This window comes from Phoxinus phoxinus (genome assembly GCF_949152265.1).
Source record: "Phoxinus phoxinus genome assembly, chromosome: 1".
NCBI classification, from domain to species: domain Eukaryota; kingdom Metazoa; phylum Chordata; class Actinopteri; order Cypriniformes; family Leuciscidae; genus Phoxinus; species Phoxinus phoxinus.
Window position 1 is genome coordinate 51133705 of NC_136876.1, and position 72089 is coordinate 51205793.

The 72089-nt window shown below is 37.6% G+C and overlaps 2 protein-coding genes across 2 annotated transcripts; both read right to left on the reverse strand.

Moving 5' to 3' along the window:
- Nucleotides 1–11800: 11800 nt before the first annotated feature.
- On the reverse strand, nt 11801–15294 carry LOC307010388 (uncharacterized protein; the record flags this gene model as incomplete). The annotated part of the gene is made up of 3 exons (XM_079635006.1): nt 15197–15294; nt 11964–12166; nt 11801–11869 (listed from the first exon to the last, which is right to left on the reverse strand). The coding sequence occupies exons 1-3, from the start codon at nt 15234–15236 to the stop codon at nt 11801–11803; spliced, it is 312 nt and encodes a 103-aa protein (XP_079491132.1). The 5' UTR covers nt 15237–15294.
- Nucleotides 15295–42184: 26890 nt separating this feature from the next.
- On the reverse strand, nt 42185–50850 carry LOC307010395 (phosphatidylinositol 4,5-bisphosphate 3-kinase catalytic subunit beta isoform-like; the record flags this gene model as incomplete). Its single annotated transcript, XM_079635019.1, has 6 exons — nt 50804–50850; nt 49930–50060; nt 45113–45160; nt 42940–43128; nt 42439–42557; nt 42185–42356 (listed from the first exon to the last, which is right to left on the reverse strand). The coding sequence occupies exons 2-6, from the start codon at nt 50044–50046 to the stop codon at nt 42185–42187; spliced, it is 645 nt and encodes a 214-aa protein (XP_079491145.1). The 5' UTR covers nt 50047–50060; nt 50804–50850.
- Between the last annotated feature and the right edge of the window lie 21239 nt (nt 50851–72089).

Consider the following 72089-nt stretch of genomic DNA (forward strand, 5'->3'; position numbering starts at 1 on the left):
GTTCCAGCCCATTTTTTTCAAAACACTATTTACACAATGTTGAGATTTTTATTCACACATTGACAGACATCAAAAATCAACATATGAATCTCTACAATGGTGATATGCTTCATGGTGCAACGCATTCTGGGTGTATCATTCAAAATTTATCCATGCCTCCCAGAATGCAGTGCACCATGAAGCATGTCACCATTGTAGCGATTCATATGCTGATTCTTGAAGTATGTGTGTGAATAAAAAATCTTAACATTGTGTAATTTGTGTACTGAATTTATTTTGCTGTAGAATCACAGGAAGAAAACAAAATGAATAACATATCACCTGTATAATCATCACACACAATTTTAATGAGTTAAGCCTCCACATGATGATTATATTTTTATCATCAATCAGTTTATAGTATCTGATTGCATTTTCTTTTGTCGTTCTCAACATAACAATCAGATACAATTGAGCAGAGATGAACTTATGTAAAAAAGTCAAGAGTACAACTAAAGCAAACGCTGATCACCATAATGGTGACACCAAACCAAACTATTATTTTAAATAAATCATCAACATCTTAACCTGTTAGCCTTCAGCGCCACTTTTGAAAAATCCCCAGAAACTGCATACCCAACCTAAAAAAGATTCAATTCATTGACCCTTCGTCCTAAAAGCTCAAGTATGGTCTCATTTGAAAGCTGACACCTGGCACTTTATTGGAAATGTAGAATGAATTATTGTCATAATGAAAAAAAAATTATGAATAGCTTCAAAGTTGTGTAAGTTATTAGAAATTTATTTTTATGAAACATCTTCATGAAAATTAAATTGAAGTTGGCCCGTCAGCACTCTAGAAATGCACTCCAGCTAAAGACACATGTCTGACCATGTTATATTTAAAATTTGAAGGTGATAAGTCTAAAACTCTGTATTTTGTTAAATGTTTTTCAAGATCATCTCAAATGACTTTATTTTGAATTGACTCTAAAATGCAAACTTGTGTTTATTGTCATCTATTAGCATCTATTCAGTCTATTGTCTCTATTGTTTTGTGGTGCAAACGAGCCCCATTCAGTGTCACTCTCTCCTGCACACATTTACACCTTTCCAGCCGGCTTATGGCCATAAATATTATTTTCCTTTGTCTCCATTATAATCGCTAACGACTGGCTAATCACGGTGTTTCACCCCCTAATTTCTTTCATAATCTTCACTTCACATTTGAAACTGTATCAAATGCCTTTCTCAAATAAAGAAATATTTCAGTAAGCATTCCGATTTAGAAAAAAAATCATAAAAAATAACAGCTAGATGGCAGGTGCAACTAGAGAGCTAGCTAGCATGTTAGCTTAGCACACCATCAATACACGACAATTTATGAGATTAAAACCCTGTTTTATGCTCCAAACTTACTTTATAGCGCAAGTCGAGTGTTTTAAATAATCTTCTATGAGCTTATTTGGCTTCAGAAAAGAAAATCAGACAGAAAATAAATGAGTTTATGGTATTCTGCATGTTTGTAAAGTCTATATCGATTAGCATTGCATTATACATATAATCTATTATTATAAAAATACCTGACATGGCTCGAAGAACACAGGTAAATCAAATATCATTGCAATCATGTTTATTGTCTTCAAAACATCTTTATCTGCATGTTATAGCGATCTCTGAAAGCTAACGTTAGCTGTGTTTATGTCAGTGACGTCCTGGAAGGTCACAGGTTATTGTTCTTCTTCGTGAGCTCCCATATGTGGAAAAAACTGTGCATAGAGCGCCCTCATTCTGCTGTATGGATTGAAAACACAGTACATCAGAGTATCCAGCGCTCTTTATGTATACATCGACGCATTTGGATATAAATTCAATAAATATTATTCCTGTCTATAGAAATATGATGTAAACCTATGATAATATATCAATATTTCTCCAAATCTGCACATTTTTGAGCCAAAAGCCCTGAGGAACGTTGTTTTGTCACGCGTTCTCAAGACAACAGCACCGGAGTTTTTTTCTGAATGGAGCAGCTGACGCTCATAATTCATATTAAAGGTATCGACTCATTTTTTCATTACATAAATCCTGACACAAATTAAGACATAACTGTCACTATAAGTTTCTCAGAATACAATAGTGGTCAAATACTGAAACGTGAGACTTATATATTTTTAATGATGTATAGTTTGTCAAGGTAATAACATTAAATCTGATAGTAACTTTGAACTATTTAAAAAAAAAAACGCTTCAGAGCGTCCTCGCTCTGGTGAAGGCTAACAGGTTAAACTCTGTTAATTCTCAATAAGAACTTCTGTAGACGTGTGACAGAAATAAAGTCAGTCTGGTTAGTAATAAGTGAAGCTGGTAATGCTGTTTGTGGAGTTGTTTAATCAGATCCTGAGAGATTTAGTGTGTTTTATCTTCAGTTGATTTCATCTAAGGCTGTGGCTAGAAGTAGTTCTTGTGTTTCTCTTTCCTTCAGTGATTCTGCTTGTAAACAGCAGGTGTTCATCAATAATGCTCAATCATTATTCAATCACTTAATTACCTCATTAACACCAACACTGATCAGTGTTACATTTAACAGCCTGTAGTGTGCACACTGAGCAGTGTTCATTTCATCTGGGCAAACCCATGTGGGGCCACCATGGAAACCGGGTGCAAAACTGTCTGGGTCCCAGTTAGATAGCCCAGGTCAAACCCATGTGGGCCACACATGGCTGTGCTGGCTGGGTAACTATACCACAGAAGTAGAGTCCGAGCCTTGTGCTTTGTTTGCGCCATTTTGAAGACGATTGCTTTACCAACTTAAATGCAATCAAACTTGGATTCGCGAGTCGGCTGATATTGAAGGAAGGTTCAGTTCCAAGTGTATTTGCATCAGCTTCCTCCTCCGTATCACAACCTGTAAGTGTTATTAATAATGGTTGCTTTTATGTTTTATGTAGCATGCTTAATAATTATTTTGTTTGTTGTGTAAGCACCGTTTAGCTTCTAGGTCTTCAATGACAATTGTATTGAGATATGTGAAGTGTTTGTCGTTGTTTTCGGAGTTGTCTTAAAGAATAGAGTAATACCTCGTAGTAATGTAACTGCATTTTATTTGTTATTTATTTTTTGTAAAAACTTTATGTTTATGCATCGGGCTAACGCAAACAAAGACTGAGTGTGCTTTTACAATATGAACTCTGGGCTATGCTCGCTAACATAACATTCAATTATTTATCTTATTTTTAGTTTTTTACTACAAACTACAAAGCAGTGGACTATAATCATTATTATAACACGATTTAATTGTACTCCGTGTTAAACAATAAGTATTATCTGTAAACACTGCTGGGTCATCTGACCAATCAATCGCAGATTAGCGTCGCACAAAGGAGGGGTTTGGAAAAATGAGTCGTTGAACAAATCATTTGGGAGTCGGTGAGCAAATCAGGTAAAATTAAATGCATATTATACGACAACAAAAGTGTTTTTTGTCATTGCATCTTTGCATGCATGTAAAACTGTTGTTGGGGACTCCCAAAACAACATTAGGAACATTTTAAATGTCATAATAGGTGCCCTTTAAATAATTACATAATGAGTGATCATAAATCCATTCTCAAAAACATCCATCTGTTTTTGTTATTGCATTTTCAATATTATAGGCTACTATTTGAGCATAAACATATCTGGTTATAGTAAACATACGTTTGTTATTTTGTCCTCCTTTCTGCAAGCTTACTAGAGCGATAATATCATTAAATGTGAAGGGGGGGCCCTAAACCCCTCCATACCCTGTGCTCTGTACCTGATATACCAGCTGATCGAATTCAAGCCACTTAGTGATGGTAGCTTTAGAGTAATTTATACTGAGGAGCTCCCACTCTCCCTGGGCCTGAAAGAGCTCCTGTGATGACTGGATGATCCAAGTTTTATTAGTTATTGGTTTAATTGTAATCTCCCACTCTGTGGGAACAGACATTAAACTTATATTTCATATTACAGTCAAATAGTTTAGTGTTTGTTTGTCAAAACTGATTTGTGTGTTTCAGACTTACTTGAATATGCTGTAGACTGAAATGTTATATTGCAGCTTTGGGTGTCGAAGGGAAACTTGTAGAGATCCATCTTACAAGCCGTGGTCAGAGCTACAAGGTCAACTGAGACTGAAGTGCCACCATTGAACAACAGAACATTTGAAGAATCCTTTGTTCCAAAGTCTGTCTTGATGCTAAATGGATAAAATATTAACACTGATTAATAAAGACATGATGATTAAAGACAGCAAGTATCCAAATTAAAAAATAACTTGCAGACTACTGAGGATCACCCATGATATAATGTCATTTATTTGAAAAATGGTGACAGCTGCGCTTTCAAGTGTAAGTCATGTTCATTTTAAGCTCTATTTCCTTAGTAGAGTGTAGTAAGCAAATGTTTGTCATTTTAAACGTTAAAAAAACAGGACTGTATAATTGTATTTATCATCATTTGCTATATCCAGCAAAATATCCAGCAACACTGTTTAGAATACATTTGCCCCCCCTCTAAAGAGTGTTAAAGTAACTCTGAATCATTGTTTAAGGCCCCGTTTACAATTTTCCCTTCCCCGAAAAATGGGGAGAGTGGAGATTTTGGAAAACTCCGTTTGCGCGTTTGCATGTAAACTGAGAAAACTGAGTTTTAGGCAGTCGACGTCACAGTATGCGACAGAACTTGCACTGTTACCACTGTTAGTGGTTTTGTAAACATCATGAAACAGACTGTCTCACTGAGGTAATTTAATTGAACAATTATATTTACACATTGATATTTTATACAGCAAAAATCCTGTGTTACTGCAGCATGACATCAAGCAATATTATAACAATAAGTTAGTTGTTAACACATAAATTAACAAATTGTTATAAAGTATTATAACAATAAGACTTTAACAAACATGAGCATGAAAAAGTCAATTTATGATGACACACACAGACATCAACAATCAGCTTATGAATCTCAACAATGGTGACAATCAAAAGTACTTTGCTGCAATGTATGCTGGGTACCAGCATAGTACAAAACTCCCAGCATGCATTGCAACATGAATAAATTATGCAACTGAATTGTCCTATAATTTAGTTTGATTCTAAATTCTAAATTTTTGTTTGCTGTTATTTTTGTTGTGAATTATTAGCTTTTCAGTGATGTTCTGAATTAATCTATTTATCTAAATATTTGTGATTGTCACCATTGTTGAGATTCATACACATTGTTGATATCTGTGTGTGTGTCAATGTAGGACAATTTATTAATTCTTGTTTGTTTAAAGATTTAAAATGATTGTTATATACTGGAGATCAGATTTGAAGTAAGCGAAGGGTATAGTGACATTAATGTAAAATAGTGATAATTTCGTCAGACGAGACGAGACGAAATATGTTCGTCAACGACATTTTTTTCCATGACTAAGACGAGACGATGACGAGACTGCACTACTGTTCAAAAGCGCTGACTAAGACTAAATTAACATGCATTATTGTTGACGAAAAAAGACGAGACGAAAATGTTTTGCATAAAATAAAAACTAAGATAGAATCTCTCTTCATTTTCGTCTACAATCGTCTCTGCTTTTTCATCAGCCGTACGCCTTTAAAATATTCCGAATGAGTTCGCGCTGTTGCTCAAGTAACATTACGAAGCTATGGTGTTTGTTTTGGCACATACATTATGCAGGTTACGTTTGTATTGCTTCCACTAAAGAAAATAATGCGCTCCGTCTCTAGGCCGGTTAGAATCCTGTGTGTGGCAACACACATTTTTCATGGCAACGGTGTGTTATACTTAGAAGCGCATTCTACATTAGAATTCGACCAAGCCATTTAAAAAAAAAAGTTTAAACATACGCACAGATTGTTACATAAAATGGTGTGTGTGCGTAGAAAGAATTAGTCCACACGCCGCTCAAAAAAAAAAAAAAAAAAATCCTGAGCGCAAGTCCTTCGTCTAACGTTAGCACTAGGCAGGCTTTTTGTGTTAAATTATATTTCCTGTCGCTGCGCAGGCTTTTTTATTGTAGGCTACATGACAGACTAATAACCCTTTTCTTTAAAGGCTTAGGTTATGTCCCATTAACCGGACCGTTGCATTACGATTAAAAGCAGTATCAATAAAGTAAAAAATGTGAGGTGCAGTCAAGTTCGAGTGTATGCGATGTTTAAACGAGTGTTCTCACGATACACTTGTTGTGATTCGCGGAGTTTTGACAAGTTTTATAGTGTTGATATTGTTTCTTATTCAAAAGTGGTGACTGAAAAACTATGAAACCTCTTCCCGCGCCTTTGTAACTTCAGTCGGAGTATGTTGGGCCCCAGCTTTTGAATTGTGATGGTTAAAATAAAATACAGAACAGTTTCATCATTTGTAAATGTGTCTCCTAAATCAGAAATTGAAAACCAGACATGTTTAACAGTTGCATTCAACAAAAATCATTCAACAAGTGTATTTTGTTAGGTAATTATGACATTTTACCAATATTTGAGATATGTGAAACACTTTTTTACTGAAATGTTAATCAGAAATAATCTCAGTAATAATATGTTGTTATTAAAAAAAAGAAGACATTTTTTTTTACTAAAACTTGACTAAAATGAAAAGACTTTTAGTCGACTAAAACTTGACTAAGATACCTTAAAGCTACACTGTGTAACTTCTTTAGTTTATTCTTAGCTAAAAACACTTAGTTCTTTCAAAAATATATGTGCTCATTAATGTATATTTACTTCGTTCAAGTAATAAAGTATTCTCGTGAGTGTATAATATGCCATTGAAAATACATACGGGTGGGGGGTTCGAATGCCGGTCGCCATGTTGCCCCTCCATCTTGAAAGTACATTAGCCAAAGAGGGACATACCCGTTAATTCAAGCTTCGCCTTTCGCGTTTTAACACTCGATGGAACGGCACCGTGTTGGCACATGTGAAGAGGGGGATTGCTTGAGACTGCTATATAAAAACCTGAAAGCCTTTTTGAAAGTCTGTTGCTGATGGAGGATCACTCTTATTCTCGAGGATATGTATCAGAGTCGCCAAGGAAGCGAAAAAGAGAATTAAGACGGCAACGCAACAGGCAAATCAACAAGACAAATGAGACGCGAGAAACACACACACACACAATCACAAATTCTCCGCGCACATTCATATGCGACGCGAACACTCACACACACACACAAATTCTCCGCGCACATTCATATGAGACGCGAGCACACACACACACACACACACACACACACACAAATTCTCCGCGCACATATCCATTTGAGACGCGAGCACACACACACACACACAAATTATCCGCGCACATATTCATTTGAGACGCGAGCACACACACATACCTTAAAGATGTGGAAAAGTCGATCAAAAGTGTGGGTACATTTCTCCAGGCTCGATGCCAACAGCGCGCGATGCAGTATTTGCGATAAAATAATTGCTGCAAAGACCGGTACCACGACAAACATGATGAAGACCTTGACAGTGCACGGAGTAAACATAAGAGCAGAAAGTTGCTCCGTCTTCGACTGGTAAATGAAGAGATACCTTGTTGATCACTCTGACAGTGTTTATATTGCAATAAATAATAACCTACTGAATGTACACTGCCATTCAAAAATGTGTTGGTTAGTCAGATTTTTTTTTTTCAGTAAGAATGCATTAAAGTTATCAAAGGTGACATTAAAACGTGTGTAATGTTACAAAATATTTCGTTTGTAAATAAATGCTTTTATTTTTATTTTTTTATTCATCAAAGAATCATGAAAATTTGTATCATAGTTTCCAATAGTTACCTGATAGCTGATGTTAGCAATAAAATGGTAAAAAAAATAACGAAAACATAAAACTATTATTCATTTTACATAGATGTCATAACCTATATGTTAACTGACCAATTAAATTACTGCAAATTATAATAGTTTTCTAAAGTAACCTCATCACTTGAAGGAACACAATGGACGAGGTCGAACTGGAAGCCATGTTAATCTTGGACTACATTGGCCACCGTAGGAGTTAAAACGAAATCGGAATTGAGAGGAACAGAAACTAATATTCACTGGATGGTCATATACCCTTTCACCGCTAGATGGGGGTAAAAATCACACAGTGTAGCTTTAAGTTCTCTTTTGACTAAAACTAGACTAAAATGATGAGACTTTTAGTCGACTAAAACTAGACTAACAAAAAAAGATATGTGAATGACTAAATATGACTAAAACTAACAAGGACATTTGGCACAAGACTAAGACTAAGACTAAATTAAAAATGGGTGACAAAATTAACACTAATGTAAAAACATAATTATCAGATTAAAATACATCAATTGTTCAATCTATTTCATGATGAATTTAAAACCAACAAAAATTATTTAAAGCCACATGTCCTATATAATTAAAGCATTAGACACTTAAAAAGATCAGGAATTCAGGCAATTACATGATGATATCAATGTTGTTGTTGACATTATTATCAACATGAAACAGCCAATATCACCCGATCGTATGGCTTCTTTAACTATAACAGTTATGATTTATAACCACAGTTACAGCAGCCACACTAAATGCTATATAATATACTTAAGGGTCAAGACCACAAATAAAACAAACGCTAACCACCATTATGGTAACTTTAAAATACAAAATAATGATTTCATTAAAACGGAAATTAAATAAAGTAAATCTGGTTAGTTTTAAGTGAAGCTGGTAATAAGTGTACAGCCATGCATTTCACCTTTTGGTTTGGTTTATTCCAACTAAAATTCAACAACTGTCCAATGTTGGAGCTTGACGTCAAACAAACATTGGATTTAGACGTCAACCCAACTTTCATTTTCAACCAAAATCCACCTATATCCTGTGCCTGCTGGGTTATTTCTAAAAAACACTGATCAGGTTTCAAAAACTCTCCAAATTATGAATAACTTTTCCAACGCCTCTGGCTTATGTCTTAATTTGAGTAAATGTGAAATTATGACCCTGAAAGAATCTCATCTCACAGCCACGTGTGGTGTACCAATTAAATCTAGGAGCAAATATCTTGGGACTGCAATTACCAAAGACAAAGAATTAAGTGAAACATTAATTATATCTAACAGAATAGCTGAATGTATTAACTATATCTGGAAGAGAAAAACTCACTACATTCTTAACAAAAATGGTTTATATTCACACAGTTGAAGCTGTAAGGAATGAAACATTATGAACTCAAGTGTCAAAAGCACTTATTCCCTTCAGTGATTCTGTTTATTATCATCAGGTGTTTTCACTATAGTCAGTCATCGCTCAATTAATAACTTATTTATCAAATTAACTTTAACACTGCTTTAGAGTTGCTATTTAGTGCCATCTGTCAGGTTAATGGAAAATGCGTTTGAATAAGAGTCTGTGAATGTGTCTCATTTCTTTTCCATGTATTAAAGTATTTTCAGCTTTAGTATTGTGACCGACAAGAGTTGATCAATATCACTGTCTGAATAAACAGATATAGATTACACAATGATAATTTGAACAATTAGTCCTAGATCTGATTTGGCCTTTGAACCTTTTTTGTCATTTCAGCTTTGTCATACCATTACCTTTTTCTGTCCATCATTTTGTAACCTTTCTCATCACTAAAACGCAAAAACAACCCAAAAAGAGGTTCTGATAAAAGTTTTTTTTTTACCTTTCCACTATACCAATGTCTGGAGTCCAAAACATATTTTTGGGGGCAACAAATGTTGTAATTCCACAAAATGTATTATTATCCCACGTCATATTCCTATTTGGCCAAGTCTAGAAAAGTTATAGTTATAGAGAAGTTCAGAGTGATTATAAGACAGATACTGTATGCTTGAAAATAAAAATAAATAAAAAATCTGACCCAGATAGCAACATTGTTTCGGCCCAGATATCTGGCACTTGTGGAATGGTCCACATGGAATGACGGCACTTGAGTGGACCGCTCCTGTTTGCCAGATCTGGGCCACAAGCAGACCATAGCAATGCCACATGTCAGCCAAGAGCAAAAAAATAAACCAGAACAGGACCTTATCTGAGCCACAAAGTTTGTGTATATTAAATATGGAGTTATTTCAGCATTAATATGCCTGTTAACAAGCAGAATCACTGAAGGAAAGAAGAGAACAGAAAAAGAGACGAGCAGAAACACAAGAACTACAACTGACTTCAGACACAGCCTTAGATGAAATCCACTGAAGAGAAAAGAAGACATTACATCTGTGAAGATCTCAGCAGAGGAGGAATAAACAACTCCACAAACAGCATTACCAGCTTCACTTATTACTAACCAGACTGACTTTATTTCTGTCAGACGTCTACAGAAGTTCTTATTGAGAATTTACATAGGTTTAACTTCATTTGAAGTCACCATAACAGTGATTAGTGTTTCCATTAGTTGGGCTCTTACTCTTCTTACATATTTTGTTGTTTTAGCTGCTGTGCCAGTGTGTTTGTCAAAGCTAAAGTAAAATGAGATCAGGTGATGATAGTTACCTGTTTATGGTTTAATAATAATCATGAAACGGCCTACTTCACTGAAATTTTTGGAATCTAACAATTGTCTTGATTCAGTAATATTTTCACATCTAAACCCTGTGTTACTGCAGCAATATTATAACAATCAGTTTGAAGACTTTCACAAAAAATGAGCATGAAAAAGTCAGTTTATGATGACACACACAGACATCAACAATCAGCATATGAATCTCAACAATGGTGACAATCAAAAGTACCTTGCTGCAATGCATGCTGGGTACCAGCATAGTACAAAACTCCCAGCATGCATTGCAACATTGCTGAATTGTCCTATTATTTTGTTTAATTCTAAATATTTGCTTTTATTTTATTGCAGTTGTTTTTGTTGTGAAGTAGTAGCTTTTCAGTGCTGTTCTGAATTAATCATTTAAATATTTGTGATTGTCACCATTGTTGAGATTCATAAGCTGATTGTTGATATCTGTGTGTGTCAGAATAAGATAATTTTTTGATCTCATGTTTGTTAAAATAATCAAACTGACTGTTATTACATTGCTAGAACTCGTGCTGCAGTAACACAGGGTTTGTGATTTTATCTATGGATCAACACAATTGTTACATTCCAAAGACATCAGAGAAACAGGTTATTTCATGATGATTATAAAACCATCAACAGGTAACCATCATACTTAATCTCGTTTCACTTTAGCTTTCTTAGCTGCTGCAAATGTGTTTGACAAACACAATGCCACAACAGCCAAAATGACAAAAGAGACATTGAGAGTTAAGAGCCCAACTAATGGAAACACTAATCACTGTTATGGTGACTTAAAATGAAACACATCTGAGTTAAACCTCTGTTAATTCTCAATAAGAACTTCTGTAGACATCTGACAGAAATAAAGTCAGTTTGGTTAGTAATAAGTGAAGCTGGTAATGCTGTTTGTGGAGTTGTTTATTCCTCCTCTGCTGAGATCTTCACAGATGTAATGTCTTCTTTTCTCTTCAGTGGATTTCATCTAAGGCTGTGGCTGAAGTCAGTTGTAGTTCTTGTGTTTCTGCTCATTTCTTTTTCTGTTCTCTTCTTTCCTTCAGTGATTCTGCTTGTTAACAGGCTTATTAATGCTGAAATAACTCCATATTTAATATACACAAACTTTGTGGCTCAGATAAGGTCCTGTTCTGGTTTATTTCTTTGCTCTTGGCTGACATGTGGCATTGCTATGGTCTGCATGTGGGCCGGATCTGGGCCGAAACAATGTTGCTATCTGGGGATCGTGTCACAAAATTCAGTAAATTAAGTAAAACTTTGTGAAAGAAGAATTAAATAGTTTTTAAAGCACTTACTGTTAGCACTTTGACCTGTGTCGTGAGACTCTGGGCTTTTTCATCCTGTAGATAAAAATATGTGTTGAGAGATGATATTACAACTGCTTGACATCCCATAATAACTTGAATGATAAGATAAATCATGCTGGACACATACCACCTTTATGATGGAGGTCACATACAGCTCCACAAAAATCTCAGCAGGGGGGAATTTGGAGTTTGAGCCAAAACTGTTGAATATCATGGGCCACATTCTGATATCCTGAGAATCATTATTGCCCAAGCCGAGATGTTCAAAAATATCCTTTCTAGCTTGAGCATATTCACCAGCACTGCAGTTTTTAGCATCAGACACCGGCCCTGTGCATATGAGACATTCGGTAACACAGCAGAATATGTGAAACCCCGGCTAAAGTCGCTGAATGAGTAAAAGAGCGTCAAAGTAGTCATAGCCATAACAAATGACAAAAATAGGTTGTGTGTTTATTGCTGTAAATGAGAGATTATACCGAGGATTTTGAGATGCAGTACTCAAATGTTAATTTATAACATAATTAACACTGAAATTAATGATTTTATTGGCACTATGTTATACTTTTGCGCATAAAAAACCCGGCCGTGGGCTTCATAAACATTGATTTCATTCGTCTGGGTTCATTTCAGCGCAACAACACCTGCTGATTCTTATATCATTCGGTTCAGGAACTTCTTTTCAACCATAAGAAAGAGTAAACAGACCTTAATATCAATCCGCACGAGCGGCAATCACGTCAACTAGGCAAAAAAAAAAAAAAAAAAAAAAAAAACCGACTTAAGCCGGGTTCAGATGTCTGTGGAGATTTTAACACTGGGGATTTTGTTGTGTGCTAGACATTTCAATTTACCACATATACACATATACACGGCAAAATCATTGAATTGTAAATATTTGTATGTATACATTCTTCCGTTGAGAGCTTGAATAATAGACACTCCATACCAGTTGGTGGTGGGGAAAGCGAAAGAAACTATCATTACATATCATTCTCGGGACAGCAGCATGTGTCCAAATTTTAATCTTAACTGTTCTATTTCATCAGAAACGATCCGAAAACAGGGCTTTAAGTGTAAAATACTGAACTTGTCCTTTAAACACAAATTACTACCCTGTTCCTGAAGGCACACCAACACAACACATTTTTTGAACTCTTCATTAGTAGAGACCTAGAAGGCGGTAGACATCGAAAAGTTTGTAGTTTTCTTGGTGTCAAGTCACCTTTATTTATATAGCACTTTTTACAATACGGATTGTATCAAAGCAGCTTCACAGTGATAACATGAAAATAATACAACAAAATTGCATCATCGTCCACCTTAAGGCAGATCTTTAATATTGTTGAATATTAAATCTCCACTACTGTAAAAATGAAAACATAGATTTTACTTATATCTAATTAATAAAAATGAGGCAACAGATTACAAGCAATATTATTAATTAAATTTAACAAATTAGAATTGAGTAATAATTAATCAAATTAATTCCTTTAATGTTAACCATTTAAAATGAGTAAAAATTACAAAATATATGTTATTGCCAACATTGAAGACACCTGATGTTAACAAGCAGAATCACTGAAGGAGAAAACCATAATTAAAGTCACCATTATGGAGATCAGTGTGTGTTTTAGTTGGGCTCTTGACCCTTAAATTATTAACTTTAAGTTGAGTTTGGCTGCTGTACATGAGTTATAACAGCCAGATGAACAAATAGAAACGTTGATCTGATGGTGTTGGTTGTGTTTTATAATTTCACAATCATTTGACTTGAATCACTGATCTTATGTAGAGTCCAATTTTTGAGTTAGATTTATTTTATGAATTCTAGCTGCATAATATTATTAGCCTTTTCAATGAAATCCAAATGATCAAATCAATAATAATAAAAAATATATATGGTTATTTTTTTAGGCGCACACAGACATCAAGATTTAGCGTATGAATCTCAGCAACCTCTGAACATAAACTCATTATTTATTCATGCAGCAGTACATGATGGGAGCCATGAATGAGTTTTGATTGGTGCAACCCAGAATGCACTGCAACATGCTTTATAAATGTCACCATTGTTGAGATGCATAGGCTAATTCCTGGTGTCTGTGTTTTTTTGTACAAGAGAATCTTTTTAGAAATTATTTGGATTACATTGTAAAAGTTAAAAATATTATGGTGTACAACACCAATACTTCTAGTTAATAAAGTTAACTTAACTCATAACTGGACTCCATTTGAGTTCAGTGATTCAGGTCAAATGATGGTGAAATAATGATTATGTTAAAACACAACCAACACCACCAGATCACCGATTGTTCATCTGCTGTTATAACTCACGTACAGCAGCCAAACAAAACTTAAAGTTAATAATTTAAGGGTGAAGAGCCCAACTAAAACACACACTGATCTCCATAATGGTGACTTTAATTATGGTTTTCTCCTTCAGTGATTCTGCTTGTTAACATCAGGTGTCTTCAATGTTGGCAATAACATATATTTTGTAAATTTTACTCATTTTAAATGGTTAACATTTAAGGAATTAATTTGATTAATTATTACTCAATTCTAATTTGTTAAATTTAATTAATAATATTGCTTGTAATCTGTTGCCTCATTTTTATTAATTAAATATAAATAAAATCTATGTTTTATTTTTTACAGTGAGAAGGCAAGGCAACAGCAGTGTGCCTCCAGGAGCAGGGTTGGGAAAAACTGAGATTAACAAGTGTTGTAAAATTTTTGTCATGTATGACGCCTAATGCATAAACAAATGTTAAAGGAGAACTCCGGTCAATTTTAACATTGAGCTTAATTTTTATTAAATTTGGAGTGCTGTCAATACAGAGAACAACGACAAAAATCGGTGTTGCCTACACCGTGTTATCCTCTTTTTAAAAATTGCACCCTATTGACTTGAATGGGGTCTAATTTTAAACCTGCTTTTATTTCTCTTATCATCTTTGATGTGTCATTACAAGTGCCCAGCCATGTGAGTGATTCCTTAAGAGTGAACACGAGTGAATCTGACTGCAGTAGATGTGAAAGATATTAATAAAAATGATGTTATTTCAGCCAGCGCACATACCTGTATTTAGTTCCTGTTTTCGGTCGAAGTCCAAAGTAGTCGATTATCGAGTTCACGCGCATAGGTTTAGTTACTTAGATCACGCGCGTGAACTCGTCAATCGACTAAAAAAAATAGGATAACACGGTGTAGGCAACACCGATTTTTGTCGTTGTTCTCTGTATTGACAGCACTCCAAATTTACAAAAAATTGAGCTCAATGTTAAAATTGACCGGAGTTCTTTTTTTACAAATTGAGCCTTGTAAAGTGCTATCTTTAAACAATATTTACTTACCCAATGAGAACAGAAAACATATTAGCCAGTGTAGGAGCATGTTCAATAGCGGGGAAAAACCGTCTGAGATACTTCTGCTGTAGGATGTAGAAGGTTTTACTCTTGAACATATATCAGTCATTTGGTCATATTTATACACTGAGTGAGCAACACACCAGAGGCGGAGCCTGGATATTTTCATTTTCGGCTTTTGTCTCTCATGTTACAAGACTCCCAGTCAACACTTTGATCTCACGTGATCTCTCCATATGATCACAGTGAGATAAAAGTGTAACCTCACAGCACACTCACTGTTTGCTCAAATTATGGCCACAATGTGATGTCACCCCAGCTAGAAATGTTATTGGACATGGACATGAAAATTAGGTTGACGTCTAAACATTTGTTTGACGTCAGGCTCCAACGTCATTAAACAACTCCACACACAGCATTATCAGCTTCACGTATTACAAACCAGATGTACTTCTGTCGTATGTGTACAAAAGTCCTTATTGAAATTAACAAAGGTTTAGATGTCGATGATTTACTGAAAATAATAGTTCGGTTCTATGTCACCATTATGGTGATTAGTGTTTGCTTTAGTTGTGCAGTTTTACCATCATTTGTCAAGTTGGGATTTTCATCGCTGTTGTAAATGTATGATGTAGAAAGAACAGTAAAAGAAAATGTGGTCAGATGTTGTTAGCAGTTTGATGACGACAGTAATTTAATAATCATGTTGCACTCATGTTTCGATTGCCAGGTGAACTTGTATACATTTTGAAATTCTAAAGTTCTTCAACAAGAAGAGCTGTATAACCTAAAAAAGCCCATTCAATATGTTTATTTATTGATTTACAATCCATTCATTGGTTAATTAAACTTTACACCAAAATTCGTTTCTGGATGAAATAAGGCTGCATTCGTACTGTAGTATCTTTATTATTAATAAGTAGCCAACATCCTGAATCACATTGTCTCTTGCTATTAGAAATATTTACACTTTAGAAATGTCAAAGCTAAATAACCCAACTAAAGCAAACACTGACCCCCACAATGGTGACCAATAACAGTGATTAGTGCTTCTTTTTTAAACTATGATTAAATTATATAAAGAAAGCAATCGAAGAGCACTGCCTTACCAGTCACTCAAGCTGTCAATCACACAGCGCTTATCTGGACACTTGCCAAATTCATTATGAAAAAATGACATTGTTTCACTGCACATCGAAGCTCTTACTGTGTATTCATGTTTGCATAGTTGCAATAATGAGATCTTTATTCACGCGATCAACAGACTGTCATCTGTCACCTGATCACATGTCATCTGCTCAATCAGTGCTCATCACTGCAACCTTTCATGTGATAAAATAGATTGAAATATTATGCTTCTCACAATACGTATCACGACAGCTGTAATAGTTAAAACGTAGTAAAAGAGAGTTCATGTAATACTAGCTATTTCATATGCTAGCATGTCAGCCAATCAGCCAATCCAGCAATATTACACCATCCTCTTAATTTTTTTTAACAAATACTAAATATGCAAAATCGACACACAAACATCAACAATCAGCACATGAATCTCAATATTGGTGACAATCAAAAATATTTATATAAATAGATCAATTCACAACATGAAAAGTTACTAAGTCACAACAAAAACAACCGCAATTAAACAAAATAATAGGACAATTCAGCTGCATTATTTATTTTCTGGTTCAATGCATGCTGTAAGTTTTGTACTATTCTGTTACCCAGCATACCTCTTAATCTGCTCGTTCCCTTTCGAGAACAGTCACTTCGTATTGCTTAGCAAATACTGGTTGCCCTAAAATAATAACGTAATTTTAACTTAAGAAATTCAAGTTAATTTAACTTAAAATGTATTGTAATATCAATTACTTTGCAGTTATTACACATAGTATAGTTTTTCAAATATATATTTTAATATATGAAAAGCAGCAATTCCTTATGTATTATTCAATTTATTGAAATATATTATTTTATATATTTTTCTGTACATTTACACAATATAATATATTTATCATAAATGTATGGAACTATATTTATGTTCTGTAAGGGTTATAAGTCCTTAAAAATAAGTCAACATTGTACAGAGGTCACAAGAACATCGATATCGGACGCTCAAAAAATTACAACATAAAAAGACGTAATAACTTTTAATTTAATACATTTTCAACGTACGACAAATACATTAAAAAGACGTATTTTTTGGACGTACCTTTGCTCAGTGGGTACTGTATACGGATTTTTTGTATGCGCTGTTTTGTACAGTCAAAGGCCCTTGGCATGCACATATAATGCAGCTCAGCAGGTCTGAATTTTTTCTACTGTCTGTCATATCATCCATACTGCAAGGAAATATACAAAAAAACATAATTGAAAACCCAGTTGTACAGGTTTTGCCTCTGTACTTTTGTTCACAGTATCCCAGACCCGGCTAGCAGGGAACGTTCTCAGAACGTTGGCTAACATTCCCTACAAGTTTGGTTAATGTTTTAAAGAAAATATTTGAATGTAATGTTTAAATAATGTTTTAAGGATGTTTTCTCATTTCAAATAATGTTCCTATAAGGCTAAATGTAAACTAAGATATAATGTTTTAACTGTAACATTTTGAGGATGTTTTTGGAAATGTATGATATAAAAGATTATACAATCTTCCGTAATAACAGAGGAGGAACATTATCAAATCAACGTTCGCAAAATGTTTTGAGGATATCATTGAGGCCTGAGATGACGGGATGTATTTTATAAAATGTTCTTGTAACGTGACTTCTTAACAAAGCAAGAACATTTTAAATGTAACATTTTTAGGATGTTTTTAGAGAATGCTATTTTACAGCAAAAACTCCAGTGTTAAATTAACTCTCCTGGGAGTTTATTTGACTCCACATTCAAAGGGCCAAAGTGTTAATGGAATTTAAAGGACAAGTTCTGTATTTTACACTTAAAGCCCTGTTTTCAGATCGTTTCTGATTAAATAGAACGGTTAAGATTAAAATTTGGATACATGCTGCTGGCCCGTGAATTTTCGGGTTTCTTTCACTTTCACGATGACAACGCAGTGCTGAAGTGCCAACTAGCCTCTCTCTATGAAGGATCCCTTTCTCTCTTGCGCGGTCTCTTGCTCTCTCTCCCTCTCTGCCGTGCACAACATGCTACACGGTTTGGAGCACAGTCTCTGTCTCGCGGGCGCGCTCGCTCTAGATTCCGTGAGCCGCTATCAAGATGCGGAAGACTCCCGGAACTTTAAAATACTTCCGCTGACATGCTTAATCTTTGCAGACGCGTGCAAACAGATCAACCGTGAGTGAAACCTGCTTGAGCATGGAGGGGAGGGGTGGGTGACGAGTGATACAGCTCGACCGTGAGTGAAACCCAAGCGCTTGCGCGCGGATGGGAGAATTTAATATATATATATATATATATATATATATATATATATATATATATATATATATATATATATATATATATATATATACACATAGACACATACATATATGTATACACATAACGCTTCAGTTGCAAATGAACTCATGTGGCAAACAAACTTACAAGTGTTTTATTTTCTCTGATTAGTGTTCTGCTACAGACTCTTGGTTCCTTGGACTCTAGGTTGGTGTGAGTTCATGCTTAAATGTATTTTTAGCCTCCTCGTGAAAACATGGTTGGTATGGATCTGACTTGATTCAGACTATTGTATTGTTTTGTAGTTTGACCTGGTGTTTGTGCGGTTATTCAGTGCCGTGGTTACATCCAACTCTTTGTCTTCACAAGCCCTCACCGGCTACGAATTGTGTCTGCGTGTTCCAGCGAAAATGAAAGCTTTAGCATAAAGTTCTGCCGGGAAGACTTAATCGTTACGCCAATTTACCTTTTATCTATCCAATCACATTCCAACACTCGTGGTATAAAAGATCGGTCATTTACTCATGTCTGAGTTCGCAGATGCTGACGCTCCAATTCGCCACCATCCTCCCCTCCACCTCCAAGTCGAATCCTTACCTCCACCTCCAAGTCGAATCCTTACCTCCATCCTCCTCGCCACCACCAGGATGGTCCCTTCCATACCTCGCAGGGGGTCGGCTGCGCCCCTGCCTTGATCTTCAGGCAGGATATGCAGAGTCCGGACCCTCAGATTGCGAGCTACGGACGGGGCCTACGCCAAAGAACTTTATTGCTTGCTGGGTTGTTAATAAATGGATAATTGTCACTGTATTTATTCTCCCGAGTCTTTCTGGTAGAAATGTAAGTTCTCTGCTTTTAATTATGAGCAGCGTTCAGTTTTTTTTCCTTTAGGCACTGGCCGTAATGAACCCTCATTGAAGTGCGCTGAACGAATGTGATCAAAACAAAGCACTCAGCTGAGCCATTCAGATATTCCGAGGTGTAACCCAGCCGAGAGCTATTTTTGATCACTGTGACTGAAGCACGAGAAATTGTCTTTAGATCTTTAGATTTTCTAGTTTTGATCACATTCGTTCAGCGCACTTTATTTGAACTAGCCTAACTTGCTCACTTTTCCGCAAAGTCGACAGAATGGTGCTAAGTTAGAAAATGCAGAGGAACCTATGACTACTACTTTCGGGAAAACAACACAATCATTTGCTAAGTGAAGTTTATACACTTACCCGAATGAAAATGCCTGGAACACACTTTCAATGTTCTTGGGATGTCTGCGAAGTGTATATGTCAGTGCGTCTTATGGCAGATATCCAAGCCATCCATCTCTGCTTGGTTACATCGGACACATGACTCCTTCATTCTGTTTCCAGGCCGGAAAACAATAAAAAGAAAGTTTGCTGTCTATTTTTTTGCCCCGTCGATCGTGTGAACGGACATTAACATCTAACAACACAACATATTCGCTCGTCAAAAAGTGTCCTCACAAAATGGCGATTTCATTCTGAAGAACTTTAATTCTGGCTCCTCAGTGGACGTCTTTTCAACGTCCGACTTTTGTGACAAAGAAGTTGAAAAGACGTCTTTTGGACATCATTTTGCTTAGCGGGAAACATCATACCCACTCGTAAGATTAATACCCAACCACAATTGTCATAAGCCACTGCATTACGAGCTTACCAGAGGCAATCGCCATTGTAGAAACACACAACCGCTGGCGTAACGCCACACTCGAATCGACTACAGGTGGGAAGCGAAAGGGAACCCCATAGTCAACAGGAAGCAGCGCATCCTAACAGGCTGAAAGAGGCTATTTATGGCCGATCGGAAATGACGTGTCCCAACACTTAAAGGGAAATTTACGGCGGGAAACTCTAACTTACTAATTTGTATAAGTGAGCAACATGGAGAGGAGAGCATGCCAAGGTTGAAACAAGGCAACCACAGCACTGGATATCGGACTATTGCCTGTACCTCCCTCGTGCTGTTGTCTTCCTACAGCCCGAGGGAGGCGGTGAGGATTAGGATGGTGTCCTGCCATCAGCCTTCTGGTATGCCTTACCCCCGTATCCTGCTCAAGAGTAGGCTCTGGGGACCGCACTCTGGCCGTCACCTCACCTGTGGTGGGTGCTACACAGCAAAAACTCCGGTGTTCACAGAAAACACTCCAGTGTTAAATGAACACTCCTGGGAGTTTATATGAGTCCACACTCAAGAGTGTAAAGTGTTAAAATATGAGTGTTAAATGAACACTCAAGAGTGTTAAAGTTAATGAGATAATTAAGTTATTAATTGAGTGATGATTGAGCATTAGTGATGAACACCTGATGTTAACAAGCAGAATCACTGAAGGAGAAAATCACAAATTGTAAGCCACCATTATGGAGATCAGTGTTTGCTTTAGTTGGGCTCTTGACCCTTATATTATTTACTTAGATTTCTGTGTGCCTGCTGTTATTAATTTATAACAGACAGATGAACAAAGAAAGAAAGTGATCTGTTGGCTATGTTATGACAATCATAATATGAACTTGATCACTGAACCCTTATTTCTGATTAAAATTTCTGTTGTTTATTACAGCATAACTGTGATTCTACATAAATATCCAGCATTTTTGATAAATAAATATTGAAGAATTTATTTTAAAGTTGTTTTGAAAAAAAAAAATATTCATTTTAGGCACACACAGACATCAAGATTCAGTCTATGCATCTCAACAATGGTGACAAGCAAAATATTCAATTAGGAAAATGAAATTACTATATATAATTTATTAATTCCGCAATGCATGATGGGAGCCATTAATGAGTTGATTGGTGGCAGCCACTGCTACATGCTTTATTCTTGTCACCATGGTTGAGATTCACAGGCTGATTATTGATGTCTGTGTTTCTAAATAAAGTATTTAAAAGTCTCTTGATCACAACAATGTTTATTAAATATTTTGGATTATATTAAAAATACTGAAAATCAGATGCTTTAGTATCAGAGAGCTGCTTTATAAACAAGTGAAACCAAACTATCTAAATAAGTTTTGTTTATTTCAGATCACAATATGATTGTCAAAACATGACCAACACCATCAGATCACATTTTCTCTTTGTTCATCTGACTGTTAATTATTAGAAAACGCAGACAACCAAAATCTAAAGTTAATAATATAAGGGTCAAGAGCCCAACTAAAACACACACTGATCTCCATAATGGTGACTTACAATTTGTAATTTTCTCCTTCAGTGATTCTGCTTGTTAACATCAGGTGTCTTCAATAATGCTCAATCATCACTTAATTAATAACTTAATTATCTCATTAACTTTAACACTCTTGAGTGTTCATTTAACACTCATATTTTAACACTTTACACTCTTGAGTGCGGACTCATATACACTCCCAGGAGTGTTAATTTAACACTGGAGTTTTTGCTGTGTATAACCCCTGCATTTTCTTCCTCTGGGAGATTGTCTGCAACGGTTTGGTCCCCTCTGGAACCTCCTACTGGGACAACTAGTGGCACTGACCTCCGCCCCCCCTGAGGGGCGTCGGGTACCACTACAAACCAATCTCCGATCTCCTCCTCTTCCTCAGCGGGTGCTTTTGGCCCCACCAAGTTACATTTAGGAGTGTCAACCAAAGGACTCTCCCCCACCCAAGGTTTTATTGCAGAGCGATGTACTCATCTCACTTTACCCAGAATGTCCACTGGAGCGATAGAATATACCTGCTCACCCGCTTTCACAATCTGGTACACAGCAAAAACTCCAGTGTTAAATTAACACTCCTGGGAGTGTATATGAGTCCAGACTCAAGAGTGTAAAGTGTTAAAATATGAGTGTTAAATGAACACTCAAGAGTGTTAAAGTTAATGAGATAATTAAGTTAATAATTGAGTGATGATTGAGCATTAGTGATGAACACCTGATGTTAACAAGCATAATCACTGAAGGAGAAAATCACAAATTGTAAGCCACCATTATGGAGATCAGTGTTTGCTTTAGTTGGGCTCTTGACCCTTATATTATTTACTTTAGATTTTGCTTGACCTTGTCCTTCATAGCCATCGGCAATATAACCTGCAGGGTTTCTTCCCCACCTACTCAACTAAGCGGTCCCATTGCGCACAAGCGTAGACTGCCATCCTTCTTCCTCACGAGCACAATGGGTGATGCATAGGGACTACTACTCTCCCTAATTATTTGAGCTTCCAAAAGCTGATTTATATGTGGCTTCACTACCTCATACTCGGACGGAGGTGTCCGCCGATGACGCTGCCTAATGGGAGTAGGGTCTACCAGAGGTATATCGTGAGAAATGAGACCTGTGCACCCAAGGTCTCCCACGTGAGTGGAAAACACGGACTCATAACTCATCAGCAAAGCCCAAACTTTCACTTGATCGGCTATTGGCAGAACAGACAGGTCCAAAGAGTCAATCTGCTCCCACACTGACGTAACTCGCACCACCTGTACACTTGCTGACACTGCCACCGGCTGCACCTCGCTAACCTCGGAGGGCAAGCTTACCACGTCCACGCATCTTAGAGTACCAATAGTAACACGTGGATAAAGGACAATATCAGTTGTACCGACATTTACTACCGTATACAGTTCCCTGAACTAGGAGATGCCAACAAGCCTGCTGAGAGACCTACCTCTGAAGGTTCAAATAAAACTGCCCCTCCAGAATAATGAGTCGAACAGGTTGCAGCTACTAGCTTTAATGTACCCCCGGGGATACGATTCACCTGACAACCCCGCACCCTGACTTGGCCCCTAACCGTTAAGGCTGGCTCAATGCCCACCTGATGACAGTGTTGTAATGCCTGCGTAATAAATGAAGGGGCCTGCGACACAATCGGTAGCTCAAAAAGAGCTGACCCATGTTGGCCAAAGAGCTCCTGGTAGCAGCAGCCCAACACATTCATCCCCAGGACTCCAACAGACGCAATAAAACAGATGGGCAGGGGGAGATTGTAACACCTGGGCCCGAGAAAGGTTTCAGCCAGGAGAATACAGTAATTCAGTATAAGTTCAGTAATAAAAAAGCCCCATACCCTCATCAGGAGGTGAACAGGAGGTTAATAAAGTCATAAGCCTTTTGACTTCCCAGGGACAAATAGCAATTTGGCCTGCCTAGGGGGGGTAGAAGCCAACCCAAACCAGCTAGATCTGGGTTTATCAGCACGGAAAGTTACAGAAACTGGGAAGGAGGAGTAAACTTTATAAAAGCCTATGCCTTTTATGGGTATGATAGGTTCTGTCTTCCGGTCGCTAGGAAGCTGTGGTGGCCTGATCAGACCTCTCTAAGAGAATAAACTTTTTCTCTACAAAACTATTTGCCTCTGAAAGTTTTCTCTACCTGTTGATGCTGTTAATTAATATTGTATTAAGGGAATTGCCATAACAAATGGTGTCAGAAGTGGGATTCCGTGAGGGAAATTATTTTCCTGGTCCTGAGACGTATCTGACGGAGTGAATCGGTCTCATACCTCAACGGTTTGTGAGAGAAGAGCTCAACAGGTTACGAGAGAGAGAGCCAACTCCTGATTTCAGGGCCAGAGAAGAATCCTCACCGGGATCAGAAAGAATCCGTGGCAAATAACAACAGAAAAAGCATCTCCGGCTAAGAAACGGCAAATTGTTTTAATTTTATTTAATTTTATTTATTTTTATTGTTGGGTGTAGAATTGATATAGGCTAACTGTGAGTGAACCATATTGGCTGAGACTGTCTCTTTGGTGCGAGCAGAGTTTTTAAGCGGAAAATTGACATGAGGAAGTCAACACAGCAAAATCCAAGTGTTGGTTAGAAGAGGCTGAAAGACGAGAATGGAAGCAAATATAGAAAGAACTGCATGTAATGTTACGAATGAAGTGAAAGATGTTGTGTGTGTGAAAACAGGTCCACTGGAACAGAATATCATGATTACCCCGAGGCGGGGACTTCAAGTAAGATAAGACTTAATGTGGTAAAAGAATCAAGAAGGGAACAATGAAAAATAGAATGGTTGTCAAGTCAAGTCACCTTTATTTATATAGCGCTTTTTACAATACAGATTGTATCAAAGCAGCTTCACAGTGATAACATGAAAATAATACAAAAAAACAATTTAATCATCGTCCACCTTTAAGGCAGATCTATAATATTGTTGAATATTAAATGTCCCCAACTAAGCAAGCCAGAAGGTAAGGCAACAGCGGCAAGGAACCAAAACTCCATCAGGTGACAGAATGGAGAAAAAAACCTTGGGAGAACCCAGGCTCAGTCGGGGGCCAGTTCTCCTCTGGCCAATGAGTGAACAGTGTATGATTATGATTCAGGAGCATTACAGGTCAGAAGTTCAGGATGAATCAGAGTATTTGTCCAGTTCCGGTTGGTTGAAGTTGGTTGTGTGTGTGTTCGACATGTGTAGAGAATGTGAACAAACTACTCTTCTAACTAAGTGTTGGTTAGAAGAGGCTGAAAGACGAGAACGAAAGCAAATACAGAAAGAACTGGCATGTAATGTTACGAATGAAGTGAAATATGTTGTGTGTGTGAAAACAGGTCCACTGGAACAGAATATCACGATTTCCCCGAGGCGGGGATTTTAAGTAAGATAAGACTTAATGTGGTAAAAGAATCAATAGAAGGGAACAATGAAAAACAGAATGGTTGTGTGTTCGACATGTGTAAAGAATGTGAACAAACTACTCTTAACCAAGTGTTGGTTAGAAGAGGCTGGAAGACGAGAACGAAAGCAAATACAGAAAGAACTGGCATGTAATGAATGAAGTGAAAGATGATGTGTGTGTGAAAACAGTTCCACTGGAACAGAATACTACTAATGAACCGAATGTATATGTTTCTCCACATGTAACCGAGGTTGCAACGGCTCCGCCGCCGGCATATAACAATCACTATCCAGTGGCAGGACTGACGGCCCTTAAGTTGAATCTCGATCTGGACCGCTCTCCACCGCCCCTAAGAACAACACAAGAACTGGAACAGAACAGAGCACACATCGCACAACGAATGGCAGCCCAAGAAGAACAACTCGCAGAAGCAAGAGCACAAATTGCATTAACAGCTCAAAGAGCCGCGCAGGCAGAGACAGATACAAGAGCAGCGCAAGCGGAAGGCGGAAGCTGCAGAGCGAGTGACAGGAAGACTAACCCAGTCAACACGGTGATCTCACAGTGATCTCATCATGTGGTCACAACGTGAGCAATGTGAGTTCACAGTGAGCTAAAAGTGTAACCTCACAGCGCACTCACTGTGTGCTCATGGCCACAATATGAGCTCATCCCAGCTAGAAATGTTATTGTTCTATGAATGTTTTGAGAGCATTATATTATGTTATGGTTTCTGTAACTAATTTTATTTTTGTTACCAGAATGTTCTCCTAAAAAGTAGGATAACAGTCTCTAAAAACATTTTAAAAATGTTTAGTGATTACATTGATAGAACATTATCCCCTAACATTATTATAATTGTAAGCCACCATTATGGAGATCGGTGTTTGCTTTAGTTGGCCTCTTGACCCTTATAATAATAACTTTAGATTTTGTGTGCCTGCTGTTATTATAACAGACAGATGAACAGAGAAAAAAAGTGATCTATTGGTTATGTTATGACAATCATAATTTGAACTTGATCACTGAACCCTTATTTCTGATTTAGTTTTAAGTTGTTCATTACAGCATAACTGTGATTCTACATAAATATCAAGATTTTTTGATAAATAAATACGGAATAATTTATTTTAAAGTTGTTTTGAAAAAAAAAGAACCTTCCTTTTAGGCACACACAGACATGAAGATTCAGTCTATGCATCTCAACAATGGTGATGAGCAAAATATTCAATTAGGAAAAGGAAATTACTTCGACAAATCAGATCATAATTTATTAATTCCGCAATGCATGATGGGAGCCATTAATGAGTTGATTGGTGGCAGCCACTGCAACATGCTTTATTCTTGTCACCATTGTTGAGATTCACAGGCTGGTTATTGATGTCTGTGTTTTTGATCAGAACAATTATAATTGGATTATATAAAAAATACTGAAAATCATATGATTTAGAAACATAGAGCTGCTGTATTAACAAGTTTAACCAAACTATCTAAATATGTTTTGATCATTTCAGATCACAATATGATTATGCCAAAACATAACCGACACCATCAGATCACAATTTGTCTTTGTCCGTCTGACTATTATTAATCAGTAACAGCAGACAAGCAAAATCTAAAGTTAATAATATAAGGGTCAAGAGCCCAACTAAAGCAAACACTGATCTCCATAATGGTGGCTTACAATGTGAGATTTTCTCAAATTTTCTCAAATTTTCTTTTCTTTTTTTTGTAATAAGTGAAGCTAGTAATGCTATTTGTGGAGTTGTTTAATAAAGTTGGATCCTGACATCAGAAAAATGTTTAGACGTCAACCCAATTTTAATTTTTAGCTGGGATGAGCTCATATTGTGACCATAATATGAGCACACAGTGAGTGCACAGTGCGGTTACACTTTTAACTCACTGTGACCTCACATTGTGATCATATGGAGAGATCACTGTGAGATCAAAGTGTTGACTGGGAACAGCACAGCTTCGAGCACAACTACCAACATCTCCAGTACAGCAGGGGGAGGCAGACCTCTCAGCACTGGCCGGAACAAGCGGCGAAGAAGAGGACACAGAGCAGGACGTTTTCGGAGATGGGTCTGAAACAGTTCCAGACACCCCGAATAACGAAAGACCGGGACAAAGCGGGCCAATGCTGACAAGATCACAAGTGAAGCAAGAAAAGGTTTTACAGTGCAAAAAAAACAAGATGCCGAATGTAACGGCTCCAATGGTCGAAGTTGCTGGCTCGGACGGGCCAATGCTGGTTTTCAGAGCCTGGACCATGTCTGATATGAAGGACGTTATGGAGCATTTACCAAAACCCGCAGGACGCTGGCGAAAGATTTGCAAATGAACTATTGTCAATGTGCCGGGAATTCAGACTGAAAATGGGCGCTCCGAACTGGGGCAGGGTGGCCGGTAATCTGGCGAACACAAACCTGAGACGGGTACACATAGACTGGGACCATGTAAGCAACGCACCATATAAGAAAGAAGTAGAACATTTGACCAACACCATCAGTGCAGCTTTTTTCTGCGCGTGTGGACACCGAAAGAATCACGTGCTGCACCCAGGGGAAAGATGAGCTGGTAAGCAACTATTATAAAAGACTTTTTGAAACATTTGCAAAACACAGCGGTTTAACAGAGCCAAAGGACAGGGGAACGAAAGCTAGCACTTGGGAGAGTCACTTGATGGGCTATTTTCTGCAAGGACTGAGACCCGAAGTTAAGCGAGGGACAAAATCAAGTTATGTGGAATGGAAGAACGGACGTTTGGCTCCAGCTCTGCAGCACGCAATACTCGCTGAAGACGAAATTATATTTACTAACACACACACACACATCACCCACACACAAACACATACACTGATTTACTCTCTGCTACTTGCAGTGAAAAATCTGCTTGCAAATCTTTATGTGGGACTGATGAACGTTTGAGCAATGTCATGAGTGATAAGCGTGTAAAATTGCACAAAAGCACAGGGTTTTCTGAAATGCCAATTTATCCGTTATTAGTTGATGGGGTAGCGATCGATTTTCTTGTTGATTCGGGAGCCTGTCATTCCACATTACGACCATGTGATTTACCATTGGTACCAAAAATAACCGGTGAAATGTACAAAAGTACTTCGGCCTCGGGCCATTTGATTTCTGACCGGTTTACGGAACCGTTGAAGTGCGAGACAGAGACGGACGGTTTTTAAACCAGGCGTTCCTTTGGTCGCCGAACTGTCCCGCACCTTTGATGGCTCGTGACTTGATGTGTAAACTAAATTTGACACCACAAATTCCAAAAGAACTGTCTCGGGTGCAATGGACATGAAGAGTATGCACATTTCTACATCTGCGAAAGCCCATGTGAGTGGGCCGACGTACAAGCATACGCTTTTTACTACAGGCAGGAACACGATGAAAGATTTCGGGTGTACGCTGAAGACAGCATGAATAACAACAGATATGGGATGAGAGTGGAATTGAAACATGCAACACGTGCTGACCAAGGCAGGTACTACTGTGCTCTGGACATGACTGGGACTGACTGGTATGAGTCAATAGACATTATGGTAATCAAGGCAGCCGGACCACGAACAGCAACAACAACGACACCCTTCTTGTCACCTGTGTCACCTGAGGTCGAACAGGCTACTGAAGAAGAACTGGCCTGGATGGGGAACGAAGACACAAGCAAAGGTCAGATAAATCCTGAAGTGCAGAAAGCCATGATGAAGTGTCAGGGAAACAAAGCCTGCGTGCTGGCAATGCTGCAGAAAGAGGAACTGGAGATCAAAACGAGCTGCTGGATGTGTCTGCAAATGTCTCATGCCTGGAAAGCTGTACCCCTGATGGCAGCAACAGTCAAAGAAACTAAGTGTCTTATTCCTCAACAAATGGCTGATGTGCTAAAAACTGTTGTGGATCTGGAGGAAGGAAGGACACCGACGAAACAGCCTGCTGACGACTGTGAGCACATACAGCAGTACAACAACACTGAGATAGTAATTCCACCTTTGAGGGTAACGTATGCCCAGGGTGATGTTTGCGTCTGTTTCAACAGACTGAGACTGTTAAAACTCTGACTGCAGAGTCAAAATAAACGTACAGGACAGAGCTACGAACAATTGTACAGCGACCATCAACAACACAGAAATTAATTTCACATGCCCATTCCACAAACCGAACGAAAGTTCACCAGCGGCGGTGTGGGTGTGTGGTGACAGAGCGTATCACCGCTTGCCTAAGAAAGACTGGTCAGGTTGCTGTTCTCCAGCTCTGATGAACGTGGGAACTTATGTGTATTTGCCAAGTAGCATAGGTAAGAGGGAGAGACGAGATGTTAAAATTTTGCCGGGGGCTTTGCCAAGGTATTACGCAGGGTACACACTTACTGATCCATCGACAACACCAGGAGCAAATATAGGTTGGTCAATTTTATTAGGGGTGGGTACAGCTATAACGATTAATAAGATACATACACTTCCCAGTTTCTGTAACTTTCCGTACTGATAAACCCAGATCTAGCTGGTTTGGGTTGGCTTCTACCCCCCCTGGGCAGGCCAAATTGTTCTTTGTCCCTGGGAAGTCAAAAGGCTTCCATTTATGACTTAATTAACCTCCTGTTCACCTCCTGATGAGGGTATGGGGCTTCACTTTATTACTGAACGACCCCTGTATCCCAGCTAACAGACTTTTGTTATAAGAACGTTCTCCAAACATTCAGTGTTGGTTCCGGGAATGTTAAAATGTCCAGTTTTCTTGACGTTAGAGGAACGTGTTTTAAAAGGTACACAGAAAAAACTCTGTGAGTTTGTTTGGTTCAGCCTCAAGAGTGTAAAGTGTTAAAATATGAGTGTTAAATTAACACTCAAGAGTGTAAAAGTTAATGAGATAATTATGTGATTAATTGAGTGATGATTGAGGATTATTAAAGACACCTGATGTTAACAAGCAGAATCACTGAAGGAGAAAATCAATCGAATTGTAAGTCACCATTATGGAGATCAGTGTTTACTTTAGTTGGACAGTTGACCCTTACATGTTAAACTTTAGATTTTGTTATGATGTTGTATCTGAGTTATAACAGACAGATGGACAAAAAAAAGGTGATCAAGTGATGGTGATCGTGTCTTAACATAATAATCATTTGACCTCATTTAGAGCCTAATCTCTGATTTAGATTAATATTATTGATTATAGCATCACAGTGAATCTACATATAAGATCCATTGACGATATACATTTATCCAAAAGATTTGTTATAAAAAATATTCTGATAAATAAATAAAAAATCTTTCTCTTAGGCTCACACAGACATCAATAATCAGTGTATGTATCTCAACAATGGTGACAAAAATAATATTCAATTAGGAAATGGAAATTACTAAGACAATTCAGATCACAATTTATTCATACAGCAATGCATGATGGGAGCCAATGGATGAGTTTTGATTGGTGGTACCCAGAATGCACATGCTTTATTATTGTCACCATTGTTGAGATTCATATGCTGATTATTGATGTCAAGTGTGTTTAAACAAATAAACTGGTTCAAAGTGTGTTTTTTTTTTTATCAGAACAACTATTAGTTAAAATTAATTTTGATTGTACAGACAAGCTGAAAACCATATGCTGTAGAATTAGAGGGCTGTTTTAATCAACAATGTAACTATAGGTTTAGTGACTCAGGTCAAATGATGAACATTTTCCATCCAACATCACCTGATCACATCATCTCTTTGTTTATCCAGCTGTCGTAACTCATGCAGCAGCCAAACAAAATTTCATGTTAGTAGTTTAAGGGTCAAGAGCCCAACTAAAGCAAACACTGATCTCCATTATGGTGACTTAACAATTATATTTTCTCCTTTTGGTGATTCTGCTTGTTAACATCAGGTGTCTTCAATAATTTTCATTCATCACTCAATTAATCACTTGATTATCTCATTAACTTCAATACTCTTCAGTGTTAATTTAACACTCATATTTTAACACTTTACACTCTTGAGGCTGGAGCCAAATAAACTCCAATCCATGGAGTCCAAAGTCCATTTAACACTGGAGTTTTTTCTGTGTACCTTTTAAAACACGTTCCTCTAACGTCAAGAAAACTGGACATTTTCACATTCCCGGAACCAACACTGAACGTTTGGAGAACGTTCTTATAACAAAAGTCTGTTAGCTGGGATTCTCCTGGATGAAACCTTTCTCGGGCCCAGGTGTTACAATCTCCCCCTGCCCATCTGTTTTATTGCGTCTGTTCTTTCCTGTCTTCCGTCAGCTGTTAAGATACTCAGAGAAATACATGATTTGATGAGACCAGCAGTGGTAAAAAAACAAATGAAACAGAAATATTGAATTTTCCCACAACAATTCCCGCTTTTTATCATTCTCTGATAAAGGATTTCTTGAAAATTCACACTTGTTTTTCTAATTCATGCATGATCATACTATTAAAGAACAATTACAAACTATTCAGTTAAACTTGTCAATTCTGTAAATGGCTTCATTTTCAAAATCACAGTCAAGTAATCATTTCAAATGTCAAAAATCAAACAATCAAATCAATGTAAAAATTCGAACAATCATTTCAATGTAAAAATTCAACGGATAAGGAACGTAGGTTTGTATGTAGGTTAACAAGATCATCTAAAACACATAATCAACACGTCATCATCAAACAGCATCAAATTGTAATTCTAAACAGTTGCAACAGTCAGGCTCCCTAGCCACTCAAACTCATTGTAAATACATAGTAGAAACAACACGTCATTCAAAACAATTACACAATCACTATAACATTACATTAATTAATGCTTCATCGTTCATACCCCTAGGTGATAAAGTTTGAAGGGTGTAAATCCAAAACAGTTCACGTCTCTGTAGGATTAATTCAATGTCACCACCTCTAGGTGGCAAAGTCACTTTCTCAATCCCACAAAAGGTAAAGAGGTAACATCATGATTCAAAGTTAAAATATGTGCCGCAACTGGATAATTCATATCTTTTCTTCTGATCGAACTCTTATGTTCACTAATTCTTTGTTTCAATTGACGTGACGTTTTCCTCACATAGCCAATACCACAAGGACAACTTTAAAAATTGATTTTATCATGTAGGACTTAGGTGAATGTGTTGTAATCATAGACTGTAAAAAAATATGGACATAGTGTCCGTGACGTCACCCGTAGGTTTCTGAAGAGCATTTTTGAAGCCTAAAGTGGGCGGAGCCGGCCGTCGCCATCTTGGCCTCGCGTCACCGCTCGTCACTCCCGGATAACAGAATATGGGCAAAGAGGCGGAGCTGAGGAGCCTGGCTATCTGAAACCACGCCCACCTAGCGCGACGTTATGGAGTTAGCTCCATGGTTAGCGCAGGCTTGGGAGCTAATGCTATATGCTACTCACAGTACCAAGTCTGCGACTGCACAGGGGCTCGCGCTAAAGTGACACTGACAGTTGATGATTAAAATCTGAATGGCAATTAAAAGGTCCTGTTTTTGCCCTTCGAAATATTATAATAGTTAAAAGACATAGCTACAAGTGAGACTGTGCATCGTGATTCTGTACAGCTATTCTGCTAGTTGAAAATGTATTATGCAGTAACTTTACAATATTACTCCGTGAGTGTGTGTGACCGTGATTATGTGCATACATGTCAGTCACTCTTTTATTACAGTCTATGGTCCGTCAGCGCGGCATCGCTCGTCAAGTTCGTAGAGAGCTTTATCAGTCCATTTTAAATTCTGATTTTGGCCGCATCTCAATTCTCAAATGGGTCAAAACATAGATATATTACCTATGAAGTTCAAGAAAATGCGCTAGAAATCCGCGCTCATTCAAGGATGTGCATTTATTGCATGGACGGAGAAACACCGACACCTGAAGGATTTCATCTGACGGTACATTAGCATGTTATAATCTGTTCCAGAGCAACGGCACCGCAGAACGAGTGTAGCCTTTATATCTATAGATGTTTTAAATCTGAAAACTCGAAAAAGCAACGAAATTGTCAGACATCCATCAGTGCATGTTCACCGAGGAGAACAACTGGAATACAGCGCTGGTTCTTCTCTCGAACGATACTCGACGACAACGGCGGAATCCAAAGCCGTGGGCGAAGTAATGTGTGTATTAAATTATATTAAATAATCCCGAAAAAAAGCACAAACACAGCAGAGATGGCCAGTTCAGCAGCTGGAATTTGCTGAGGTGAAGTGACGGCTAACCGGCTAGCATTTACATCAGCGGGAATCCACCTGTCACTCAAAAGTGGACACACCCTTAATTTAGCAGAACTTTAAATATTAATCAACTAAACGGGTGAGTTATAAAAAAATTCACCCCCCTCACAGTTGTTATGAAGGCCAAAATTAGCTGTATAGACCACAGCCACAGAGAGAACCAGGCTGTAAACATGTTTTTTTCTGCTGTAAAGTTGGGCATTTTAACATGGGGGAGATACAGATTTGACTCCCTTCTGCAGCCAGCCTCAAGCGGCCAGTCGATGAATTGCCGTTTAATTCACTTCCGTGTTGGTTTCAAGAGAGAGACAGGGAGGTTGCCGCTTGGTTGTAAGCAAAATAATACTTTCTTGATTTTTTTGTCTTCTTTTTGAACAGTTCAGACCGTGTCTTTTTAAAAGCTGTATTAAATGCTTCATCAACCCAATCTAAAGGGTAACCTCTGTTCAAAAATTTATTTTTCATGATTTTAGATTTCTCAATAAAGTCGGAATCAGAATAACAAATCCTCCTCAATCTGTAGAACTGACTCTTAGGCAGTCCTTTTTAAAAAGAAAAAATAGGATGAAAACTGGTAGCGAGTAAAAGTGTGTTACGATCAGTCTCTTTTGTAAACAAAGTTGTACACTGTTAGACCTTACCGGGGTTTTTTTACAGTAAGATACTGGCAACACTGTTGCCAGTAATTTACTGTTAATTGTACAGTTCTTTACTGTAATCTACAGTATTTTACTGTAATAAACAGTTTGTTACTGTAAAATGCACTAAATTAAAACTCGAGTTAAAACTAATTTCACTTGCAGAAACCGACTGCCTTAAATTGTCATTTAAATGTATTAACTAATATGTGTAATGCATTAATAATGTAAGCAAAGAGTATTATGAACTTTCCTTAGAAACCACTAAAAAACTTAGGTACATAAAAAGATTTCCACTGGACCAGCAAATACACAGTCACCGCCTGATAAATAAAGCAACATGCAGCGTATCATCAATGTTTGTAGATCTTCTGCTGGACTGAAGCACAGGCTCTACTCTTCAGCACAACGGTGACCCAAAAAACTAAATTTTACAGTAAACTACTGGCAACAGTGTTGCCAGTATAAACCTGTTTTATAACTTACAGTTTATTACTGTTAAAATACTTTTCGTGGGTGTGTCTTTTTATCTTCCACTGTTAACCCTTTCAACCCCACAGGAAAATCCACACTACAAAGAGTAAAAAAGAGTTGCAGTGAGATAATTAAGTGAATATGTAAGTGATTGTTGAGCATTAGTGATGAACACCTGCTGTTAACAAGCAGAATCACTGAAGGAAAGAGGAACACAAGAACAGAAAATAGAGAAACACAAGAACTACAACTGACTTCCAGCCATTACACATTATTACACGTATTATTAACCAGTATGACTTTATTTCTGTCATACATCTACAGAAGTAGTTATTGAGATGTTTAATTGAAAATGTTTGATTTGAAGTTACCATTATAGAGATCAGTGTCTACTTTAGTTGGGTTGCTGATGCTAAAACATTAATTTTTCTCTTTCTGCTTGAGCTGTGTTTTTGCAAGTCGCACTTGTGCACACACACAGTTTGTGAATGACAGCAATTATATTCACTATCATGGCAAAATCATTGTATAGCCTGTCCATTCACTAAGAAGTTAATTCTCACTCATTCAGAGTTTAATTGTCAATCAAAAGTGTTACCACCAATGTGAAACCACAACAACGACTAATATATATTTCCAACACATGCATAACCAAAAATAACAGAGTTACACTGCAATACAGAAACACAGAGATATCACAAATTAGAACATGCATCTCAACAATGGTGGGAATATTTTTTTTAAATTATTATTCATGCAGCAGAGCATGCTGGGAGTTTTATACTATCCTGGTACCCAGCATGCATTGCAACATGAAACTTTTGATCGTCACCATTGTTGAGATTCATATGATGATTTTAGATGTCTGTCTGTGCCTAAGTCAAGCAGGAGTTAATACAATTTTAATGCACTATATCAGTGGTTCCCAAACTTTTTCCTTGGGGCCCCCCCTATGTACATATTTAACAATCCGTGGACCCCCCCCCCCCCCCCCCCCCCCCATATGTGTGTGTGTATATATATATATATATATATATATATATATATATTAGTGCTGGAAAAAAATTAATCGCATCCAAAATAAAAGTTTGTGTATATATGTGCATAATTATTTTGTATATATAAATACACACATATGCATGTATATATTTAATATTTTTATTTATATATAAATTATTTATATTTATATATAATATAAATTATGTATAAATGTATATACAGTATATACATGCAAAAAAATTTAATTAATACATGCATATGCGTGTATTTATATACAAAATAATTATACACAGTTCACACATATATTATGCAAACTCAAACTTTTATTTTGGATGCAATTAATTTTTTTCCCAGCACTAATCCAAGGTTTATTTTATTTCAGATGATTAACATTTGAGGGCAGCAATTGTATTCATAATGTAAAAATAAAACCGACGTAATTTTACTTGAAGGCATTATAGCCTACAATTCCTGCCAAACTTTCATGGTTGCAGTTAGTGTTACTACAGTAAATCCATGGTGAATGTTGCAGATCTGGACACTGGATAGTTCATTCACGGCACAATGTTTCTTCCTGGTTTCCATGCGCTGTTTGATCCGTTAATAACGGAGAAATGTGAATGTTTCTCTCTAGATCTCGCAGCGATGTTATTACTTCTGTGGCAAATTCAAATGCTTTCTTTACTGGATCTCTTATTAGCGCTGTGTAGTAACAGCGTCGCATGATCACGATCGGCTCGCGCTGCACTGATAAACGGTGATAAACGGTCCGTCAACCACACAATAACGAGCAGTTTCGTTCCGCTTGCATTATGTTTGCCATTTGATGTTGGGCGCTGTTGTGGTCGCGCCGGCGTCTCTTACAATAGGAGCACGCTTGCCACGCGCAACGCGCCTACATTTGAAATAACGAAATTGTAATTGAAATCGGCATTGTTAGCATATGATTTTTTTTAAACTTTGAAAAAATATTTTTATATAAAATTATTAGTAGAACATTTTATGCATCTTTATTCACCTCAAAGCATCCGCTCCCGCGCCCCCCCTGTGAACTCTGGCGCCCCCCTGAGGGGGGCGCGGACCCCAGGTTGGGAACCAATGCACTATATGATAACAATATTCTTCAGTTGACCTGATTACGGAAAGATTGCTTGATTTCATGTTATAGATTTTCAAATATATTGTATTAAACACGTAAATTCATATCTCACATACAAAAAATAGCAAAAACTCACTCATGGATGATTATGATATAATCACAAAACCAAAACCACCTGATCAACTTCCTCTTGACTTTTTCTTGCTGTAACAAATGTGCTTTATAAACTCACTGTTACAACAGCCAGAGAGAGGAATTGAAGAAATTTTTAAGTCAAGGTACAAGAGACCAACTAATGCAAATACTGATCTACATCATGGTGACAAAAAACTTTATTATTAACTAAATCCCTGTTCATTCTCAACAATAACTTTTGTACATGTATGAAATAAATAATGGTAAACTGGTTTCACACTCAGTGTGGCTGGAAGACAGTTGTAGTTCTTGTGTTTCTCTTTTTCCCTGTTCTTGTTTCTCTGTCCTTCAGTGATTCTGCTTATCAGGTGTTCATCAGTGTCTCAATTCACTCACTTCTTTTCATTCAAGTGGACTATATTAGTGAACTAATGTAGGGAATATGGAATGAGGGTATAGGGTGTGATTGGGAAAACAGCCTCTGAGTGTCGACTTTGAGTGCTGTTAATTCACAGTATATTCCTATAGGTATATTCCAGTATATTACTGTTTTAATGGAAAATGGTATGATATTGTAAGAATTTGGGCTTTTTCTACAGTAAGGGCTAACAGTGTAGTTAATCCCCCTCTGCTGAGATCTTGCTGTGGCTGGAAGTCAGTTGTAGTTCTTGAGTTTCTCTTTCCTTCAGTGATTCTGCTTGTTGACAGCAGGTGTTCATCACTAAGGCCATGTCCACACGGACACGGGTATTTTTATAACCGGAGTTTTTCCTCCGAGTTTTTGAAAAAATCTCCGTCTACATGAAAACGCAAAAACACGCTATCAAGCGCCGTCAAGAGCATTCCACACCAGCAGGCGGCGATATAACCCTAACGGTAAAGCCACGTTGGCCAATCAGAAGCCGTCAGCGCCGCACAATCTGATGTCAAACACAGCGGATAACGGCGCACACTTTGACGTCGCAAGGCAAAAACTCCGGTTTTACTGTCTACACGACAACACTGCAACCGGCGTTTCTGAAAATCCTCACCCTGGCAGGGGTTTTCAAAAATGTTCGGTTTCAGTGACCTGATACTGCGTTTCCGTGTGGACGAACGGGCGAACCGCGTAAAAAAAGTCACGGTTATAAAAATACCCGTGTTCGTGTGGACAAGGCCTAATGCTCAATCATCACTTAATTAATGACTTAAGTATCTCATTAACTTTAACTCTGATTCAGAGTTATTTTAACTCTCTGTAGAGAGGGACCAAATGTTCTCTGAGCAGAGTTAATTTAACTCTGGGGATTTTGCTGCGTGGAGTCTCTCCAACGAGCTGATGATCTGATTCAGGTGTGTTAAATAAGGGAGACATACAAAATGTTCAGAGCAGTGGGTCGCGAGGACTGGATTTGAGAACCACTGCGTCAAATAACACACTGTGTAGTTTCACAGGGTAGTTAATGCAAAACTCTGAAATGTATTCATGACATAACATTGATTAGTGACTTTACCTTCACCAAGTCAGCTTTCAACATTTAGATAGTTTATCACAAGACTATCACAGTATGTTTACAACTTGTGATTTTATTGCTTTACAAATATTATATGCATTGTTGCAGAGAAACTGTATCACAGGAAGTGACGGGTCTACAGCAAAACTAAAGCAAACACTGATCTCCATAATGGTGGCATTGTATTTTTACCAATAAAACATCAACATCTAAACCTCTGTTAATTCTCAAATAAGTGAAGCTGGTAATGCTGTTTGTGGAGTTGTTTAATCCTCCTCTGCTGAGATCTTCACAGATTTAATGTCTTATTTTCTCTTCAGTTGATTTCATCTAAGGCTGTGGCTGAAATTACTCCATATTTAATATACACTGATTTTTTGGCTATGATAAGGTCCAGTTCTGGTTTATTTCTTTGCTCTTGGCTGACATGTGGCATTGCTATGCAATAAAGCTATTGAATTTCTGTGTCATAAGTAACGTACACATTTAATACGTAATTATTGAAAACGAATGCTTAACCAGAGGTGCCATGTACTTTACATTAGTCCATAATACTGTGTGCAGTTGTTGAAGAACGTGATTGAACGCCACCGAACAGTGCACTGTTCTCTGTGTTTAAATGAATGCGATTAACGTTAACGTTACCTGATTCTGCCCTAAGTCATATACATGTCATTCATTTGATCAGAGAACGTTGTTGAAACTCAGCAATTGTGTCTTTGATTTTTAGATCATGAAGATGATGGGGTAAACTGTCTCACTGATCACACATCTGAAAGTCTGACTGCATCCTCAGCTGTGAGTCAAGTATCAGTACAATCAGTTATTTGAGGTTCTTAATCTTATGATATTATTTTTTCTGATGAGGTGGAATTTTTAGTCCTAAGAGTTTGTTTGCCATAAAGACAGAGTGATGTAAATCTTGATAAAGCACAGTAAAACTGCACTTCAAATGAAATCTGAAAGATTTCTGTCACCTAATTATATTCACATAAAACTCTGACATTTATAAAGTATATAAATGTAACATGCACAATGGCAATGTATTTCTGTATTTTCATTTACATTTTCCATACTATATACATCTGGAGCAAAAATAATAATAATAATAAATCAATAATATAATAATTTGCATTACTACACTAGCTTTAACATATAATTGAAACATACATCTGAACATTTTTATAAGTTTTTAAAAATTACATTAAAAATGTGTTGCAGAAATTAGATGTTTAACATGTTCAAGCAAATATTGTAGCACAATGATAATTAAGTTATTTTTCCTAGTTGCTTTTACACTCAAAGTTAATGGAGAACTCCGGTCAATTTTAACATTGAGCTCAATTTTTAGTAAATTTGGAGTGCTGTCAATACAGAGAACAACGACAAAAATTGGTGTTGCCTACACCGTGTTATCCTCTTTTTAAAATTTGCACCCTATTGACTTAAATGGGGTCTAATTTTAAACCTGCTTTTATTTCTCTTATCATCCTTGATGTGTCGTACAAGTGCCCAGCCATGTTGAGTGATTCCTTCAGAGTGAACACGAGTGAATCTGACTGCAGTAGATGTGAAAGATATCGAGTTCACGCGCGTGATCATAGTAACTAAACCTATGCGCGTGAACTCGACAATCGACTACTTTGGACTTCGACCGAAAACAGGAAGTAAATACAGGTGTGTGCGCTGGCTGAAATAACATCATTTTTATTCATATCTTTCACATCTACTGCAGTCAGATTCACTCGTGTTCACTCTGAAGGAATCACTCAACATGGCTGGGCACTTGTACACTGCAAAATCCCCAGTGTTAAATTAACACTGCTCAAGTGTTTATATGAGTCCACACTCAGAGAGTGTTAAATGAACACTGAATCAGTGTTACAGTTAATGTGATAATTAAGTGATTAATTGAGTTATGATTGAGCATTATTGAAGACAACTGATGTTAACAAGCAGAATCACTGAAGGAGAAAATCCTAATTGGTATGTTACCATTATGGAGATCAGTGTTTGTTTTAGTTGGGGTCTTGACCCTTAAAATATTAGCTTTAGATTTTGTTTGGCTGCTGTACGTGAGTTATAACAGTCAGATGAACAAAGAGAAAAGGTGATGGTTGTGAACATTTAGTGAACAAATAGTGAACATTATTATTATTTCATAATCACTTGACCTGAATCACTGAACTCATATAGAGCCTATTTTCAAATTACATTTACTTTATTGGTTATACCAGCATTGTCATTGAAAAGCATAATATTTCTAACTTTCACAATGTAATCCAAATAATTTCTTATAAATTAAACACACACAAAACAGTTTTATCTTTATTAAAACAGACATCAATAATCTGCCTGTGAATCTCAACAATGGTGACACTTATGAAGCATTATGGATGCAACCAATCAAATCTCATTCATGGTTCCCATCATGCATTGCTGCATGAATAAAATATTAGCTTATGGTCAGAGGTGATCTTTTTGTCACCATTGTTGAGAGTCATATGCTAATTCTTGATGTCTGAGTGTGTCTACCACAACACTTTTCAAACCTTAAATAAAAGAAGATTTTTTTTGTATTTGATTTGATAATTTGGATTCAATTCAAAAGGCATACTCTACAAGGGGCAGTGCTGCTATAATCCATAAGGTAAACTTAACTCAGAAATTATGCTCTCTGTGAGTTCAGTGCTTCAGGCCAATTATTGATTATGTTAAAACACAACATAGTGAAACACTTTTCACTTTGTTCATCTGGCTGTGATTACTAAATTACAGCAGCCAAACAAATTATAAAGTAAATAAAGTACGGGTCAAGAGCACAACTAAACTAAACACTGATCTCCATAATGGTGACAATTTTACATTAATTTTATTCTTCAGTGATTCTGCTTGTTAACATCAGGTGTCTTCAATAATGCTCAATCATAACTCAATTAATGACTTAATTATCTCATTAACTTTAACACTGCTTCAGTGTTTATTTAACACTCTCTGAGTGTGGACTCATATAAACACTGAGCAGTGTTAATTTAACACTGGGGATTTTGCTGTGTAATGACCCATCAAGGATGATATGAGAAATAAAAGCAGGTTTAAAATTAGACCCCATTCAAGTCAATAGGGTGCACATTTTAAAAAGAGGATAACACGGTGTTTTTTGTCGTTGTTCTTTTAAGGCGCTTGATGCAATGATTGCATTTTTAAATCCACATTGAATTTTGCTACGTTCATCGCGGGTATTTAATAAAAATGTAATCGTAAGTGTCTTAACTGTTAGTGTAAATGCAATTTAGAAAAAAAAGCATTTAAATTATCATTTTGCTACAATTTTAGCTTGAACATGTTAAAGGCATAATTCACCCAAAAATTGAAATTCTTTCATTAATATTAGCTTTGTATACATTTTCACAGCACTTATAAACACAATGTTCAATCGTAACAAAAACTGGTACACTTGAACACATAAAAAATCCCAATCTCAATGCATCAAATTCTACTCCAAGGGAGTCTAATAAAAAACAAAAAATTATAACTAAGAAAATAAATCAGAAGTGCAATGTTTTGATCAATGAAGCAGAAATTCTACAATTGTATTTTTTCCTTAAATTTTTGCCTTCTGATTTTATATTAAACAGACCAAATGCTATCTCTGACTGAAACCGATAAAACTTGAATAGGCTGGCACCTGTTTTTTGAGGACTTCTATGTGTGGGATACAGCCTCGGCAGTACGCTTCCAAAATCAGAGCGAAATGAACCGATACCGCTGGCATGTACATTTCAGACCTGTAACACACAACACACACACACACACACACACACACACACAATCATAACCTTGAGTTCAGCGTAAGCATCCTGAAATACCAGGTGAACTGAATTATTGACATATTCAGGCTTCTTCACATGGACACACTTGCCTGAGATGCCAGAATGGGAAATGGCCGATTTTTCGGCTGGACTGAGCGCGCTCCAGGAGGAACCGGCTGAGGGCGCAGTCGTAGTACGGCTCGTAGCACAACACCTGCACAAGCTGCAGCAGATACTGCAACAGCTCGTCATCACTAACACACACACACACACATGAACAAACATTCAGGGTTTCAGCATTTCTCATGTGGTTTCCTTGACATGCTGTCTGCTCACCTCATATCTCGAAGGCAGATGACTGTAAATTCTCTGACATACTGGTCGGGGTAGTTGAAGTCCAGGAGCTCGAGAGCGTCTCGAGGGCATAGCTTGCAAATCTGCAGCAAAGCCTCTAGCTGCAGTACAAGAGAGTTTGAGTTTGAACACATCTACAGGGCAATGTCAATCAAGTCAAGGTCACCTTTATTTATATAGCGCTTTTTACAAAACAGGTTGTTCTAAAGCAGCTTTACAGTGATAACAGGAAAATAATGCAATAAAATTTGTTTCTAGAAGAAAATAGCGTCACAGTCCAGCTTAAGTAAGTTCAGTGATGGTTAATTTTTGTTGTAAAAAAGTTATTAATTTAGTTCATTTATATAAATAGCGCTCTGGAGAAAAGCGTGAAGTCATCGTCCAGCTCAGTTCAGTTCTCATATAATGGTGTCAATGCAGACAGATCAATAATATTGTTGAATATTAAATGTCCCCAATGAATGTGAATGTTTGAGCGTATACCTGAGCCATGTCTTCATGTTTGCTCCATTTGACAGACAGCAGCAGTTTGGGGAGAGACTGAGGGAAGTTTTCTCTGCAGTCGTAGCGAAGCGTCCAGATCAGATCTTTCTCATTCTCACACAGCTGAGACAGAGGATCCCTCTCCATGATCTCCTTCAGCTCGATGTAAAACTTCTTACCCCCACGACCCTACACGCATGGACCTCAACTCATCAGTGAGATCATCTCATAGAAACAATGGTATTTATGTGGAGGTTATGAAATTAATGCATGTTATCAATGGAATCGATAAAACCAGAATCCACAATTACATTAAAACAAGCTGGGACATTATTTGGTCTTTGTTACACTGTAATTATAGATTTAAGTATTGAGTAATATTAAGTAACTACATAGGGTTAGGATTAGTTGCATGTACTTATGCTTAATTTATAGTTATTACTATATTAACTACACAGCAAAATCCCCAGTGTTAAATCAACACTGCTCGGAGCATATATGGTCCCACTCTACAGAGTGTTAAAATAACACTGAATCAGTGTTAAGTTAATGAGATCATTAAGTGATTAATTAAGTGATGATTGAACATTAATGATGAACACCTGCTGTTAACAAGCACAATCACTGAAGGAAAGAGAAACACAAGAACTACAACTGACTTTTAGTCACAGCTTTAAATTAAATCAGCTGAAGATAAAAATAAGACATTCAATCTCTAAAGATTTCAGCAGAGGAGGAATAAACAACTCCACAAACAGCATTACCAGCTTCACTTATTACTAACCAGACTGACTTTATTGCTGGTATATGTCTATGGACAAAAGTTTAGATGTCGATGTTTTTTAAAAAAGGTCATCATTATGGTGATCAGTTTTCCCTTCAGTTGGGCAGTTTGACTCATGGCATTTTAAGTACGATTTTGGTCTTTGTAACAATATTTACCAAAACTCATAATATGTTACAAAAGAAGCTAAAAATATTAAATGTCCAGGTGTTATCGTTTTCATTATTATAAAGATGAAAGATTCACTAATCTTATCCCTGACAAAAAACAAAAGTTGTTATTAGTTATTAATAAAAGTCACTTTTTTTGACACAGAGCAGTCATCCTGAATTAAAAATTTGATATACATTTTAGATTTTTTTTTTAATTGTTATTTTTATATTAGAAACGACAGACATCAAGAATCAGAGTATGAATCTCAACAATGGTGACATGCTTCATGCTGCAATGCATGCTGGGAGCCATGATTTTTATACTATGGTGCCTCCCATAATGCATTGCGGCATAAAGCATGTCACCATTAATGAGATTCATATGGGGATTCTTGATGTCTGTGTGTTTGTCCAAAGATTACTTTCCCAATAATTAAAAAATAAAGATTCAGCTTGATGACTGATCTATAGAATGAAATGAATGTTATTGAAAATCTATTATTATCAAATAACCATTTTCAGTAAATGATAAACTTTTTTGATTTTTGTACTTGTTGAAAACTATAGGCCTATCACCTGACCATCTTTGTTGCTGGCTTTCTTTGCAACCTTTGTGTGTTTTGGTAAACACTGTTACAATGACCATGAAATCAAATATTAAAAAAAGAATCAAGTTGTACAACTAAAGGCAACACTGTTCACCATAATGGTGATTTTTGAATGGTGACTAAAACATCAACATCTAAACCTCTGTTAATTCTCAATACAACTTCTGTAGACGTCTGACAGAAATAAAGTCAGTCTGGTTAGTAATAAGTGAAGCTGGTAATGCTGTTTGTGGAGTTGTTTAATCGTTCACTGTTGAGATCTTCACAGATTGAATGTCTTATTTTTATCTTCAGCTGATTTAATTTAAAGCTGTGATTAAAAGTCAGTTGTAGTTCTTGTTTCTCTTTCCTTCAGTGATTGTGCTTGTTAACAGCAGGTGTCCATCATAATGTTCAATCATCACTTAATTAATCACTTAATAATCTCATTAACTTTAACACTGCTTCAGTGTTATTTTAACACTCTGTAGAGTGGGACCATATATGCTCCGAGCAGTGTTGATTTAACACTGGGGATTTTGCTGTGTACATGTAACGTGCAACAATGACACTGTAAAACAAACTGTTACCCATTATTTAAACATTATATAACCTTAGATGTTGAATGTATATGGATGTCACAATTTTACCATTGTTATGGTCTCAGTTCCTGCTATTTCTGCAGCTTTTTCCAGGATCTATGAAAGAAAAATATCAGAGCATGACAAATGTTGCCTCATGTTTGCTTATGAATGCGTGTACACTCACGAACCATTCACTGACCAATGCATGCAAACATGGTAAACGCATGCTTTTTTGGGTGCGAGTGCACTTTTTTTTTGTTTGTTGTTCAAGCAGAGTTTTGTTTGAAACATTTCGTAACTCTCAATTTTTGGCAACATTTTGGTAACTTGAAACTTAAAATGTTTTTTCAGCTAAAAATATTCCAGAAACACCTTACTGCGCATACGTAAAACATACTAAGAGTTAAGACATAGGCCTAATGACGTTATAAACTATCATTTTATTAGCAAAACATCGACTCCAGGCAGAGAAAGGTGGATTTGCAGTTATCAGTTTGTGTCAATATGCTGAATTTAGGGGTAAAATCATACCCTATATAGTATTGTTATATATTGTATTGACAACTGATCAATTAAATATTTACCATGGTATATTCTGCATAATTGGAAGTTTTTAAATAAACACTGACAAAAGGCTGAACGATATGACGCTATATAACATTGATATAAGTGATCACCCGGATTTAGACCTACCTATATTGTATTTATATAAAGGCAAATTTGCTGTATGTATTTCCCCGGCATCGAAATCAGGCACATGTAAATGTCAGGAGACACGATTCCTGGCTTGCATGTCAATATCCATGATCACTGGATCTTTGGTAAGTTGAAAGGAACACTATATCGAGTCCAACCTTTACTTTAAACTGATAATCGTTTGTTTTACTCGTGTATTCGCAGTTTCCTCTATTAACTCAAGTCTCTTCTGCCACTCAGTCCGGCTGAGGGAGTGTGTTCCCGCGGGAAAGAGACGTCAATGCATTCCCTCTATTGCCAAAGCAGTTTGCAGAAAATAAGTGACGTAACCAGAGAGTTCGGTTACACTTTATTTTAAGGAGACGTTGATTGATTGATTTTATTTGACCATTTTGTTTAAAATACGATACATCTTTGCACCATACATTAAAAGAAACAGTCTAAAAAGAAAGAAAGTTACACTCTATTTGCTCAAATAAGTACGGTGTAATATGAATTAACTACATGTACACAGCAAAAACTCCGGTGTTCACAGAAAACACTCCAGTGTTAAATTAACACTCCTGGGAGTTTATATGAGTCCACACTCAAGAGTGTAAAGTGTTAAAATATGAGTGTTAAATGAACACTCAAAAGTGTTAAAATTAATTAGATAATTAAGTTAATAATTGAGTGATGATTGAACATTAGTGATGAACACCTGATGATAACAAGCAGAATCACTGAAGGAGAAAATCTCAAATTGTAAGCCACCATTATGGAGATCAGTGTTTGCTTTAGTTGGGCTCTTGACCCTTATATTATTTACTTAAAATTCTGTGTGTCTGCTGTTATTAATTTATAACAGACAGATGATTAAAGAAAAAAAGTGATCTGTTGGTTATGTTATGACAATCATAATTTGAACTTGATCACTGAACCCTTATTCTGACTTAGTTTTAAGTTGTTTATTACAGCATAACTGTGATTCTACATAAATATCAAGAATTGTTGATAAATAAATACGGAATAATTTGTTTTTATTTATTATAAATTGTTTATTAACCTGTTAGCCTTCAGCGCCACTTTTGAAAAATCCCCAGAAATTGCATACCCAACCTAAAAAAGATTCAATTCATTGACCCTTCGTCCTAAAAGCTCAAGTATGGTCTCATTTGAAAGCTGACACCTGGCACTTTATTGGAAATGTAGAATGAATTATTGTCATAATGAAAAAAAAATTATGAATAGCTTCAAAGTTGTGTAAGTTATTAGAAATTTATTTTTATGAAACATCTTCATGAAAATTAAATTGAAGTTGGCCCGTCAGCACTCTAGAAATGCACTCCAGCTAAAGACACATGTCTGACCATGTTATATTTAAAATTTGAAGGTGATAAGTCTAAAACTCTGTATTTTGTTAAATGTTTTTCAAGATCATCTCAAATGACTTTATTTTGAATTGACTCTAAAATGCAAACTTGTGTTTATTGTCATCTATTAGCATCTATTCAGTCTATTGTCTCTATTGTTTTGTGGTGCAAACGAGCCCCATTCAGTGTCACTCTCTCCTGCTCACATTTACACCTCTCCAGCCTGCTTATGGCCATAAATATTATTTTCCTTTGTCTCCATTATAATCGCTAACGACTGGCTAATCACGGTGTTTCACCCCCTAATTTCTTTCATAATCTTCACTTCACATTTGAAACTGTATCAAATGCCTTTCTCAAATAAAGAAATATTTCAGTAAGCATTCCGATTTAGAAAAAAAATCATAAAAAATAACAGCTAGATGGCAGGTGCAACTAGAGAGCTAGCTAGCATGTTAGCTTAGCACACCATCAATACACGACAATTTATGAGATTAAAACCCTGTTTTATGCTCCAAACTTACTTTATAGCGCAGGTCGAGTGTTTTAAATAATCTTCTATGAGCTTATTTGGCTTCAGAAAAGAAAATCAGACAGAAAATAAATGAGTTTATGGTATTCTGCATGTTTGTAAAGTCTATATCGATTAGCATTGCATTATACATATAATCTATTATTATAAAAATACCTGACATGGCTCGAAGAACACAGGTAAATCAAATATCATTGCAATCATGTTTATTGTCTTCAAAACATCTTTATCTGCATGTTATAGCGATCTCTGAAAGCTAACATTAGCTGTGTTTATGTCAGTGACGTCCTGGAAGGTCACAGGTTATTGTTCTTCTTCGTGAGCTCCCATATTTGGAAAAAACTGTGCATAGAGCGCCCTCATTCTGCTGTATGGATTGAAAACACAGTACATCAGAGTATCCAGCGCTCTTTATGTATACATCGACGCATTTGGATATAAATTCAATAAATATTATTCCTGTCTATAGAAATATGATGTAAACCTATGATAATATATCAATATTTCTCCAAATCTGCACATTTTTGAGCCAAAAGCCCTGAGGAACGTTGTTTTGTCACGCGTTCTCAAGACAACAGCACCGGAGTTTTTTTCTGAATGGAGCAGCTGACGCTCATAATTCATATTAAAGGTATCGACTCATTTTTTCATTACATAAATCCTGACACAAATTAAGACATAACTGTCACTATAAGTTTCTCAGAATACAATAGTGGTCAAATACTGAAACGTGAGACTTATATATTTTTAATGATGTATAGTTTGTCAAGGTAATAACATTAAATCTGATAGTAACTTTGAACTATTTAAAAAAAAAAACGCTTCAGAGCGTCCTCGCTCTGGTGAAGGCTAACAGGTTAACAAAAAAAATCTTTATTTTAGGCACACACAGACATGAAGATTCAGTCTATGCATCTCAACAATGGTGATGAGCAAAATATTCAATTAAAAGGTCATAATTTATTAATTCCGCAATGCATGATGGGAGCCATTAATGAGTTGATTGGTGGCAGCCGCTGCAACATGCTTTATATTCTTGTCACCATTGTTGAGATTCACAGGCTGATTATTGATGTCTGTGTTTCTAAATAAAGTGATTTAAAAGTCTCTTGATCAGAACAATGTTTATTAAATATTTTGGACTATGTTAAAAATACTGAAAATCATATGCTTTAGTATCAGAGAGCTGCTTTATTATCAATTTACACCAATCTATCTAAATATGTTTTGTTTATTTCAGATCACAATATGATTATGTCAAAACATAATCAACACCATCAGATCACAATTTCTCTTTGTCCATCTGACTGTTACCAATCAGTAACAGCAGACAAGCAAAATCTGCAAGTTAATAATATAAGGGTCAAGAGCCCAACTAAAGCAAACACTGATCTCCATAATGGTGACTTACAATTTGTGATTTTCTCCTTCTGTGATTCTGCTTGTTAACATCAGGTGTTCATCAATAATGCTCAATCATCACTCAATTATTAACTTAATTATCTCATTAACTTTAACACTCTTGAGTGTTCATTTAACACTCATATTTTAACACTTTACACTCTTGAGTGTGGACTCATATACACTCCCAGGAGTGTTAATTTAACACTGGAGTTTTTGCTGTGTACCTAGAGTTACGGTTAGGGTTAGTTACTTATATATTATGAATAATTTACTGTTAACCATGGGTATCTATGGGTACAATACATGACTAAACATCGTTTTCAAATACCTCCGTTTTTACAATCAACACTACAATGCAAAAACAGCGTTTTCAAATTGATCCACGTGGGAGAGTGTTTTCAAACAGCTGTTTACAAAAACTCAATGTGGACGGCCAAAATGGAGAGAAAACGTATTAGTGTGGACAAGGCCTAAGAGTTTTGAGCCACATTATTATTTAAAATTAGTTTTTCCACACTAGTGTTGTGATAATACTTTTTTTTTTTTTTTTTTAAACAGCTCCTTGACCGCATGAATAAACAAAACTCTGATTAATCACTTTATATGTCAGTCCGACAGCTTTGTCTAAGTGGGCTATTCTTGACAAAAATATTGTGTAGAAGCCAATCAGGCAATTTTCTAATAGCTCTGCTTTTTTTTATTCAGTAAATGGAGTGTGGACCAAAAACTAGTAATATATAGTAACTAGTTACATATCCACACTATATTGGGATTTCAAATTTCTGTCTATAAAATAATAAGTACCCAAGATAATGTGTGCAAGTAGTCGTGCATACATGTTTTATGTGTTTAATTAGTCGTCTTCACATGTGTGAGTGTGATATGTGAGATATGGATACCTTGTCAAAAGCGGGAAATACAACTGGTTGTGTTGAGTATTCAGGAAAGCTTATATGCAGTTCTGTGGCGTTCTCTGTGTATGGATTGGTCTGAATCGTCCCAATAGGGTTCAACATCTCTTCCAGCTCATCTGCAACACACAGAAAAAGGCCATTTCCTGAACACATTTCCTTTCAAGACATCAGTGCACGACCTTCCACAAGATGAAGTACTACCCCCAGATGAACTGATAACTCACACAGAGTTTTTCTAAGTCTACACACACACACACACACACACACACACACACACACACACCCTGTGACACATCCCAGTGACACTCCCCAGCAGTTTACACAACCACGTAGTCACAATCACACCCCAGTAAGCTGGGAATATTTCCTCTGTAAGTTGGTGTGCTTGATGAATTAATTACACAATAGTTATTTGTGTCTCGCAAAGAGAAAATACATTACCAACATGGTTTGAAATGAACACCCGCCAAATGTGGGTAAAAAAAGTATCAAGTGAAAAAGTTCATTTCAAACCCTGGCTACCAATCAAACAAACCCACATATTCGATTGTAGGCGCGTGTAGCTCTCTTGCTGATATACCTGATGATTTTGGAGTTAATTACTTAAAATGCAATTCATCATCATGCAAAAAACGAAAAAGCACGAGCTTTTGTGATATGTTGTTAGAATAGACAGTAGAATAGTGTGTATTATGTCCCATCGGGACCAGATGTGAGATCCACCAATAAGAAAGGTTCCCGAATATCAATCCATTTGTTAATTGGTTAAAATGAATGGAGAATCTCTCCTTTTTTCCCATTGGTTCTCAACCATTTTTGGCGCCTATGAATGTGTGTATGTGTGTGTGTGGGTTCTCACCAGGGAAAGAGGACCAGCAGTGAAGGATAATGTCCCCAGTCTTCAGCTGCCCTCTAGTCAAACACCATCGTGTTCACCCATGCTATTGGGTAGTGCTAGACAGGAAATACAACAAACAAAACCGATGATCAGTTAGTAGCCCCTTTCACACAGCAATCCGGTAAATTACCATAAAATTGGCCGAACGACTTTACCGGTGAATTAAAAAGCCAGCATTCTGCTGTCATGAATAGATTTCACCGGAGGCAAGATGTAGCGAACCCAAATGCAACTTTAATTATAAACATTAAACCAAACATAAAACAAAGGCTGGAAACCAGAACAAGCGACAGGAAACATTCAATACTAGACAAAGACACAGGGCAAACATGAGGGCTTAAATACACAAGACTAACGACAAGACAAGGGACACCTGTGAACAATAATCAGATGATTAACCAATGACAAGACACATGGCAGGATCACATGACAAACAGAATCACATGACAAGACAATAACCAGGAACAAAACCCACACCGTGACATAGCCCCTCCCCTATGGGCGGCTCCTGACGCCCATAAGGGAAAAAAAAACAAAGACAAAAAACAAAACATGAAAGTTCAGGTGGGCGGTGAAGCGGAGGCGGACTCGGGGGAGGGATGGAGGGCCAGGCCCGTGGAGTGGAAGAGGGCCTGGAGATTGAGGCTGCGCAGGCGACCAGGGCGGAGCAGGCTGCGCAGGCGACCAGGGCGGAGCAGGACGAGCAGGCGGCCAGGGCGGAGCAGGACGAGCAGGCGGCCAGGGCGGAGCAGGACGTGGGCGTGGCCACGGCAGAGCAGTCGAACCCTCGGGCGTCCAGGGCGGAGCTGTTGGACCCTCGGGCGTCCAGGGCGGAGCTGTTGGACCCTCGGGCGTCCAGGGCGGAGCAGGCTGTGGGCGTGACCACGGCGGAGAAGACCCTTCGGGCGGCCACGGCGGAGAAGACCCTTCGGGCGGCCACGGCGGAGAAGACCCTTCGGGCGGCCACGGCGGAGAAGACCCTTCGGGCGGCCACGGCGGCGAAGGCCCTTCGGGCGGCCACGGCGGTGAAGGCCCTTCGGGCGGCCACGGCGGTGAAGGCCCTTCGGGCGGCCACGGCGGTGAAGACCCTTCTGGCGGCCACGGCGGTGAGGGATTGCCCCCCCAAAAAATGTTCTTGGGGAGAACAGACACCAGCTCAGGAACAGACAGCATGGCGGCAGCCATCTTGTCCGGAGACACTGGCTCGGCGGACGTGACGAGCGGTGGAGGGGTCTCTGGGCTGGACGGGACCGGCGGCGAAGGAAGCTCTGGACTGGACGGGACCAGCGGCGCAGGATCAGCGGGCTCTGGCGCAGGATCAGCGGGCTCTGGCGCAGGATCAGCGGGCTCTGGCGCAGGATCAGCGGGCTCTGGCGCAGGATCAGCGGGCTCTGGCGCAGGATCAGCGGGCTCTGGCGCAGGATCAGCGGGCTCTGGCGCAGGATCAGCGGGCTCTGGCGCAGGATCAGCGGGCTCTGGCGCAGGATCAGCGGGCTCTGGCGCAGGATCAGCGGCAACTAGAACAGTTACAGCCACAAGGACAGACACAAACACAGAAACAGACACTGACCCAGGCACAGGAAGAGTCTCTGGATCGGCAGGCGTGACGTGGACAGTCTCTGGATCGGCAGGCGTGACGTGGACAGTCTCTGGATCGGCAGGCGTGACGTGGACAGTCTCTGGATCGGCAGGCGTGACGTGGACAGTCTCTGGATCGGCAGGCGTGACGTGGACAGTCTCTGGATCGGCAGGCGTGACGTGGACAGTCTCTGGATCGGCAGGCGTGACGTGGACAGTCTCTGGATCGGCAGGCGTGACGTGGACAGTCTCTGGATCGGCAGGACTGACGTGGACAGTCTCTGGATCGGCAGGACTGACGTGGACAGTCTCTGGATCGGCAGGACTGACGTGAAGCTCTGGCTCGGCAGGACTGACGTGAAGAACAGGTTTGGGAGAACGAAACCCTGGGTTGTGTTTGCTAGCAGCCCTTCTGGCCGATCGCACAGACGCCAGCGGTGGGTCTGTCATGCTGGATAGCAATCTTGGACGTCCAGAGTCCGATCTGGTGGCCGGTCTGAGGGCTGGCGTGACGTGAAGAAACTCAATCTCAGCGGGACTGACGTGAAGCTCGGCAGGACTGACGTGAAGCTCTGGCTCAGAGGATACCGTGGGCTTGCGGGGCTCCTCATCCGCAAAGCCTACAGTGCACGACGAGCCGCTCCACATCAGGGCAAAGTCAATATACTCCACCAGAGTGTTACGAGGGGTATTGGCTGGCATGAGCTGGTAAAGTGGTTCATTGAGTCCATGGCGGAACATGTCCTTTAACACAGCATCATTGAAACCCTCCCCATGGCAAAGCTCGCAGAATTCCTTAACGTAATCCTCGACTGGACGGTTTCCCTGGCTGAGGCGGAAGAGGCGGATTGCTGGGTCCATGATGTGGTCTAGTATTCTGTCATGAATAGATTTCACCGGAGGCAAGATGTAGCGAACCCAAATGCAACTTTAATTATAAACATTAAACCAAACATAAAACAAAGGCTGGAAACCAGAACAAGCGACAGGAAACATTCAATACTAGACAAAGACACAGGGCAAACATGAGGGCTTAAATACACAAGACTAACGACAAGACAAGGGACACCTGTGAACAATAATCAGATGATTAACCAATGACAAGACACATGGCAGGATCACATGACAAACAGAATCACATGACAAGACAATAACCAGGAACAAAACCCACACCGTGACATCTGCGTTCGCTTACTGGTAAATTGCCAGAACAAAATTACCGGTATATTTGAAAAGGTCTTGTTCACATATGATCTGTTACTGGTAATTTACCAGTAAAGACTGTATGTGTGAAATGGGCTATAGTGTATGTGACAGTGCTCGAATTAAGGGGTGGGGGATAGACTTGGGAGGTGTAGGATCCCCAATTATTGTTTTGGCAACCATCGGAAAAGTAAGTACGAGGACTAGTGTGTGATTGCTTAAGAATGTGTGCTATGAATAAAGTCTGTGCGTGTGTTAATCTTACCACTTTCCCTGCCTTGCAGATAGTCTGGTATTTGCTCTGGGGGTTCTTGGTGGATCTCTGTTTCTTCACTTTGTCCATGACAGCGTAGATGGCGAAACAGAGGCGGGCCATGCGCGGCAGGTCGCAGACAGGGATGTCGAACTCCAGCGGTTTGTTCCACACGTGCTCAGACCGACTGCTGCTCTCGCTGCTGACCGCCGTCTTGCACAACATCTCCGTGCCGTGAAACAGCCCCGCTCGAACCTGGATCTACACGCACACAAGTTACAGAAATGACATGCAACTGTTTTTGGATTAGATTATTCAAATGTATGTGCAAATGCTACTCTTATCCAGGTCATTGACAATAACAGATTTGTCATGATGAATAATATTCAGCAATAATACGGGTTTGACTGCACTGACGCCAATGGATGAGAACTGAACTGGGCTGACGATGACTGTTTTCTGCAGAACTGCTTTATAGATGAATTGAACTCACTGCATATTGATAATCTTTACACAGTTATTGAACCAAACTGAAATAATACATGTTTACTATTGTCTTTTTAGAGCTGCTTTACAGCCGAATTGAACTCTTTGCATCACACATTTACATTTACATTTAGTCATTTAGCAGACGCCTTTATCCAAAGCGACTTACAACTGAGGACGACAGCAAGCGAGTCATCGTGAAGAGGCAAAAATAACGCAAGAAGTGCTCAAAATACAAAGTTCTGGCAATGCTCAGAGTAGCATAAGCCAAAAACAAGGGAGGGTAAAGGAGAGGGTAATTTTTTTTTTTTTTTTTTTTTTTTTTTTTTATGTCAAGTGCTCACGGAAGAGATGAGTTTTCAGTTGTCTTTTGAATGTGGTCAGGGAATCTGCATTCCGGATGAGGGTAGGGAGATCATTCCACCAGCAAGGAACCGTGAATGAGAATGTTCTGGAGAGTGATTTTGTGGCTCTCTGTGATGGTACCACGAGCCGTCGCTCATTGACCGATCTCAGGCTTCTGGTAGGGATGTAGACTCGTAGGAGCGAGTGAAAGTAGGAGGGAGCTGAGCCTGTGGTCGATCTGTAAGCAAGCGTCAATGCCTTGAACTTGATGCGAGCAGCGAGTGGTAGCCAGTGCAGAGAGATGAACAGAGGAGTGACGTGGGCCCTTTTGGGCTCGTTGAAGACAAGACGGGCTGCAGCATTCTGGATCATTTGTAGAGGTTTGATTGCACATGATGGAAGACCAGCCAGAAGAGCATTGCAGTAATCAAGCCTAGAGATAACCAAGGCCTGGGCGAGAAGTTGTGTTGCATGCTCAGTCAAGAAGGGCCTGATCTTCCTGATGTTGTGCAGTGCAAACCTGCATGATCGAGCTGTATTTGTGATGTGGTCTGTGAAGGTCAGATGCTCATCAAATGTTACTCCAAGGTTTCTGACCGACCTTGATGGGGTGATTAAAGTTGAATCTAGCTGGATAGTGAAGTCGTGCTGTAGAGATGGATTGGCAGGGAGGACGAGAAGCTCAGTCTTTGCCAGGTTGAGCTGCAGGTGATGTTCCTTCATCCATGCCGAGATGTCCGCCAGGCAGCTTGAGATACGTGCAGCTACTGTGGGATCATCAGGTTGAAAAGAGAGGTAGAGCTGGGTGTCATCAGCATAGCAGTGGTAAGAGAAGCCATGTGCCTGTATGATGGGTCCCAGTGATGTGGTGTAAATGGAGAAGAGGAGCGGTCCAAGAACTGAACCCTGAGGAACCCCTGTAGTCAGTTGATGTGCTTTGGATACCTCGCCACTCCATGCGACCCTGAAGGACCTACCTGTGAGATAGGACTCAAACCAGTGGAGAGGAGTTTCTGTGATGCCCAGTGATGAGAGGGTGGACAGGAGGATCTGATGATTCACAGTGTCGAAGGCAGCAGACAGATCCAGGAGAATGAGAACTGATGATTTGGAGGCAGCTTTTGCGATCCGTAGGGCTTCTGTGACTGACAGCAATGCAGTCTCGGTTGAATGCCCTTTCTTGAAGCCAGATTGGTTTACGTCTAGTTGGTTGGTCAGAGAGAGGAAGGATGTTACTTGGTTGAAGGCAACTCGTTCAAGTGTTTTCGCAATGAATGGTAGGAGAGAGACAGGTCTGTAATTCTCTAAGAGTGATGTGTTTAATGTGGGTTTCTTAAGCAGTGGAGTTACCCGAGCCTGCTTGAATGCTGTAGGAAAAGTGCCAGTGTGGAGGGATGAGTTGATGATGTGTGTGAGTGCTGGTAGAAGTGTGGGAGAGATGTCTTGTAGAAGGTGTGAGGGGATGGGATCTAGAGGGCAGGTGGTGGGGTGACTGGAGAGGAGAAGTTTAGATACTTCTTCCTCGGTTAGTGGAGAGAATGAGGAGAGAATGTGTTTGGGAGTGGGAGGGGTTGGACTGGGTTCCTGTGTGTGTGGAGCTGAGAACTGATTGCTGATAGTTGTTGTTTTGTTGGTGAAGAAGTTAGCAAAATCATCAGCAGTTAAAGAGGAGGTGGGTGGTGGTGGAGGTGGACAGAGGAGAGAGTTGAATGTCTTGAAAAGGGTTCGTGTGTTAGTGGTGCTGTTGATCTTGTTGTGAAAATAAGTCACACTGAATCATAATTTTCCTGTTATCAATGTAAAGCTGCTTTGAAACAATCTGTATTGGATAAAGCGCTATATAAATGAAGGTGACTTGACTTGACTGACATTATTGTTAGTGCTTTGATTGCTTTGTGTAATTGTCAGACTGAAAAGGTATTTGGCATTGGTATAAAGGTTTTTTTTTTAAGTTAGGGGTCATTTTACATCAACATATGATGAAGTAAAGATCAGATTAAAGAAATATGCTAGGTATTAACTCAATTGCAATGGAATGCCAAGGTTTAAAAGCAGTAATTATGTATATTTTAAGTATAATGTATTCTTGGTGAAACACTCTTCAGTAAAACAATGTGTGTTCTTTTTTATTTGAATAAGTTTAGAGGTGGGACTACTCTTCTTGCCGACGTCTGATGTGTGTTGCTGATCGAGGTAAAAGGTTGCATGCTAAAACTGTCTCTAAAGGTCTGCGTTTGTATGCGTGGAATTTGCAAGCAGTCATTACTTTGGAATGAAACAAACAAAGACACTGCACCTTCAAATAAACATGTTTTAACTGTAATGTAATACTGATCTGGGCCAGCAGGAGGCAGATAACGGTTAGTGTTAGTGAGGTCATGCTATATTCAGAGATGTTGACAGTATTTACCTTCGCAGCATCGTCTGCGTTCACCTTGTTACCTTTCACAAGATTAATTCTGAACAAAGAATGGACCTTCCAAACACACGTATGTAACTGCTGCGGAGAGAGACAGATACAAGAACAATGTAAGTAAATTATGACAATAAATTAATGTTACATATACATACACAGCAAAAACTCCAGTGTTAAATTAACACTCCTGGGAGTTTATATGAGTCCACACTCAAGAGTGTAAAGTGTTAAAATATGAGTGTTAAATGAACACTCAAGAGTGTTAAAGTTAATGAGATAATTAAGTTATTAATTGAGTGATGATTGAGCATTAGTGATGAACACCTGATGTTAACAAGCAGAATCACTGAAGGAGAAAATCTCAACTTGTAAGCCACCATTATGGAGATCAGTGTTTGCTTTAGTTGGGCACTTGACCCTTATATCATTGACTTTAGATTATGCTTGTCTGCTGTTACTGATTCATAACAGTCAGATGAACAAAGAGAAATTGTGATCTGATGGTGTTGATTATGTTCTGACATAATCAAATTGTGATCTAAAATAAACAAAACATATTTAGATAGTTTGGTGTACCTTGTTAATATAGCAGTTCTCTGATTCTAAAACAGATTTTCAGTGTTTTTAATATAATCCAAAATATTTAATAAACATGGTTTTGATCAAGAAACTTTTAAATACTTTATTTAGAAACACAGACATCAATAATCAGCCTGTGAATCTCAACAATGGTGACACGAATAAAGCATGTTGCAGTGGCTGCCACCAATCAACTCATTAATGCTCCCATCATGCATTGCGGAATTAATAAATTATGACCTTTTAATTGAATATTTTGCTCATCACCATTGTTGAAATGCATAGACTGAATCTTGATGTCTGTGTGTGCCTAAAATGAAGTTTTTTTTTTTCAAAACAACTTTCAAATAAATTATTCCATATTTAATTCTAAAAGATTCTGGATATTTATGTAGAATCACAGTTATGCTGTAATACACAACTTAAACAAACAACTTAAGTCAGAAAGGAGGGTTCAGTGACCAAGTTCATATTATGATTGTCATAACATAACCAACAGATCACTTTTTTTCTTTGTTTATCTGTCTGTTATAATAACAGCACACAAAATCTAAAGTAAATAATTTAAGGGTCAAGAGCCCAACTAAAGCAAACACTGATCTCCATAATGGTGGCTTACAATTTGTGATTTTCTCCTTCAGTGATTCTGCTTGTTAACATCAGGTGTTCATCACTAATGCTCAATCATCACTCAATTAATAACTTAATTATCTCATTAACTTTAACATCCTTCAGTGTTCATTTAACACTCATATTTCAACACTTTACACTCTTGAGTGTGGACTCATATAAACTCCCAGGAGTGTTAATTTAACACTGGAGTGTTTTCTGTGAACACTGGAGTTTTTGCTGTGTAGCAGAGAGTAAATCAGTGTATGTGTTTGTGTGTGCGTGATGTGTGTGTGTGTGTTAGTAAATATAATTTCACTTTCCTTTGCTGTAGTCAGAGACTGACTTCCCAGAGCTGGACTCTTTCTTTCCCGCTCTTCTGACCTCTCGGTTCAATCTGACTTCTTGTAGGGACACGCATTCCTCCAGTGTCCGTCTTTCTTGCACTGTAAAAATTAAAACATAGATTTTATTTATATCTAATTAATAAAAATGAGGCAACAGATTACAAGAAATATTATTAATTAAATTTAACAAATTAGAATTGAGTAATAATTAATCAAATTATTTCATTAAATGTTAACCATTTAAAAATTACAAAATATATGTTATTGCCAACATTGAAGACACCTGATGTTAACAAGCAGAATCACTAAAAGAGAAAACCATAATTAAAGTCACCATTATGGAGATCAGTGTGTGTTTTAGTTGGGCTCTTCACCCTAAAATTATTCACTTTAAGCTTTGTTTGGCTGCTGTACATAAGTTATAACAGCCAGATGATGAACAAAGAGAAACGGTGATCTGGTTGTGTTATAACATAATCATTATTTAACAATCATTTAGTATATGGAGCCTAATTCATGAGTTAAGTTTATTTGATCAACTATAGCAGTACTGGCCTTGTACACAACAATATTATAAACTTTTACAGTATAATCCAAATATTTTCTAAAAAGTTTCTCTTGTACAAAAAAGACACACACACACACATTAAGAATCAGCTGAGAATCTCAACAATGGTGACATTTATAAAGCATGTTGCAGTGCATTCTGGGTTGCACCAATCAAAACTCATTCATGGCTCCCATCATGCATTGCTGCATGAATAAATAATGAGCTTATAATCAGAGGTGATCTGGAAAAGGCTTACAATATTATGCAGCTAAAATTAATAAACTAAACTTAACTCATAAATTAGATTCTGTCCCGTCCCACTGATGGTCCTCAAACATAATTTCAAGGTTGGCAGGTCTGCAGACTAATAAATAACTAGATTTGTTTAATAGATGAAATTACTGTCACACAACAGCCAGTTCTCCAGTCGAGCAGTTTTAATGATTCTTAATATTTTAAACATTATTTAATTGTGTTACTGTGTCAAGCAGGACGAGGCCGAGATGAGCGCCTGTCTCGAGTGTTTCACGGAGGAGCTACGGGAGCATAAAAGCAGGAGCGACGACAGTGAAGAACAGGAGAGGACCAGGCCTGGACATTTACATTACATTAAATCATTTAGCAGACGCTTTATGGTTGACACCCAGCTGAATGGAGAAGTTGTGATGAAGTGCTGGGTTGTCGGGGGACAGGCGAGTGGCGTCCGTGAGGGAGCGGAGTCTCCACCGCTGGCCGTGGGTCGGAGCCTGCTGCCGTGCGCTTGATGGGGAGTAGCAGTGAATGAGGAACTTGAGGAGCGTGTGTGAGAGCAGGTCAGTCCAGCAATTATCAGAGTTTATGCAAACACCAGTCTATAGACACAGTAGTGAGGTACAGTTCACAAACGCAGTTTCGAGACTCAAACAATAGGCAACATGGAGCCAATGTTGGATTACGCTCAGCCCAGCAGTAGCCCAGCAGATGCTGTCTGAGGACATTAATACAAACCAAAACACACATGTATGCAGAAATAACAGTGGGACACGATTACTGGGGGACTTCTCACTCAGCTTGGTAACAGTATGAATGAGAACGTAAGAATGCAGATTTGCCATTTCAACTGAAATTCAAAGAATGGTGAATCACAGGGCTTTGGAGACTCAGTTATGGGTTAACCCTCTGGGGACCAAGGTGTTTTTGGGGCCCTTGGGATGTTTTGAAATGCCCTGACATTTGTGCTTTTTTCAGTTATTTATAAACATGTTAATGGCAAAGGTGTAAATTCACTCTATATAGCACAAACGGGGCTACCATAATATGTGAGCAACATGTATGTACATGTTTGTATTTTTAAGAGAATAATGTTTATGCGCTGTTATTGAAAAAAATAAAAATGAAAGTTGCTGAAATGAGACCACAAAACGCATACTAAATATGTGTTCCGGAGACTTTTGACTAATGGATGTTGTTGCTTCGAGTTCTGGCTTCAAAATGCTCTGAAAATCATCCTGCCTAATCATTCACATAAAACAATACATTGATTTACATTTTGTAAAACACTTTTTGTTCGGGAAGGCAATATGTGCAGGGGCGTGGACGATCCAACACCATCATGAATAGTTAGTGGTTCACACCTGAGAAGACAATGCCCCCCGCATAATGACCCCACATAATGAGCTTGCATAATGACCCCGCATAATGAGCTTGCATAATGAGCCATTCAGGTGTGTCACACAAGAAGGAATGTGAGGACAATATATATATATATATATATATATATATATATATATATATATATATATATATATATATATATATATATATATATATATATAATCCAAATATAAATTAAAGTCAAAAGCACATTTTTTGTAGTCATACCTGGAAACCAATCCTGTTCAAATAGGCTATATGAGCCATTCTAAGTTCAAAGTTAGATTTGGAAACTTTTTTTTTTTTTTACTATTTTTTTTATACATGCAAATCGTATAATATCCAAGGAAACATTTCTAGAAACTGTATTTTCAGAAAGTTTTGGAATACATCCTTTGCCCAAATGTGTCACTGATAAAATTTTGCTTATATTGACCTATAAAGATTATTTTACATCTACCTTGTAAATATATTTTTGCTATTTTATTAAAAAGTGTTCACGTAAATCAACAACAATTACAATTTTAACAATATTTCAAGTGTAATCTTTCTTTTTTTTATCCTATCATACATATTTCAAAGTTAAGGATTCATTAGTTTGATTTAGCCTAACGTTACATTGGAACAAACACTATAACATCTATAGTTTATGAGTTTATTTTTGACAAAACATACTATATATTTAACATATGAGCAGAAACTGACTAACAAAAGCTTATTTGATGTCTATTTTACAGTAAAAACTTTATAGTCTATCCAAAACTAGTCACAACTAGTAGCAACAGCGCGCATATATGCCGTTCATTCATCACACACAGAAACGCGATTCATATTTAAATAGTCTTTTTGCGGTTTACAGACACTATTCCATATCGCGATTACAACAAAGCATATAAGAATAAAAAACTTACTACTAATCCTCAACTGGATCCATTGCTCCTCGAAGTGAAACCAGCACTTTTAAGTTTCCCAGGATTATTCATCACAACCTCGCAAGATGACACACAGTACATTCATCTGATTAAACCTGGTGTGTTTTATCGAGCTGATGTTTCCGGTTTGCATGTATTGCCTCAGATCATTTGCGTTTGAATAGCGCGTGCTCTCCGTGGGCGTGGTCACATTAAAAGATAAGGAGGTATAATGAGCTGAAATGAGAACTCTCTCTTTTTATATAGATTACATAAACAGAGAATATTTGTTTTAGTTTTGAATTACATCATTTAAAACTACACACTTAAATGATTATAGAGATATATATCTCATGCCTGGGTGAATAGTATTCGCTGAGTTTTGTTTGAGTTTAGAGACGTGCACCAGAAAAAAAGTTCACGGAGACGGAGAGGCAGAAAGCACACCCTGTATACTTTCTTTATTTTACAAAAGCACAATGTTTTATTTCGATTGTAAGTGGACACATAAAAAAGTAGACATTTAACAGCTTATTTTTTCATATTTCTTAAGTCTGTATGACCAAAAATGACGCACCGGCGCGTTTTTGGTCCCCAGAGGGTTAAGGAAAAAATGTATAACAGATCTCCATCAGTAGATTTATTGAAAGAGTTACAAGCAATTAGAGCATCCTTAGACTGTCTCCTTACCATGGAAGCAGAGAAGAAAATAAGATACTCAAAACAAAGATTTTAGGAGCATGGAGACAAACCTGGAAATTTCTAGCATATATTGCAAAACAATGTGCTGCATCTCAGTTTATCGCTACTATTGTCGCCTCAGATGATAATATTTTCCACGATAATAAGAATATTAACAACTTGATTGATCATACATGACAGGAGGTTGTCAATGCTATTAATGTTCTAAAGAATGGTAAATCACCTGGACCAGATGGGTTTTGCGGAGAGTTCTTTAAGTAGTTTCAAGAACTACTTGTAGACCCATTGCTTAATATGTTTAATTATTCGTTTGTGGTTAAAGAATTACCAAAGACCCTTAGAGGAGCTAATATCACGCTTATATCAAAGAAAGGTAAATGTCCTGATGTATGTTCTTCTTACAGGCCAATAGCATTACTGAATGTGGAACGGAAATTGCTTTCTCAAATTTTAGCAATGCGCCTTGAAAAAATTATTCCTACAATAATTGGGATCGATCAAACAGGATTTATGCAGGGTAGGAATTCGTCTGATAATATAAGACGCCTTCTAAATGTTGCTGAGTGCGTGTCTAGTAAGCAGTCTGCCCCACCCCATAGCTTCCCGCTCCGCCACAAGGTGGCGTAGTTGGCAGGGTTATCGCCAGATTGGGTCAGAGACAATAGGTTTTCTGTGTGTTTGTATTTTTTGTATATTTTTTTCTTATTTTTGGAAACAGAACAGCACTGGTGTAAGTACAGGTGGCTCCTTCTCTGGGGTGGTAAGTCCAGTTCTTTTTGTTCGAAATGGAGGATGAATTACAGGAATTGCGGGAGTTGGTAGCTCAGTTAAGAGCTGATAATGCCAGGTACATAATAATATATGTACATATACACATATGTACACTGAAGAGTGTTAATTTAACACTGGGGATTTTGCTGAGAGTGTGTGAGATTGAGATAAAGCCAGGTAATAAGGCATGCGGACACATGACTTCCAACAAACAATTGTTTTTATTGTGACCAACCAATCAAAAAATTTCCCTGATAAAGAATACAAACTTAATCCAAAAGTAATGTAACAATAGCTAGACTTAAAATAACCTTCACCTCAGTATAAGGAAAAACAAAGGAACTGAACAGAACAAAAACTTGACTTGACTGTAAACACTACATTCAGATTTACCAATCGGAATGAATTCAGTGAGATTGAAACAAAAGGTGTGCATGTAAACAATGAATGGCGACTGCAGAAAACAAAAGCCGAATTTTGGATGATCTCGACTGCCGGACATGTCCGGGAAAAAGAAGATGGTAACCGCTACTACTCAGATTTCTCCACAGAATAAGAACCCGTCAGCTTAGCTTCCAAATAAAAGATGGCGGACACTATTTGTACATTCTGTGAGTGAGATCCCTCCCTCTATGGGCGGGTTGAGAACATGCGGATCTAGCGCCTCCTACTGGCTGTAGTCTCTCGCCTCTGGCCAAAAAAGCCTCAGATTGGAGGATTTTTTACAAGTCAAAAAACACATAAATCTCTTGTCTCAGAGGGACATGAGGGAGGGAAGCACGGTAATTTAAAAATACTACAGGTTTTCTACTGATACAAAGCTTAATGCTAAATCCTGAAGTATCCCTTTAAGTTTAACAACAAGCAAGTTAGTATGGCATTGACGTAAATATGCATCATGCAAGGTCAGAAATGCCACCAAAATGAATAAAAATGCCCCCAAAATTCAGGATATAAATTACCAAATTGTATTTTGTGTTTATAAGATAACATATTAAGCAATATCACATGAGCACGAGTGTTATTTTCTTGAGTATCAGCATAATTGCAAAATATGAAATTCATTTCATACAACAGTTCAATAAACAGTTGATTATATGAATTTACCATTTTTGAAACACACCATTGTCAAATTTTGCCAGATGAAAACAGTTCGAAACAAAGCAGCAAAGTAATTTTTGAATTATACAAAGTTTTTGAACGAATTAAGCGAGCCAATAATTCAATGACCCATTTGATTCATAAAGTCAGAGGACACTTGGGCTGAATCTGTAATTGTCCCCCAATACCTGAACGAGAGTTTAGTGGGCGATTTCGGATTCAGCCTCGATCTTTCATGAATGAATCAGCCGGTTTGAACAAATTGGTGGAAATTATGATTCACTTATTACGACTTGCTCCCACCTACTGGCAGTTTTATTTTCATATATAATAGTATCATTAATTTTTTCTATATTCAAAATGTTATAATTAGTACATTAATCTCATTGCATTATTAGATAAATAGTAAGATGGATTCTGTTGATACTGATGTAATTTAATTGGTATAACAGCCCTAGTGTTCAATAGAGTAATTAGTTAAAATATTATCAACAATATGTAACTTTTATTTTTTATATATATGATTTGATATTTTTTTTTCACTTGAGAACCTGTCTAAATCTTTGTGTTTTGCCCATGAATTTTTGTGTATTAAACTTTATATTATCTCTTTATAATAAAATGTAGTATTGTGTGATATCTCAAGTATAAGACATCAACATGGAATCCAACGCTTCCCAAGCACAGACAGAAACACAATAATGGTGATTATGTAAAGAACCAAGAAGGTCACATCTATGATTCTTGCCACACCGGTCAAGGACACACTGGTCTTCTGTCGTTGGATTCGTTGAGTTATTGCCCAGCACTCAGTGAGGATCTGCTTCAGACTGTCGAGGGTATAAGACTGCTCTTCAGTCTGATCTCTAACTGAGGCTGGAGGATTCTGCTGGTCTTTTACACCGCCTGTGAGAGGAAAACAGCAAAGCAAGTCTCTGGATGCTATTTTATGTGGTCTAAACTATCTCAATTATATGATTTTTATGTGGAATCTTTACTCTGTTATAGAAAAACAAATGAAGTTCATGTATGGCTTAGAAGGGTTTGTTTCATACACAATAACATGGTTTTTCATGTGCTAATTCCAGACTTCAAATGCTATTTTTATCAATCCATTACCCAAACCGCTTGTCCTATTTTAGGGGCACACGGATGCTCGAACATGTTCACATTTTTTTTCAGGGAGTCTAATTTACTCAAAGATTCATTTTCTTTGCATATAGTAACAAAACAAACAAACAAACCTTAATTTGTGAAGTAAAAGTATAAAATACAGGAAAATAATCCTATATTAATAATTCCTCATAATCAGATGCTGTTGACTCTTACCATCTTGGTCACCAACTGTAGATGTTGTTTCCACTGATCTCCTCTTAGCTCCTGTAGTCTTCAGATAATTCACAAAGATGGTCTCCACAATACTGATGCCAATGAGACAGAAAATCGCACTGCAGTAAATCCCTGTGAAAAACAGCAAATATGATCATTATAGAGATTTGTGCACTTATTCTTGATGTCTGTGAGTGTTAAAGTAATACTCTAGATAAAAACTTTACCTTTATAAACATTAATTGTTTTTAAAAACCTTCATAGGCTATTATTTGATTATCACAATCAGCTGGTCTCATGCTGCAGAATCACATTATTTATTTATTTTTTACAGCGAATATTAACAGTGTTAAACCTTGCTCTTGAATTTTTTTTTTTTAAATCACAACAATAATATCGTTCCTCCGGGTGGCAAAAGCCGAAGCGTTCCTATGGCAACACTAGTTGCTTGGAAGGGAGACCCACCGTCGGCAGTACCTACTGGACGATCGAAAGGGCAAAATATTTTAATCTTCATATTACAATTGGAAATAATGAAATGGAATAATGTAATAATGGAATGCGGATCTGGCCCACATGCAGCGTGGAATGACGGCACTGAAGTGGACCGCTCCTGTTTGCCAGATCTGGGCCACAAGCAGACCATAGCAATGCCACATGTCAGCCAAGAGCAAAGAAATAAACCAGAACTGGACCTTATCTGAGCCACAAAATCTGTGTATATTAAATATGGAGTTATTTCAGTCTTAATAAGGTGTTAACAAGCAGAATCGCTCAAGGAAAGTATTGCGCCAGGCATTCCAAAAGGTATAATCTGTGATTGCGAATGACAGTATCCACTCCGGCACGGCGTCTGACAGCCGCACATTCTCCTCAAAACATTGTGTTCATCCGCGCTGTGCCGTGTCAAGGCACAACCCAAGTAAAGTTGATAATTCCGCGAATAACTGCAATTGCAGATTTCGAACAGAGATGGCGACAAAAAGGAAAAACTGCGGACTGCAGCTTTAAATGAAATATAGTTGATAATTTAAGGGTTTAAGGCAGAACAGTTGCAAATCCTTCTCAAGTCAAATGAAAGTTGATGCCTCTTGTCACACCATGACCTGTCCAGCAGAGGGAAACAGAGTCAAGTCAAGTCACCTTCATTTACAGCGCTTTTAATATAGGTTGTTTCAAAGCAGCTTTACAGTGATAATAGGAAATTAGAGTAACAGAGATTGTTTTAGCTTTACAGCAGCTCTAGAATAAAGTTATTGTCCAGCTAAATTTAGTTTTAATTGATTGATTCACGTCCATTGCAAAGATCATTAGTTATTAACTTAGGGGCCTCTAACACGAACAGAAAATAATGTTCTATGACAGAAAACACTTAAAGCTCTCCGGCTGCTCATCCGCACAAAACAGTGCACTGTAAAAATGAAAACATAGATTTTATTTATATCTAATTAATAAAAATGAGGCAACAGATTACAAGCAATATTATTAATTAAATTTAACAAATTAGAATTGAGTAATAATTAATCAAATTAATTCCTTAAATGTTAACCATTTAAAATGAGTAAAATTTACAAAATATATGTTATTGCCAACATTGAAGACACCTGATGTTAACAAGCAGAATCACTGAAGGAGAAAACCATAATTAAAGTCACCATTATGGAGATCAGTGTGTGTTTTAGTTGGGCTCTTCACCCTTATATTATTAACTTTAAGTTTTGTTTGGCTGCTGTACATGAGTTATAACAGCCAGATGAACAAATAGAAACGGTGATCTGATGGTGTTGGTTGTGTATTAAAGGGGTCATGACAATGGTTTTTTTTATTTTATTATTATGTTCCCTTAGGTGCAATTATAGTGTTACTATAGTTTTTTTGACAAAAAACTTTTAAAATGTAGTGATTTATGACCTTTTCCCACCCTGTTTCTCATCCTCTGATTCAAACAGTCTGTTTTGGGGGTGTTTCCCCTTTAAGAGTTCAGTGTTAACGCCCACAGTTATGATTGGCTAACGTCAGTGCCTATGCATCAATTATTAACGCCCCCAGCCAGAACCTGTGCGGATTCAGCGTATTTAAAAAGTAGTTTAAAGTTTTAAATACATTACTTACAGTTTGCGTCGTCGTTGTTGAGCCCAGAATAGTCGGCACGGACTTATCTTTGAGCAACAGTTTTCTGGCAAAGCCAGCATCATCATTTTGGGATTTGTTCTCAATACAGTCATCCTTAAAATGTACTGGGACGTCGGCAAACAAATTAAGTGCATCCATTTTTCCCTGACGACTGGATCTTTCGCAGCGTATTCAAAGATGTTGTTTGTCCACAGCCAGGAACAGCACATCTGTGTGGCATCATCATTTCCCTGTACACAGACCCACTCGCTGTCCGTCGACTGAAGTGAACACTTGTGAGGCGCGCGGGCGCGTCAATGATACGAAATGAGCGTAGTTGTCTTGCGCTTTAAGCGTAGTTGCCTTGTGCTGGAGGCGGTCGTATGCAAACGCGGGTACGTCACTTCGTACCGTGACGTCACTTCTTACCATGGATCCAGAACGAGCTGTATTTAGAGCTTGATTAAATAAATGATTCGTTTATAATGGGGAGGACGTCTTAACCTGTTAGCCTTCACCAGAGCGAGGACGCTCTGAAGCGTTTTTTTTTTTAAATAGTTCAAAGTTACTATCAGATTTAATGTTATTACCTTGACAAACTATACATCATTAAAAATATATAAGTCTCACGTTTCAGTATTTGACCACTATTGTATTCTGAGAAACTTATAGTGACAGTTATGTCTTAATTTGTGTCAGGATTTATGTAATGAAAAAATGAGTCGATACCTTTAATGTGAATTATGAGCATCAGCGCGTCCATTCATAAAAAAACTCCGGTGGTGTTGTCATGAGAACGCGTGACAAAACAACGTTCCTCAGGGCTTTTGGCTCAAAAATGTGCAGATTTGGAGAAATATTGATATATTCTCATAGGTTTACATCAGATTTCTATAGACAGGAATAATATTTATTGAATTTATATCAAAATGCGTCGATCTAAACATAAAGAGCGCTGGATACTCTGATGTACTGTGTTTTCAATCCATACAGAAGACTGAGGGCGCCAGAGATACACAGAATAATCCATATACGGATGCACTGCACATGAAGAAGAGCCCTACCATGTGACCTTCCAGGACGTCACTTACATAAACACAGCTAGCTTTCAGAGATCGTTGTAACATGCAGATAAAGATGTTTTGAAGACAATAAACATGATTGCAATGATATTTGATTTACCTGTGTTCTTCGAGCCATGTCAGGTATTTTTATAATAATAGATTATATTTATAATGTAATGCTAATCTATATAGACTTTACAATAGTGCAGAATAACATAAACTCATTTATTTTCTGTCTGATTTCTTTTCTGAAGCCAAATAAGCTCATAGAAGATTATTTAAAACACTCGACTTGCGCTTTAAAGTAAGTTTGGAGCACAAACACGGTTTTAATCTCATAAATTGTCGTGTATTGATGGTGTGCTAAGCTAACATGCTAGCTAGCTCTCTAGTTGCACCTGCCATCTAGCTGTTATTTTTTATGATTTTTTTCTAAATCGGAATGCTTACTGAAATATTTATTTATTTAAGAAAGGCATTTGATACAGTTATAAATGTGAAAGGTGAGAACTATGAAAGAAATTAGGGGGTGAAACACCGTGATTAGCCAGTCGTTAGCGATTATAATGGAGACAAAGGAAAATAATATTTATGGCCATAAGCCGGCTGGATATGTGTGAATGAGTGCAGGAGAGACTGACACTGAATGGGGCTCGTTTGCACCACAAAACAATAGAGACAATAGACTGAATAGATGCTAATAGATGACAATAAACACAAGTTTGCATTTTAGAGTCAATTCAAAATAAAGTCATTTGAGATGATCTTGAAAAACATTTAACAAAATACAGAGTTTTAGACTTATCACCTTCAAATTTTAAATATAACATGGTCAGACATGTGGCTTTAGCTGGAGTGCATTTCTAGAGTGCTGACGGGCCAACTTCAATTTAATTTTCATGAAGATGTTTCATAAAAATAAATTTCTAATAACTTACACAACTTTGAAGCTATTCATAATTTTTTTTTCATTATGACAATAATTCATTCTACATTTCCAATAAAGTGCCAGGTGTCAGCTTTCAAATGAGATCATGCTTGTGCTTTTAGGACAAAGGGTCAATTAACTGAATCTGTTTTAGGTTCAGAATGCAATTTCTGGGGATTTTTCAAAAATGGCGCTGAAGGCTAACAGGTTAAGCTATGAAACTTGCCGGATGTTTTAATGGTACAAAGACCTCTTATATACCAAAAGATCAAGGCAAATTTGGTTTCTCATGTCATGACCCCTTTAACATTATCATTAATTCACAATCATTTAATCTGAATCACTGAACTCATGTAGAGTCCAATTTATGAGTCAGGTTAACTTTATTAATTTTAGCTGCATAATATTTTTAGCCTTTTCAAAGAAATTAAAACGGTCGATAAAAATAAACATATATATGTACATATTTTTTTTTAGGCACACACAGACATGAAGATTTAGCGTATGAATCTCAACAATGGTGATAAAGAGATCACCTCTGCTCATAAGCTCATTGTTTATTCATGCAGCAATGCATGATGGGAGCCATGAATGAGTTTTGATTGGTGCAACCCAGAATGCACTGCAACATGCTTTATAAATGTCACCATTGTTGAGATTCACAGGCTGATTATTGATGTCTATGTGTTTTTTTTTTTGTACAAGAGAAACTTTTTAGGAATTATTTGGATTACATTATAAAAGTTAATAATGTTATGGTATACAATGGCAGTAATGCTATAATTAATAAAGTTAATCTAAGTCATGAATTGGAATCTGTATGAGTTCAGTGATTCAGGTTAAATGATTGTGAAATAATGATTATGTTAAAACACAACCAACATCATCAGATCACCTTTTCTATTTGTTCATCTGCTGGTATAACTCATGTACGGCAGCCAAACAAAACTTAAAGTTAATAATATAAGGGTGAATAGCCCAACTAAAACACACACTGATCTCCATAATGGTGACCATTTAATTATGGTTTTCTCCTTCGGTGATTCTGCTTGTTAACATCAGGTGTCTTCAATGTTGGCAATAAGATATATTTTGTAATTTTTACTAATTTTAAATGGTTAACATTTAAGGAATTAATTTGACTAATTATTAGTCAATTCTAATTTGTTAAATTTAATTAATAATATTGCACGTAATCTGTTGCCTCATTTTTATTAATTAGATATCAATAAAATCTATGTTTTCATTTTTACAGTGAATATGCCTAACATAATATTTTTCACCGGAAAATGTAATCTGAACAAGTAACATCCACTGTTCTGACCACTAAGGGGGGGGAAAGCATTGCAGTAAATCACACTTTTTACTGCAATTAAATCTATTAAATTAAATCTAACATATCACATAAAATCGTGCAAATTATACTTTGTTCTCAAATTGTTAATGTTGACAACATCAGCATTGTGTGACTACATTTAATGCTCTTCCGATATTATCCTTGTTTTCTCATGGGCCGGTTGCGGTCTCTTTTTTTCTAGCCACTTCGAAGTCTTTTGCGTTTTACATCGGGTGAATCTCCAGTTGTCACTGGTTATTTTGTCGTTTGAACCTTTCTGGATCCGCCATCAAATTGATAAGTTTAATTATATCTCTGCTGTGAGAAAAGTTTTGAACACTGGCTGGATATGTACTTGCTCAAATAATTATTTTGAATAATTTTTTACCCAAAAAAGCTACAGATTGCAGCTTTAAAGAGAATACTCTTTAATACATACTGTTTGATTGTTGTGACTTTACTTGAACTTCAACTAAAATGTTTGTCATTTTAAATAATCAGGTCAGAGTTAGTCTCACCAATCAGAGGGATTTGTTCAGATGTGGAAGGCAGTGTGTCATTAACAAGCAGCAGCATCACAGAAATAGACAGCAGTAAAGTCACTTTAAAGCTCAGCTTGTCATCTCCATTTGTGTCAATGAAGAAGGAGGCCACATCCAGCACAAGGAAGAAAAACACTGGTACTATAATGGTAATGACATACAGTAGAGGTCTCCTTTTTATGTTGATCTGTCATGAAGAGAGAGAGAAAGAGAGAGAGAGAGAGAGACATTAGCATCCGCATCACAATGTACTTGAACATTGGGAACACTGAGAATACAATAATTAAATGGGGGAGGTCAGTATACCATTATAAACGAAAACCAGTAGGGACTCTTATTACCAGTAGTAATTATTGAAATAAAGAGCTCTCTAATCATAATTGTTACAGTTGTTTGGTTTATGAAAAATTTCAGTAAATTCGTTCAAATAAATTGTATTATTATTATTATTCT